General features: G+C 37.1%; 3 protein-coding genes across 3 annotated transcripts; all 3 read right to left on the reverse strand.

The window, feature by feature from the left end:
- Positions 1-1,563: 1,563 nt before the first annotated feature.
- On the reverse strand, positions 1,564-7,631 carry LOC126965353 (trypsin CFT-1-like). Its single transcript, XM_050808889.1, has 4 exons — positions 7,523-7,631; positions 5,950-6,118; positions 4,491-4,746; positions 1,564-3,485 (listed from the first exon to the last, which is right to left on the reverse strand). The coding sequence occupies exons 1-4, from the start codon at positions 7,584-7,586 to the stop codon at positions 3,153-3,155; spliced, it is 822 nt and encodes a 273-aa protein (XP_050664846.1). The 5' UTR covers positions 7,587-7,631; the 3' UTR covers positions 1,564-3,152.
- Positions 7,632-16,546: 8,915 nt separating this feature from the next.
- LOC126965448 (signal-induced proliferation-associated 1-like protein 2) lies at positions 16,547-50,151 on the reverse strand. Its single transcript, XM_050809074.1, has 15 exons — positions 49,203-50,151; positions 43,021-43,254; positions 42,084-42,369; positions 41,317-41,917; positions 40,034-40,169; positions 38,325-38,443; positions 36,494-36,626; positions 35,055-35,228; positions 31,782-31,951; positions 29,813-29,960; positions 27,670-27,785; positions 23,883-24,038; positions 23,011-23,109; positions 20,589-20,756; positions 16,547-18,018 (listed from the first exon to the last, which is right to left on the reverse strand). The coding sequence occupies exons 1-15, from the start codon at positions 49,846-49,848 to the stop codon at positions 17,908-17,910; spliced, it is 3,297 nt and encodes a 1,098-aa protein (XP_050665031.1). The 5' UTR covers positions 49,849-50,151; the 3' UTR covers positions 16,547-17,907.
- A 2,105-nt stretch (positions 50,152-52,256) lies between these two features.
- On the reverse strand, positions 52,257-65,819 carry LOC126965446 (uncharacterized). The gene is made up of 10 exons (XM_050809072.1): positions 65,794-65,819; positions 64,371-64,475; positions 62,376-62,473; positions 61,404-61,555; positions 60,651-60,800; positions 58,855-58,996; positions 57,738-57,897; positions 56,262-56,375; positions 55,592-55,731; positions 52,257-54,768 (listed from the first exon to the last, which is right to left on the reverse strand). The coding sequence occupies exons 3-10, from the start codon at positions 62,460-62,462 to the stop codon at positions 54,712-54,714; spliced, it is 1,002 nt and encodes a 333-aa protein (XP_050665029.1). The 5' UTR covers positions 62,463-62,473; positions 64,371-64,475; positions 65,794-65,819; the 3' UTR covers positions 52,257-54,711.
- Between the last annotated feature and the right edge of the window lie 6,270 nt (positions 65,820-72,089).

Raw genomic sequence — 72,089 nt, forward strand, 5'->3', positions numbered from 1 at the left:
GTTTAGCATTATAGTCACAATTTCTCGTAAAACTCTTAAGGCGCTATAGTCCTAAAAAGTAACATTTTTGAAAATCTACTTAAAATACTTCTACAAATACTACGGTTCCAATTTTTTGACATGTTTATCTTTCTTTTCTTTATCGAAATTATTGCAGTTTCGAAAACACGATTACGAAAAAAATATCTCGATAGATTTATTTTTTGAAAAATAGGCGTTTTGATATGAATTGTTTTATATTATCATAAAACTATGATGGCTATAAACACAAAATTTATTTTACTCGATATTTTATTAGTATTTATAAATATTCATCGTGGGTTTTATCAATTCGCTTTGTGAATTATTTTATATTAATTTTTTTCGTAATAAACCAAACGCGACGCCTTGGTTGCATGCTCGCTCATGCCAGCAGTACGCCCGTGACCACTGCCAAGGAAGGTACTGTGTTCGTTTCTCTCGGGCTCACATTACGTAATATTTTAGCAAACAAGAACAAATCGGGAATCATAGTAAAAAAATGACGAAGATGCGACAGCATATTTGTTAAAATATATATGTAAATGGAAGTCGGAAAGTACTACAATAAAATGTACGTAATATTATTTTGAATATTATGCTACGCGGGATTTTTGTATGTAGGTATGTACTTTAGGGAAGTTAGATAAGAGCAGGGTCTGGGCTGAACCAGATGATCCAAGATGAGATTTGAAAAATAATACCAAATTCGTTCTCAGCACCCTCGAAAACCTTGGATACGATATCCATATTGATGAAATCATAATTTTGTGCGGCGGCCATCTTGGATTACAAAAATGATTTCAAATTCGTTCTCTGCAGCCTCGAGAATCTCGGATACGATATCGATAATGTTGAAATCATGATTTTGCGCGTAATATAACATTTCTCCCATACGTCGATAAAAAAGAGTTTACTTCAAAAATGCATAAAAAATATCACAGTAATTCCGTACTCTAGCGCAATTGTAAGTTTTAAAAAATATTACGCGGTCCTTCTGGGTCGGCGGTCGTTGACCCGCATCGCTCGGTTCGTTCTCAGCCATGCCCGACGCCTGTGTCCATGCGTACCTACGTTCGAGCGATTTTTACCTAAAGTGTTGGGAAAACCTCGCCTTAAAGAGCTGAGTCATTCACAGCACGAATCTATCATAAATCACGTTTTTTGTTTACAATAACCAAGCATGTTTATCTATCAACCCGTAACATAAAGTATTGTAAATAAGTATTATAAACACAAGTGGGTATAGCGTTTCAAGTGGTACCGTCGGGTTTGGCGCCAAACCAGCTCAGCTTTGCGAGTGCGCGAGACGTATTATTTATGTATAAGAGGTGAAATTAAAAAGGCATTAGTTCAGCCAGTTTATTTTATTATGTTTTCATTGTTCTGTTAAAAGGAGATTATATAACTTTTATTACAATATAAATAATAATAATATGTCAATTAAATTGTTTATGGAAAGAAAGAGGAAAATTTTTATTGAATATACAGGTGGACCAAAAGTCCGTTTATAATTAGAATGGTGATTTAAAAAAAACTAATTACAATAGATCAAATTGTTTATTGCTTTCGATAGTAAAAAAAGGGGAATTTATTTCTTAAAAATCACATCATCCATATGCAATCCTTCATTATTCTGGCATTGCTGCAATCTAGAGCGGAAATTTTCGATAACAGCTTTACATGTTTCTCTTGAGATGTTTTGGATTTCTGTGCGAATACAATCCTTTAATTCGTCAAGAGTTACTGAGTTGGTGTCGTAAACTTTAGCCTTAAGATATCCTCAAAGAAAAAAATACATTGGTGATAGATCCGGGCTACGAGGCGGCCAGTTAATGTCCCCTCTTTTCGATATCACTTTTGGGCCAATAATGTCTCGAGCTGCCCTTAATGAGTCATCACATGTATGACAAGTGGCTCCATCTTACTGAAACCATGAGCGTTGATTAAAACCAACAAAATCCTGCAGCGCGGGAGCGAAAAAGTTTTGTAACATGGTGATATACCGCTCGGAATTCACTGTAACCGCACGTCCTCTTGAGTCTTAAAAAAAGTATGGACCAATAATGCCTCTTGCTGATAAAGCAGCCCATACTGTGACTTTGGGTGAATGCAGGGGTTTTTGATGTTTTAATTTCGGATTAGTGTCACTCCAATAACGACAATTTTGTCTATTAACATGCCCATTTAGGTGCAAGTGTGCCTCGTATGAGAAAAAAATGTTTGTAACTGGTGAATCGCTCTACAATTTCGTTCACAAACTGCAACCTAGTGGCATGGTCCTGAGGCCTTAATTCCTGCACCATTTGGATTTTATAGGGATGTAGACTTAAATCTTTCTTGAGAATGCGGTTTAATGATGTTCTTGACACATTAAGGACAGCAGACCGCTTTCGAGTTGAAAGTCCAGGTTGGTCACGGACAGACGATTTTACTCGCTCCACGTTTTCGGGGTCCCTCGACGTTCTAGGCCGGCCAGATCGAGGTAAATCCATTGTTGAACCCGTCTTCTAAAACTTGAGCACCCATTTTTTAATTAATACACCTGATGTAGTTTGATTTTTGTGTCGTATCTTGTAATGATTGCAAAACTTTCGTTGAGCTAAGGTCGCAGAATCGTTGTTTCGATGGTACTTGCGTACACAAAACGCACGTTGACTACCGCTAAACGACGCCATGGTACTAAATTCCCATTAGCCGCTCTTGCAATGCGTAACCCCTCCATCCCCCTCGCCGCCGTTGCTAGACGCGGCAACCGATTCAAATGCTAACGGACTTTTGATCCACCCTGTATATTTTTTATTTGGATTTATTTGAAACAACAGTTTCTTTTGTAATAATAATAATAAAAGCCTTTATTAACAATCTATAAATAAGTGCTGTTACATTACTATTCTTAAATCTACTGTTTTAATTTGTTTATATAAAAGTACCTATGTAATAATTTACTATATTAGACACCGGTTTCTAGATTGTCTTGTTTTTCAGCATAGGCCTCCCCAAGTGTTCTCCACAAAGATCTATCTCTTGCTGTCCTCGTCCAAGTCTCACCTGCCACCTTTTGAAGATCATCTCATCGATGAGATAAGGTGATCATGTATTGTAATAATGGTATTAAAATAAGACGGCGTTACTTAAGAATATAAAGCATTCGACATAACCCATTTATAATACACTGACACCCTTGTGTTCACTCCCGGATATGTGGGATGGGCGCAACCATAGCCCCAGGACGTAATGCCTACAAGCACATTCCTGTCGTGGACAAGAGGACCGCCAGAGTCACCCTGGCAGGCATCTTTACCTCCAACATCTAGGGCCCCCACACAAAGCATTCCAGGTGTTATGTCAGGCCAGTCTTCATTCCCTGGTAAGGATTTCAATTGTAAATATCTCTGTGCACAAATCTCTTGATTTATGACATTCAGGTCGACGTGTTGCAGAGTTTCTGATGACGAACCGCCGGACTGAAATATATAAAGTATTGTTATAATTATTGTATGTAAAGCAACCATATCGAACAATTAAATATAAGTAAACCTCATAAAAAGGTATATGGGTATAATAACATCAATATACAGGGTTATTAGTAATTCGACGTATTCCAGTTAGGAGGTGATAGGGGTGACAAAAAGTCACATTTGCGATAATTTTAATCCCCATATGCAATATGCAAAAGTGAACCATTTTCGAGTTATCAGGTTTTAAGTTGTTTTCAAAATAAGGCAAAATCATAAATGTAATTAAAAAAAAGTACCTATCAATTTTAAATCTAATTTTTACTTCTGATTTATAAAAACAATTTATCGTTCACACATTTATGACACTGGTTATTTATCAATATTAAAACATCAATTATTATTATAGGTCCAAATTTAAAAATAGGAGACAAAAAAACGAGATATCTTTTCAATATTTCTTGCAGATTTTTTTTTTAATTTAACTGTTAAACTTAGCTCTCCTACAATGCATAATATCTAGGAACGTATTTCAAAGAAACTGTGAAAAATATGATCACAAAGTAACCAGGTGGAAATTCGTATTGGAACCAAACTTAAGGTATTAAGGTAGACTATAGGTCTTATTATTCCATAAAATTAATTAAAAACAGCACCCAATGTATATAAAACACACAAAAACAAAGGGTTTTGTCACCCCTATCACCTCGTAACGAGATAAGTCGAATTACTAATAATAGCACTGAAAATATAATGCGACTTAACATCTTATGTCAGCGCAATTTTAGTGTCGCTCAGAGTTTTTGGGTTTTTCAAGAATCAGCGGCACTGTATTGTAATGGGCAGGCTGTATCAATTAGTAATTACCATATCGTCTCGTCCCGTATTGGCATAAAAAAAACTGTATATTTTTTTTTAGAAAAAATTGTCTTTCTTTATTACGTTTTTCAGCTAGCTCTTCTTCTGTTAAGTGTGTGGTTATTAAGGTTTAAAATTAATATTTGCTAAACATACCGATAGAGTCCCCCATCCGACTGCATAAGTGACACTCCCGTCAGGTAGTTCGTAACTTGGCGCAGCAACACGTCCTATCCCGACGCTGTTTGACAGAACAGCAGACCTTGCCAACTTGACTATTGCGACGTCATTATCGAGGGTGCTGGGGTCGTATCCAGGATGCCAGATCAGATTGGACACCTCGTAAGTAGTGCCGCCACTTGATGCCGAGGACGTCCCCAGAATAACTCGCCAAGAAGATGGACTGTCCATACTAGGTCCAAGAAATTTTATAAATATTATAAGGTTAATCTTAAAACATTTTTCACCACTGGGAAGCTACTTTGCACAGGATGTCGGCTAGGTTATGGGTACCACAACGGCGTCTACTTCTGCCTAGAAGCAAAAATGTGTAAACATTACTGTGTTTCGGTATGAAGGGCGCCGTAAGTAGTGAAATTACTGGACAAATGAGACTTAACATCTTATGTCTCAAGGTGACGAGCGCAATTGTTGAGCCGCCGGGTTTTTCAAGAATCCTGAGCGGCACTACAATGTAATGGCAGGGCGTATCAATTTCCATCAGCTGAACGTCATGATCGTCTGGTCCCTTTTTTCATAAAAAAAATATGGAAGGTGTTGACCACTACTTGTTGGCAAAACCAGAGGGCAGATATTACAATCGTTTTAATTATTAAACATCACATCTAATCAGGTAGTTCGTACGGTTGAAAAAAGTAAATGTAATAATTTGATATAATATGAATATCTATTTTTTCGTGCAACATAGTGAAATTTATTTTTATTAATTTATTTATTAAGAAAACTTACAGCTCTTCATAACTATGTTGACGTCTATTTGCATAAATAATAACAAAACTGTTTGTGTAACTGTACCTTCCTGGTCTCGTCCAAGGTGGGACCCACTTCCACCACACCAGCACTTTCTGCCACAAAATACCAGTACCTGTTTTCTTCCGACTACTACGAAGAACTTGAGAAGGAGTTAGGTGTAGGTATTTGTTGACGGATGAAGTGGACAAACGTAATTACGAGTCATACATATATACATACATACAATATAAGCTTTCATCGCCGCCCAGATTCTCCTTCAAAACCAGAGGAATCACAGGAGCGCTGCCGGCCTTTTTACGCACACCGGTAGTTGTACGCACTTTTTTGTCTTATTTTTTGCACTATGTCGTATCGTCCTGGAAAAACCACTCAAGAAGGCTCATTCCATAGTTTGGTTGTACATGGAAGAATGTATTTTGAACATAGCACTATATATGTCATGACATCCAAGATTGTGGCGCGTCGTGTGAAGGTGGAATTCGGCGGCAGGAATCACGTCAATAATCTCTTCGGAACACTTCCCATGAAAAAGACGGTAGAATTAATTATATTTCAAACTTTTGATGAACGTCGCTCGACCATCGCACATGAACAGCGTCGTAAGACTTAGGTAGTGACTTACTAATAACAATGCGCAGCAGATAACACAGCTCTGGTGGTGATGAGCGAGCCCCCACAGGCCTGGTACCACCAGATACCCCACACGCCGTATTGCATGTTACTCATGAACGGGTATCGTTGTATCGTGGTCTCATTCCCTCCCACAATACGCGGCGACAATCTGGGCGTAGCTGCCGTATTAAAATAACATTTTAATGAAACAACTTTCGTGGTAATTTACAACAGTCAATTAATAATTTAATTAAAAAATGATATCAGGCAACCCCGGAATTCACTTGTTCGACGGTAATCACTCTCGTGTCCTACATGGACTATGAACCACTAATGAAGATTATTTGAGCATCAAGAACTAGTGCGGTAGACAAACGGGAACCGAACGGGTAATTTATAAATGGAAGCCCTGAATTATTATGTTGATCACAATTAATTTATTTTTGTAATCGTTTGATGGATACGGTTGGTCGGTCGGTACGTTCTATTGTAACATTCCTTGTCCTTCAAAACTCTTCTTTAAAGTTGGTAATGTAGTTACTATTTGTGTCTCCTTTTGTAGAGAGGATGGCGGTTCTTATAGAACATACCTATTTAAAACATCTTCTCATTTTATGGTCGTTCATATAATATCTTCGATATCATGCAGCAATATTCGGATTTAAAAACTCTATTTCTCATTAAGAAGAAGCGAGTTTCATACTCATTGCTGCATTCCAGTTTTAAGGCGATGGTGCTCCTTCTGGACAAGCAGGTAGGACGATCGTCTGCCACCAATTATGTAAATTCTTCCCTTATTATTAATTTTTACCACTCTCTAATATGACATTGTTATAAATACAGGGGTGTGCATTAGTTTTCTAGCAAGGTAGGCACTGAATATCAACTAGTCGTAGTTGAGCTTTGGAATATGCAACCTAGAGATTGCTTACCGTAAGTATCGAGTATCTAGCGTAAGGAAAAATCTTATTAGGTTGTTTAGTGTTTGGTTATAAAATAACAGAACAAAATTAAACACTATATTTATTTAGGTTCATAACGAGGTAGGAACTGCCTAATTGCTTATATGATATGCACGCCCCTGCACAGAAGTAAATACCGCTGTTGTTGGACGTCCGCGACACCAGGCGCTCCAATATTATGATGCTTTACACGACCCTTACAGGTGAAAGTGTAGCTAGAGCTTGGAGGACCCCAGTCGCCAGCTCGGTTTGGTTTGGGAAATACATTGGCAGCAGAAGATACCCACTACTAAGCTAGGTGCACGGTTTATTTTAACTATTTAGAATGAGATCTACTAGAAATACTACTAGAATGAGATCTCTTCTCCTTTCCACAAGCACCGTGCGAGGTTCGAGTCTCCTTAGGAGACGCCCCGCGCCTGTTGTTGCGTAGTCTTTGCGGCCTTCACGGCCCACGTCCTATGTCGCTGTAAATGGCTTCGGGGCTGACAGCATAGAGGTTTTCAGTAGGGGGTGTCCGCGTAAGAGCGACATATGGGCCCCGTTTCGGGGCCTTCAATTCTTAAATGTATTTCACTACTCTAAAAAAAAAGAGATCTAAGTACTTGGTTTCATATTTACCTGAGACACAAGTCAGCCACGCTACCAGCGCTGCAGCAGCCGTCGACACGGCCACCCTCATCATGAGTGTGATGTTCAAACAATGAAGTGAGTCCCGGAACTCAACATTTATATCACACAATTGCGTTTCATCAATTGTTGTCTAATGACTTATTTGAAGTGTCCGTGCTCCTCTACACACTTAGAGTGAAGTTCCAATATAATATTTTACTTCCATGTCTATAGATACAAGTGGTTGACCAGAGATTGTGATTCGAACATCATTTGAGAGCGCGGCTTGGGGTTGACTGGTCGATCGAGTAAGCATAATAAAATGTGTCGATGTGTTTTACCGAATTATTTCACTTGTTCACTTCTGCTTCAAAAGCTTTAAACTGTAGTCTATCTATATATATATATAAATAATGAAAATGGTCTTTGTTTGAGGCTCTCACGCCTAAACCACTGATCGTATCGACATGAAACTACCACAATTCGAAGCAAAATTTATCCTAGATGGTTTATGGCTACTTATTTTTTTATTCCCTTCCAAATTCGCCCACTGATATTCGATAATTAAAATATTATTCTTTTGAGATCTGTTTTCACTTACAGACTTAGCTTAAACGATTATTGTGTATTTCGCATCAACTTGCATTTTATTATTAAATAATATATAGTAGATAAACTACTGAAATAGTATCTAAATATTTCATGATTTAATAAAGCGGCAGGTAATAGGTACCTCAGTTTAATGGACAAATTGCCTCTTCTTATACATATACAAATCTGTTTTTTTTTCCGAAATTGTAGAAAACTCATTTGAAAAAAAAAGTGCGGTTTGAATTTTTTCTGTCCCTTTAGAAAATACAATACCAAAAGAGGTTTTAATCATTTGAGCATATTACTGGCACAATTAAGTGTTGTGGTGCATAAAAAAGTTTATTCCGAATTCAAATTAAGGATATAGCCGGACTTTAACAAAAATTGTATTGTAAAGCTCAAGACTATATTAAAATTTTAGCTTAATACTTCATTTCCATAAAGAAAAAAATTGCCACATCTCAGTCGGTATGTAGGTATTAAAAACTATATTTTTTAAGTTTTGAAATGAAATGTTTTCAAGGTAAGGATTAAAAATAACACGATTCTTTGGTACATAGTTTAATAAACTGGAATGTCCTAAATGAAAAGTTCAACATTCTTATTGATTCTATGATTTAACAATAAAATTAAGGCTACGTGTAACATATATTTATAAATAAGGTACATACTAATTAAGAAAATTCTCAAAAATTTATGGCGGTAAACATCTAGACTTTGGTAAATAATTACATCGTAAGTAACTAAACATAACGCGACCCCGGGCCGCCGCTCGGAGCCACTGGGGACAGGTGGGGGGTGGGGGGGATTAGCCGCGCCAATAAATGACATTACAATATAGGGTCACCAAATAAACTGTAAAGGCCGGAACGCATTAGAGCGGCGCCGCACTGCGCGGCACTAAGCGTCATAATATTATTTGAACTATTTTGTATGGACCATGTCGAACTAGAACGGCATAGTTGCCTCCGAGAGAATATTTTTGAAGTGCAGCGCCGCGACAATGCGTCGAGTGTAGTACACGGAAATCCGAATGGATTTATATTTCTACTTAAATTGAAGTAAATTGTAAAATACTTTTTTTGTGTGTAAAATAAATATGTAATAAAAAAATAATCAGTGCGACACAGGCGCTTCAGTTTGCATACTGTTAACTGTTAAGTTTATAGAATTTCGTCTTATCATTCAATTAATTTTAATAACTAAATAATAATAAATGAAACCTATTAAATTTACTAGTTTAATTTAAATAATTATTAATTTTATTTTATACATATATATTGGATGCATACCCTTACAAACTAATTTATTTTGTATATTACAGCCATTGTAAAATACTCTATTGATTGAAAAGAGTGGCCGTTGTGTTTCTTGTATGTTCTTTTCAAGAGCTCTACTTTTTGCGAACATTATGGTAGATTCAGTAATTTAGAAGAAATATTTATAGTGACGATTCAAAACCGCTTAGTTTAAGCCTAATTGAATACTTAAAGTTTATTTGACTTTGACATCTTATTTTTTTTCTCTACCATAAATGGTTCTTCTTCTGCACACAATAAATAAATAATGACTAAATTCACGTCACTCTAATATTACTCGCACGCAAACTGGTATAGAAATGACGCGAGCTGCCACTTATTGCAGTTGTAATACGGTATGGTACGGCATAGTAACGTGAAGCGACGCGCGGCGCAGCGCCGCTCTAATGCGATCCGGCCTTTACTATTACGGCGCGGGCGGGTGCACGAGTTGTTATCGTCACTTCATGTCGCTTCTTTATTGGCGCGGCTCAATATCGTGAACAATTAGTGTCCGTCGCTGAACATTATTAACGAGCCGCACTTTATAAAAAGAGCATCCCTGCTGTTATTATACTTGTCTAAATCTCGGCGAACAGTTGTATTTTGTAAAATAATCATCAAGTTAAACTACATTTACTTTTAATATCAAATACTAAAAAGTATATATTAAACTTTTGTAAAACAACCGAAAATTGAGAAAAGATATACAAGATTTCTTTGTTTTACTTTTTAAACCTCGCATTCGCACATCGTACACAAATATTATACATTATTCTATATGAACATTACTTAAATTCCACATATAATTTCGTTGCTTGAATACAATATAAATCAGCATTAGGCACTTATTTGAGACAACCATCAAAGTAATGTACTTAAACATAATTTCTAAAATAATATTACCTACTCTTATAATTAACATGTAGTGTTAGGATTACGTATTTACTATCACCGATTGCTTGTTACAGTCGTTAATGTTCACACAGTTCACCAGTGGGTAATTTCCGTAGCTACGGCACCCTTATGACCGAAACACAGTAATGCCTACACATTACTGCTTCACGGCAGAAATAGGCGTCGTTGTGGTACCCATGATCTAGCCGGCATTCGGTGCAAAGGGGCCTCCCGCTGGTAAAGTTTTTAAGTACTTTTTGTTAAAAAAAAATAAACATTTTTTTTTTTCATATCTATCATTCTATACCCCATGAGAAATGTAACTCTTAAGGGAATCGGTGGCAAAGATATTATTAATTGTTTATAAACTTTCAAATATAGAAAAAAAAACACTCGACTTGGAAACAAGTTTTTGTTAGACAGATGCTCGACCAACGCGGGCCTTGCAATAACTAAGTCTACAGTTTGTTCGCCGACTTATACTAACAGTAAAACTAATCATTTATCTTACAAGTGTCATATAGAGATTCATTAGTTGTACTGGTGACCTGTATGAGAGGACAATACACAGATCAATTAAACTAATATAATTTAAAATAAATACAATAAAAACTTGTAAGATATAGTTCAGTCAAGCACAAGTTATTACGGACATTTCCCGGGTGAGCGAGACGAAACGATCAATCAAGAAACCTTATATGTGTAAATATGTCATATGTTGCAGTTTAGTAATGGTCTAAGAACCCGTCGACCCCAGACCTACGTCATTTTATAAAAGCTGAAAGATTGTCAGCGCATGCTCCCAACACAGGTAGGAACGATGGTCCATTATGGAGTTTGGGTTGAGTGGCTTTGGCAGGCAAACGGTACTAAAGGTGTGTAAAATAGCGATCTCAATAATCAATCATAATCGATGGTATGCTCATTGTCCATCGCACACAATTATTATTATTACCGTCCGGTCGTACTGAGTACGACTGCGGACCAATTGGCGCGAAGCGTCCACCCACGCCCACCGGACCGTCCTATAGTCCGGCCAAACCAAATCCGACTATGTATTTTAGGCTATTAAATACACGTGTCAAGACACTTGCGGCTTTTCTTTTTTCGTAGGACACGTGCCGGCGGTATGTCTATGACGGTCGCGGGCGGCGCTATTCAAAGGCAAGGTCGAACTTCGTACGACGTAGGGTAAGGACATCTTCTATCGATAATTAGCTTTCTGTAAAGGGAGTTGTAATCGAAAAACAATAAGTTGTTTATGTTTATTTTAAAATTGTGCCTTTACCTGTGTTGTGAGCATGCGCTGACAAACTTTCAGCTATATCAAATGACGTAGGCCTGAGATCCACGGGCTCTTGCTCTATAAGTAATGTATTAACAATGATTTATTTGATGAGCTCTTCTTCCCTAGGTCGGTTTTTCATTTATATTTTTTATTGTAGAAGAATTAATTAGTTGTTGATGTTATATCCTTCAATTTTTCTCTGGTCTCTTTCCATATTTTTTTTCTTATTTAATAGTGTTTTAATATTAATTTGCTAAAACGTATGTAGTTATTAAGGATTTGTATTGGAGCAATAATTAAATTATGTTCTAGCGAGCGTGCCGAAGTTGGGCGGACACTGATTATAAAATATATAGTTGTATAAGAATATGCTTAGGAATTATATTTATAACACAACACTTAATAATATACATAGGCACTCAATATGAAGTGTTATGAGGGCGTCGTGATTACAATGTGACGTCATTGACACACTCCAACATATTAACAAGTGATCAATTGAGTGATAACATTAGCTTTAATACCGAATTACGTTGCCAGGAAATATCTCGTATCTAACTGTGCTAATACTTGCTTCTGATACAATAAAATATTTAAATAATTATCATGCAAGTCCCATGTTTATCGGTTAGGAAGGGCTGATTGCTACATTGTCATTTAAATCTTTTGCATGCATCTTAAAAATTGATTTAAATAAAATTAATTGACGTAGGCGTTACTTTGAGGAAATCCATATTCGTCTTGAAACAAAATAAATAAAGAAAATTTAGTTCTCGTTCCAGAGTTTGGCTCAAACTCAAAACATTTGGTTCGATTTAAATGTTATTTCAAGGCAATTTTGTAAGTAATTTTAAACAATTGATACAATATCACTAACAAATCAAATCTTAAAGCGTACTTAAACATTACTATGTATGTACTATGAACGTACACTAGGCGATAACAAACATACCTAGACGTAAACACGAACCACTAGTAATACATATTCTTAAAGTTCGCAAAAACAATCGCTTAACTAGAATCCGAACGAAGGCACAAAATTCATAAGAGACAGCGTTTTCCTAAGAAATTATTTAATGTTATCCCCACGCGTTGAGACAGGGATGCGCCGCCATGTTAGTGACGTCAGGCATACGATTCGAAACTCACTAACTCAACTCAATGTCACCGATCACGATGCCGCCGACAGTACTAACGCAATAAAGTGTAATTGAGTTGACTTTTAAACAATAAACAGATTAACGGACTTTTCACCAAACTGATTATCTCTACACGTCATTATAATAAAGTGTCAAGGGTCTTTGTGTCAAGTCGTTTTGCAACAAGACTGGCGCAACAGTAATAAATAAAATTAATTACGATTAAATACTGAGAGAAGCGGTGTTGAAGAAGTGGTCAAATTAATGCTTGAATTGATATTATAATTTAAAGACTTAATTTATTAACCTCTGTAATCGTTCTTATATTGAATTATAACATTTCAATATTCTTTGGCGCAACTCCTAACATGACAGCTGTCTAGTGTGACATTGACAACGTAATGATCACCGGATTATTAATTCAAAGTAACAGTTCCAAAACTGGCCAAGTGTTTGCACGTTTAATAAAATACTTCTTAAAGTAATCATTAGAGTATTTGTTGGTAATGTGACCTTACAATTTATTTATCTGCTATACATAGAAGATAAAATGCCAACGAGTTATTGTCAGTGTTGGCTGTCATCACGTCATTATTAAAACCGACATGATTATGACATTACAAATGCGGCCCCGATTTTATCATTTACACCATAGACAAGTATAGTAACTAGATATCTGTTTGGCGTGGCCAACATGAGACGGATAATATCCCATATATATAGGTACATAATAATATAACACAAGTGTTCTTTCACTATCACTTTTACATCGTAAAACACAACATCACTCCATATTTCTTTCGATTCTACTTAAAATTGTCACTGATGTTGAATAATTAGTGGATATTTCACACGATTTACAACAATAATAGCTTATTATTATAGATACAAATAAAAGTAAACAAAATATCTGTGCAGTGCTGACAAGTTTGTTTAGCACACCGGGTGTGCTGACCTTGAAAAAACCGGCACGCATGGCGAAACAAAAAATCTAATCACTCTATCTCATTGCTTTACATAAGACTCGCATAAGTTTTTCTTTTTCTCGTGTGAATAAGACGGAAGCTATCAATTAGTCTAGTTACTATACTTGGTCTATGATTTACACCCTGGGCGTAGTTGATAAGAATTTGAAGTATTTCTCAATCAGGTTTGAGCTAATTTTTCTATGGCTCCGGTAACCTACATACACCTAGTCCAAGACATTCAACTAAAATATCTTATTTAATTGTAATTGTAACGCGTCATTTATTCTACAGTTATTTTAGATTTTTTAACACTCAAAACCCACGCTATACCGTCTTATTCTTAATATATATAAATTACGTGTCACGTTGTTTGTCCGCGATGGACTCCTAAACTAATAAATGGATTTTAATGGGGATTACTTCATGGAGTGCAGTTTAGTCGAACTTGCGAGATAGGAGAGTTTTTATTTCGATCTGGGACCCATAATTATTTTTATTTTCACTATTTGTTTTGTATGGACATATTTTCTATGAGAGAATTTAGTGACGCACAGTTTGACAGTTCCACTGTGAAACAATTTCATTATAACAACAGGGAGCATATTTACGAAATAATTCTTGATGTTTTGAAATATAATTGGCAAATTTCTAAAAAAGAGTATTTTTTTTTATTATCTACAGAACAACGTCTAGGTCAGCTAGTATATCCTATAAAATTGATAAGAAGTTTTCTTTTCGCAGATATATTTACATACAAATAAGAGGGTGTATCTACTACTATATGTACGTGCGTAATAAATTGTAAGTACTTATATGGCAGAGCATATAAATGACAAACTCCAGAACTTTTAATATATATATATGACCAATTTCTTCTCGATAATGTGGCCGCAACTAAATTACTCTGACATCTTAATTACCGGAGTAGCCCGTTGTTATATATTAGCAGAGTATGTTACTAAATAAATATCTTGAATATAGCTACCACTTCACACTATACTACACGGAAATTTATCAAGTAACCAAACGGTTACTCTGAGCGCACGCATTGTAAAAATCACTCACAATTTTACCCAAACCCGCCATAAAAAGTACAACTTTAATAATAATTGTTCTAACGACGTAGCACTTAGCCATCGTAAAATATATAAGCATCTATGTACTTTATAGGAGAATGCAACAAAGTTGCTTCATGCAAGATGCGCAAGAAAACGGCGATAAAACGTTTATATAAATAGTATTAATATCAATAAATTACATATTCTTCATCAAAATCAGCAAACAAGTTCACGACACTGAATGTATAAATACAAAACTATCAAAGAGAATAAGCAGTACAACTCTAATTGTAAATCGATTCAACTGGACGGAAGTTCTCATAACAACTGCGCGAAAGGAAAACACGCCTAACTTATACGATAATATTATGTTTATGATTTGTTACCTATATTAATTGTTTTATTACATTCAAAGCCTCAGAAAACACTTCTCGAAATGAGTAAAAGGTTAATATACTAGATATACTAATAGATACTGTCAAAATAATGGCCGCGGTCGCCTCGGTACCGTTCGCATATTAATATTTTCGCAAGTAATGCTTGTGTGTAATATTATCATATTAGATTTATGTACAGGCCGGTTTCAGTGCTCCACCGACCTTCGGTGCGTACTACAGTCGCGCATGACATTTATATGAAAAGTTATTAATCGTACAGTGCTCGACCGAACGTAAGCACGCTTATATTGCTACGCACTGCGTGCAGCGATCGTCGGTCGACGCGCTAGGAAATTAATGAACTTAATGAAAATAATGTTCAGTGCTGCACGGTTCGGTGGAATGACCATACGGCTGTCTGTATCATCGTCGTAAAAATATTCGTACTGAATTTGAACAAATATATACACCGTACGCTTAATCACCGTAGTTCAACTTAGTGAACCACTACAGTAGCTCGAAATAAGTTTTGATATTTGAAATTGCCTTGTAATTTCGCCTATTATTCATCAAAATTTTTGATCGACATTCTGAAGTATTTAAAAATGTTTTTTTCAGAATATATTATTAAATGTAACTGTTGTAATGCTCTTTTGGCGACGATTGGGTAAACGTCGTATATACGTCTTCGGTTCCTAAAACGTCTACGACGAGCAGGTACTCGAAATTCGCGTACTATTTCGTGTACGACGTGTACCAGTCAGGTCATTTTGTTGGTCAGGAGAGCACTGAATGATACAAACGGATGATTGGTTAATATGTATCGTCAAAACGGAACGTACGCACCGACGGTCGGTGGAGCACTGAAACCGGCCCTACGGTGTCGCTGGGTACACTCAGGTCTGTGTTACCCAGGGCATACCGCTAACACCAGATGGTCATTATTATTGAGTAGTCACACTGATATTACATAAAATTTAATATAACAATTTTTACTATTGTAATTTTTTTGCTATCAGTATTTGGTTAATTATAATAGGGCAAGTAGTGTTGTGTCCGCCGGTACGGGTCTCGGACACGAAGCCAATAATCGTTTGAATTATCTGTGAGGCGCCGCGTCTTCGGCTCTAGCGAGTGTGTGTCCGCTGCAATTGTATCGAACGACTGTGTATTAATGTATTACTAACTTTATCTATACCCATGCTTTAAATCCTCTATTAAAGATTATTTAACAGTTAGCTTATTGCCAACATTAAAACACCCAATGTCCTAATAAGCATTACATCATCCAAACGAGTGTTGTAATGAAATTCAGTACAATAATTCAACACTCATTTAGATGATGTAATGTATTGGCTATTTTCATGTTAGCAGTAAGCTAACTGAATCTTTTATAGATGATTCATATTATGGGTAAAGGATAAAGTCTTGTATCCAACTGTTGATAATTAGGTATTAAAACACTAATCTGATAATATTATCACGTGACTGTTTCAATACCCCTTATAACACAACAGTTGCATAAATAACTATTTATCTACTGTATCATCGAGTAAAAACTAACCTGAATATTTTCCGTTAGAGGACGACGAATGTGTTTTATGCATTAATACATGGTTTATATATTTTAGACACTAGGTGCATGCATACACTTAAATATACTAGAGATAACAATATACATAAATACGATCTTACTTATTTGCAGTTATAAATTAATTTAGTCCTATCTCTAATAGATACAGTTACAGGTAGATTGAATTGTGTTAGAATTTTTATCTACATCCATGCTTTAAATCCTCTATTAAAGTTTCTGAAACAGTTAGCTTATTACCAACATTAAAACAACCAATGTCCTGATAACCATTACATCATCCAAACGAGTGTTGTAATGAAATTCAGTACAACATTACAACACTCATTTAGATGATGTAATGGTTACTAGTATTGGCTTTTTTAATGTTAGCAGTAAGCTAACTGAATCTTTTATAGATGATTCATATTATGGGTGTAGATAAAGTCTTGTAAGAAACTGTTGATAATTAGGTATTAAAACACTCATGTGATACTATTATCGATGCCACATCGTGTTTTAATACCCCTTATTACACAACAGTTGCATAAATAACTATTATAGTCATTTCTATGTAACTTCACTTATGTTTTACTCCTTGTAAAAACAATTCATCTTAACCTAAGGAGTTATTTTTATAATTGATACATCGAATTAATACTACAGGCATACTATATAAGTTCCTAAAATGTATGTAAATGTAAAAATAATTTAATAAAATAGCAAAATTTGGCCAAAATATAAAACATCGATCGGTAGATCAGTTGCATTATAGTATTAGTCTTCGTACGACTGCGATCGGGGGGAAGTTTACGAATTAACTAAGAAATATTTAGCTCAATTATAATATTGAATGGAACGAAAAAATATTTATAAATTGATATTAGCTGCACAAATATAGGATATAACATCGCATTTAATAGTAATTAAACCGAATGTTGTTGTTTATGTTTCTAGCTACTTCTTCTCAGCTCAACCAAAAGGGTTTAAGTAGCAGCAAATTCAATAAGATTTTTTTTTTACATTCATAAGATTCATTTCCGTGACCTACATGAATAAAGTGATTTTGATTTGATTCGAAAATAGGTTCATAGCAGGTCTACTGCCCTCTTTGTACTTGATAGCTAACATGTTGGTCGCGAATGAAAAGAATTGCAACTAGTAGATAGGCTCGAGGGCTCCTTATCGACATGGGGTGAAGATGGTGGTCACTGCCTGTCCACAGTCCGCTTGAGCCACTGCGTGAAGTGGCGCAGCTGCCACGCCGCACGGGCTGACTCCTCCCGCAGGCGTGCGTTGTGCCGTCGCAGTCGTCTGACCTGCAAGGAGGAACGAAACAGTTGAGCTACTGGTGGCGTCGTATGCGGGACGTTACCTTGCGATGGCTTTTTTTATGATAATAAGGGACGAGACGAGCAGAACGTTCAGATGATGGTAACGAATACGTGACCAGTGGAAGGCACAGGCAGCCGGCTAGATTATGGGTACCACAACGGCGCCTATTTCTGCCGTGAAGCAGTAATGTGTAAACATTACTCTGTTTCGGTCTGAAGGGCGCGGGCGCCTGTGCGGCACTGCATTGTAATGGGCAGGGAGTATCATTTTTTTTAAATAAAAATTAGGAAAGTGAAAGGCTTATGGCAAACAACTGAATGACTTTGTACTACTCAACCCGACATTAAATTGGAATATATTTTATAGAGAGTGGAACAAACCAAACCATACGGCATAATATACAGTGACACATAACAACACTACATGTTAAATCTAATTAAATTTATAACACCACGAATGTTCTTCCGTTCTAAGATTACTTTTTATGTATGACCTTATAAAACCAATTATGCAGCAGGAAAATATACATTTGTGAGGCACTCTTGTATTTTTACAATTTACATCTTACTGAAATTAACTATATAAAAATATAAGAAAATAGTAGGCGATATTATGCTCAATGTAAAAAATTACTAAATCTAAAAAATAAAATCATTGTTGTTCTGTCCTGTTATTAACTATACTCTTATAACTGTTTTTCGTTTTGTTTGTTGTAATTTTGTAGGTTTCGTTTTTAGTTTAAAATATCTTTGTTGTTTTTTTTTTCGTTATTGTCCATTGTAAACATAATAAGTATTTAATTTATGGAACTGTTTTGTCTTCTACTTTTTGTATATTTGTAACCTTCATATTGTAAAAGACTGTTCCTGAATAAATAAATAGTATATGGTGTGCGGCCATGATTCAAGATGGACGAAAAAATTACGGAATGGATACCATGGGAAGGCTCTAGACAAAGAGGAAGACAAAACAGAAGATAGAGTGATATTTTTACTCAATTAGGACCGGACTGGATGAGAAGAGCCAGAGATAGAGCGTATTGGAAAGATTTAGGGAAGGCCTTAGCCGTAGAGGCAACTACTACCTAATATATTTATTATAGTTAATTTAGTTCTTATTAATATTTAATTTATAGTTAATTTTAAGTAATTTTTGTATAAAAAATGAAAAGTAGTAGAAATAAAGGCTTTTTTTGTAGACTGGGCATGCGCATTGCGCCGCTCAATCGCGTAATTCACTAAATTTCTTGTATTATCTTTAGTTAGTTAGTGTCTTTAGTTGATATTATTTAGTGTAGTGTAACTTACTTATGAATGTTCTTTAGATTAAGTAGATATTTGTATAGTTTTTTCTTTTTAAGGGTTTCATCTAGTGTGTGTTTAGTGGGTTTTTATTCCACTTTACTTACATTGTTAATATTAATATTTAAACAAGAAAAATAATCGAAATAATATAGATATTGATATATTCTCAAAGCTTACATAATATTATATAGTAATTAGAATATATTTTCTCTATAAGTGATCTTCAGATATCAAAGATGCAGGGACTTTTAATTTATTCAAGTTTCGTTTAGCGAAATATGTTACAGATGATACTTCCTTTTTCTAGCACACACTTATATTTAGTTTAATACCTGTTTTTTTTATATATGTTTATAATAAGGACGATTCATAGATTATTATTTATAAATATTGTTCTCATGTAAGTGACAGTTTGTAATGTTTTTAATGAGAATAAATGATCTTTAAACTGAATATTGTATTATTATTATAACTGACATAGATACGGCGCGACTAGTATACTTTAGTTATTTCCATACTATTATGTCCTATGGTATATTGCTATGGGGCAACGCTGCCGATATTAATACAATATTTGTGCTGCAGAAGAGGGCTATTCGCGCTATTTATCACCTAGGTCCTAGAGAATCATTGAGAGCAAAGTTCAAAGAAATTAACATATTGACTGTTGCTTCTCAATATATTCTTGATAATGTAATGTATGTTCATAGGCACATAAGTGAATTTGCCAGAAACTGTCATAACCATAATGTTAACACCAGGAACAGACATAAACTGATGATGCCTACTACTCGGCTAAGTCGAGTTAGTAAGTCTTTTGTGGGGCGATGTATATGCTTTTACAACAAGATCCCAGACAATGTTCAAAACAAAGGTGTTACGTTATTCAAAAGAATTGTTAAAAAACGTTTGTGTGGTAAAGGTTACTATAACATAAATGACTTTCTTAATGATACCACAGATTGGGAATGGAGCGACCGCCTCATTATTTAATAAAATAATAAGTTTAATTGTACAATGTTACTTTGTAAATGTTACTTTAATTGTAAAACATATTTTTGATGAAAAAAAAAGCCCGCTGAGTTTGTTGCGCCCATTCTTCTCAGGCCTGAGGCATTTACTTTGGAATGGGTGGTAGTTTTTTTGACTTTCAATAAGTGATTTCACATCCTATTTTGAATAAAAATATTTGAATTTGAATTCTTCTGTGAAATAAAGTTCTTAATTCGTAAGTCATAGTGTGCGGGTACCTCCTCCTCCAGCTGCAGCTGGTGTCTCTGGACGCAGGCCGCGTCTGCCTCCAGCGAGGCCACGCGGTCGGCGAGGCCACACGCGCAGGTCACCTCGCTCTGGCCGGGCGCCGCACTCGGACTGCTCACGGTGGCGGTGGCCGCGCCCGGAGTTGTTCTCTCACTGGTCTGCAGACATTTTTCTTAATGAAATTAAGGAACGAGACGAGCAGGACGTTCAGCTCAGGATTCTTGAAAAACCCAAACATTCTGAGCGGTTCTACAATTGCGCTCGTCACCTTGAGACATAAGATGTTAATGTCTCATTTGCCCAGTAATTTCACTAGCTACGGCGCCCTTCAGACCGAAACACGGTACGTAATGCTTCACGGCTAAAATAGGCGCCGATGTCGTACCCATAATCTAGCCGGCTTCCTGTGCAAAGGAGCCTCCCACTGGTTAAAAAACAACATTATTATTGTTATTTTAGTAACATATTAACAAAAATTGGTTTATAAGCTAGAGATTCTACAAAGTTGAGGTTTCCGAACTTTAGCGCTAACTTAAGACAACTGATTACCTAGTTCCTTTTCTTCTTTCACTCACTCACACGTCAGATTTGATGCTATATTAAATTTCATCAAGAATATTTTTGCAAATGTAATATAAGAGTGTAGTACTTATTCATTTACTTGTTTTAACGAATCTATCCGCTATCCGAGTATTTGAGTCAACTCTAAAAATAAGTTGACAGTGTTTCTTTTTAGTGCATATTATATTGTTGTAGAATAGATTTTTTAAGTCAGTTTTGTTTTATAATAAAGGTATTACGTGAATATTAAATGAAATATTCCTCCGGCCATAATTTAAGTAAAGTTTTTATTATAAGGCAATAAAGGCACTAATGTCGCCTTTACTGTAGATGTGCAACTGATGTGCGACCTTGGGACGTCACCTTGTAATAAAACACGCAAGCATAAGCGTTTGTGGATGCATCAGAAAATCCAAGGGTCGCATATTTACAAAAACAAATGAAAAGAAATGATTCATGGCGTGAGCATGCGCGATCGCGTTGCTGCTTTCGTAAGAACTAACTAATAAAATGTCACCCGGTCACTATGATAATGGAATGAAAGTCAGCTTAATAATGCTTTTAACATAGACATAATAGTTTTGGAGCGTAATTGGAGTTTGGAGACGAGACAAAGTTAAGTTAGAAAACATTAAGAGTCAGACAAAATTCAAAAACGCAGACAAGATTTGTCAAAAGCAAAAGTGGAAATGGACTGGACACATTCTGAGGGAAAAGAAAGAGAAATGGACAAAAACCGTTACAGAATGGTTATCCAAGAGACGGGAAACGAAGGAACGGTATAGACAGATTAGAAGGTGGGAGGACGATTTTAAAAGGATAGCAGGACCGGACTGGATGAGAGTAGCCAGAGACCGAATATGGTAGAAGTCTTTAGAGGAGGCCTTTGTCGAGAGACAAATTACTAGTTAAGCTAATCTAAGTTTTATTTATAAGAAAAATTAAGTCACTAGTAATAATAAATTAGTTTTAGGGCCTCATTCACCATGTCCAAGTAAAGCTGTGATTAGTAACTTCTCAATTAACGTTAATTGGAAGCTACATGTTATGAGTATCTTTTGCCAATTTCACAAGCGAAAATTATGTTCTGAGTAACTACTGATTGGTTAAGTGAGTAATGAATCTATCACACGTCATATTCGTTCAATTTAACGTCACATATCACTTGTCAAACGTCATTGCAGATTGTCATTTAAGATTGTGTTGAATGTTGAGCGTTCATTTCACTGTTTAGCACCCGCTGTTTGTTTACCTTTGGAACTAGAAAGCATCTGGAAATAGTATAATACAGTTTTTGTTATTCAGTGTTAAGTAACCAATAAATGTGTAAATATCATTATTTATAAGGATGGGATAAAATTTAAAGAGAGAGAAGTGCATACTTTACACGAGAGAGATATTTTGGTATTATTAAATAGAAATATGGTGATATCTTGGAATTTAAATATACGCATACCTACTTGGTATTTGTTCCACGGAAGAATAATCTAACTCGTCCAATTGATGATCAATCAAATCGAATAAATCCATATCTAATAATTTATTTTTATGCTACCACTGAAATTCGTTGAAAGATGCATAAATCAACAACTGATAATAATAGTAGGCACATAATATGTATAAAGCAACTGTCAAGTAACCGTGCTAATTGGCAGAAGATGCGGCAAGTTAGTTACGGGACAGTTAATCTTAAGATTAGTGTTACTTTAAGGTCGTGAAATTCGCATGTTAATGATACTCGGTGATTAACTTACTTGATAGTTTATTTGAAGGTGGTGAAAGTGGGCCTAAGTATTTGAACGATATGGCAAGAAATGTATTATACAGTTTTTGTGTGCCTAAGGTACTCACCGGTCTGTCGCACCACGAGTCCCGCACGCTGTCAGTGGGCAGCGACTCCAGGGGCGGGTCTGAGGAGTCCAGCGACGGATAGTGATTCTCTTCACATATCTACAAGTAAACATTCAGCTCGATGATATCTTATTCTACTGGATCGAATTAAATTTAGATTTAATAGATGGTAAGTTATATATGTTTTTAATATATTTATATTATTAACAATTTAAATTTTTTATTTTTTATTATACAATTTAAATGTCAGAGGGGGGCGAACGGGCAAGGTATTCCACCTGATGGGAGGTAGTGCGGAAACCACCCATGGACATCCGAAATATAAGGGGGCAAGATATTGAAGGTGGGGTGTGGTTATACTGTAAGCTTGAAGATCCCTCTGTTCAGCCGGTAATTAATTCCACAAAGTGGCGTGGTTGTAGAATATTGTTAAAAACGTTTGTGTGGTAAAGGTTACTATAACATAAATCACTTTCTTAATGATACCACAGATTGGGAATGGAGCGACCGCCCTCGGGCTATTAAATAATTGTTATAATTAAAGTTTAATTGTACAATATTACTTTGTAAACATATTTTTTCGATGAAAAAAAGGCCCGCTGAGTCTGTGGCGCCCGTTATTCTCAGGCCTGAGGCATTCGTTTTGGAATGGGTGGTAGTTTTTGACTTTCAATAAGTGATCTCACATCCTATCTTGAATAAAAATATTTGAATTTGAATGCCAGACCAGATGATGCGGGAGGAATTTAACACTTTGACGTAATGATCGATTCGACTGCTGGTCAACTCGCGATAAGTGCGGTAGAAGATGCAGAGAAAGCCCACATCTCTACTACAACTAGATGAGTTGATCGTCGAGCTGGTGGTGCTACCTGCAGCATGGCTCGCGTGGCGGTGTGAACCAGCGCCGCCCAGTCCAACGCGCTCGTGTCTGGTAACGGGAGAGGCGCACTCCCCACACTCCCTCCTCCTCCTCCATTCTTCTTCCCCTCGCCTAGTTCGGAGTCCATTAGCCGCATCAATTCCTCCTGTTTTTAACAAGAACTATCATTACCAGATTGTACATTAATTCCTGATTGTAACCGAGACGTTTCCTTTCCCAGTACAGGCATAAAGAAATGTTACCGAAATGTATCAAGATTAGAGAAAGGATCACTTTCTTTTTTTTTAAATAAATAAATTCTTTATTTTCATACAGAACATAACAAAAATGAGCAAAAAAAACAACAACCGACCTCGATTTTGTTAAGTTTTTTGATTTTTAGTAAATTGAAGTGCACTAACTAATAATTTCTAAATTTTGGAATTCAGCAATGAACTTAAGCACATTGCCAATTGATTACAGACAGTTAGAAGTTCTGCCACAGATTGCATCCTTACTGTAAGTCGTTAAGGAGTTCCATTGATCACCATATTCGACTACGACAATTACTTGACCATAACTTTACGGTAGGTGACTCAAATATCCAGATAGCATATAAAAGATTCACCCGAGTATCGTTAATTTGATCCTACGTTACTTTGTCATGAGTCCCATAGTCAGAACGTGACCATATTACCTTAGAAGTATATCCTTTCCAATAAAAAAAGATCATCGAAATCAGTTGGCGTAATATTGAGTTATTCGTCCAATTGTCGCGCACATACTTATAGCAAATTTTAAGACTTTTAATGTTTTCTCATAGATGCCATTCTCAGATCGTGACCAATGCAATGGGATCACACGGGAAGCACTAGCTTTCAAAAAAAAAAAGAATTATCAAAATTGGTTCTCCCAGTCAAAAGAACAGAGGTTACAAACAAAAAAATACTAACGAATTGAGAACCTCCTCCTTTTTTGCAGTCGGTTGAAAATGCATAATTAGGCTATGACACAATAGGAAAGGCACAGCTTTACCTGACATGGTATCTTGGATTCAAGTTTCCATGCAGCGCTATTTTTCTGCCATCCCCTCCTCCCTAAGTGTTGAGTAGGAAAGAATATAAAATGGCTCCCCGATTACCTTCTTAAGCTATCTTTTTTGTTGAATGTTTTATTTTTTTTATGGAATAGGAGGACAAACGAGCGTACGGGTCACCTGTTGTTAAGTGATCACCGCCGCCCACAATCGCTTGCAACATTAGAGGAATCACTGGAGCGTTGCCGGCTTTTAAGGAGGGTGTACGCGCTTTTTTTGAAGGTACCCATGTCGTATCGTCCCGGAAACACCGCACAAGGAAGTTCATTCTACAGCTTTGTAGTACGTGGAAGAAAGCTCCTTGAAATCCGCACTATGGAGGACCGCCACACATCCAGATGGTGGGGATGAAATCCTAACTTGTGGTGTGTCGTGCGAAGGTGGAATTCGGCGGCAGGAATCAGGTTAAACAGCTCTTCGGAACACTCCCCGTAATAAATGCGGTAGAAGACACACAAGTGATCGCGTTGCACGCGATCAAATGGATCGAGCTGATACTGGGGTGCGCCAGACCAGACGATGACAGCAATAATCCATGTGTGGCCGGACCTGCGCTTTGTAGAGCGCTAGAATGTGGGCCGGCCTGAAGTATTGCCGTGCTCTATTAATGACGCCCAGTTTCTACGAAGCCAATTTGACTTTGCCCTCCAGATGGCCACGAAATTGGGAATCGCTCGAGATTTCGAGACCCATTATTCCATGATGGCCACCGGTCCTCGACACTAACCTATGCGAAACATAGCGGCACTAGGCCGCTACTTCACGCCGGTATTCTGTGCGAGTGTGGTAATTCACCTGGACGAGTCTGGCCCGATTGTGCTGACGTCAAAAGACGGCAGTGTGACTCTCCCACTTCACTCACTTATATAAAAATAAAGAGTGGTATTACCCTTGCAAGTGTATGTGTGTATGGAACTGTGTACGTATCAGTGTTTGAGTGTCAGCGTGTGTTTATATCCGCATACAGAAAAATCGTTTAGAGAAAGGAATTTCCGACCATTGCCTGGTTAGGAGTGTAGTGCCTATTCGACGCCAACGTCGCAGACCACCAGCGACCCGCCGCGTTTGGCACTACAAGTCAGCAGATTGGGATAGGATGCGTTCCTTTTTTGCATCCTACCCTTGGGGCAGGGTTTGTTTCCCTTCGCATGATCATGATGAGTGCTTGCGCCGTTGCATTAGCCGATGCGATACTACAGGGCATGGATATTTTTATACCAAGCTCTGTAGTACCGATCGGTGGCAGATCACAGCCCTGGTTCGATGCGTCAGATAAAGCAGCATCTGACTGCAAAAAATATGCGTATCGAACTTGGGTTGCGGCGCTGGGCACAAAGGATCCGAACTGCAAAGTTCTTAAGACGAAATATAACCGTGCTTCCAGATTTTTTAAGCGGCAAATCGTCCGTCCGAAGTCAAAGCACGTCGTCAAAATCGGCGAGCAGCTTTCCAGTTACCCGACTGGAACACGCAAGTTCTGGTTGTTGTCGAAAGCTGTTCTTGGTAACTTCAACAAGCCGTACATGGCGCCGTTGCACATGAGGAATGACACCCTGGCTCATAGGGCAAAAGAGAAAGCCGATCTCCTGTGCGCTCTTTTCGCCTCCAACTCGACTCTTGACGACAACGGAAAAACACCGCCGACCATCCCGCGGGGTTAGAGTGAGGCAGGCATAGCCTGAAGTACTGTTCTGACAGAAAACTGTTAGGCGAGCTCTGTTTTCGTTGGACGGGGATGACCTTGTTGAAGTTATACTTCTTTAGGCGCGTTGTGAAAAAATTATGAGAGTGAAATTTTAAGATGCGCGCTTCACACTGTTACACATAAGTAATAGGGTGAAGTTGGTCCTAAAAATTTTATGACGTTTGCGACATTCGTATTTTTTTTGAATTCTTCGTCCATTATTAGTATAGGCAAAAGGTTCAAGCCCGTACAGCCGTACTCGTTATTTAATAATTAGTTGTCAAAGCCATTGTTGCAAGAATTTTACACTGTTGTTCTTTCTACAAACGTAAAATAGCATGAGGAATTAATAAATTTAAGGATCTTGCTTTGCTAGGTCAAAGAAGTATGTTACTTGTTGCGTGCATACATAAGTACACACATACTTTTTTGTTTGTATAAACGAGTAGTGTTGAGTAGGACAAACAAGAGGCGGTACATTTGTCCCGTACATAACGTCAAAATGTAAGAGCGGCTCGAAATTTAAAATTGTACTATTTCAAATTTTATGTCGCGGTAGTCGCGTGACGCGCTCTCACTACTCAACTACTCAGTACTCACTCTGTAACACTATATTGTGTAGTTGTGTACTGTGAGAGAGTGAGGGAGCGAGTGGCATGCTACAAAACAATTAAAACAAATGCACAATAAATAACGAAAAATTAAATTTTGTTAAATGGAATATCTTATTTTTTGTAATACATTAAGATCACAGTTTATTAAATAAATTTTTTACTATAAATTTACCAATACTTAAAATTATATTTGTTATATTATTTTATTTACCTACACAATAACATTACTATGTCGTTCGTTCCGACTGCAATAACATCAAATGTCATATTTGTACTCGTACCTTCAAAAGTGTCACCTCGCCTCATTTGAAGTAGGATTGTACTGCCTCAGTGCAAAAAAGAGGCTTCTCTTACAAACTCATTTTCAAATCGTGTCCTACCCATCACTATAAACGAGTGTTACCGTGAGCGAGGAGGTATTGGCTGCTCGCGGTCGCCGCGGGTGTCGCGGGGAGCAGTCGTCCTGCGACCGACGCCGCACGGCCGCACCCGGAGACGGAGCGCTGCGACCCGACCCTCCTGCGACACGGTATATATAATGGGATGTTTGGACGTAATTAACAAAATATATTTATACTTCTATGAGTGTGATTAACGCGGTTCCCTTATAAAGTCTTCATATCACTCTATTTAAATAAAAGTACATTTATATATACTAAGCTGACACAGCAAACGTTGTATTGCCGATATTAAAATCGCGATACAAAAGTAACTGTTGATCGTAGATGGGTGAAAATTCATTGGACTCATAATCAAACAAATTTAAGAAAAAAGTCAAAAAAAAATAAAAAAAAAAATTTCGTTTGGACCACCCTTAACATTTATGGGGATGAAAAATAGATGTCCGATTCTCAGACTTTCCCAATATGCACTCAAATTTTCATGGGAATGACACGAGAATTTTATGTATTAGATAGATAATAGGTATATTTTACATACATACATCACAATTCATATTTTTTGTAAGATTAAAGTTAATGAATTTTACTTTTATTCTTCAACAGCAGAGATAAATAAGTTTTTTAAATAGTTTAACACTAAATTTTACCAAATGCAAAACTTTTACTTCACGTATTCATCATATACATATGGCCTAGAAAGTGAAAGGAGCAAAAGGTGGTGATAAAGAGAAAGTGAAAAGACATCTCCATGGCGTCAACGTCAACACACTTCAGCTACAACGAGATAGGACGTTAATCTACCCGATGTGAAAATTATAATCAGGACAACAAGCATTTTGATCGCGCCATTCTCTTTAACTGTACGTTTAGATTTAAGGTATGTGACATCCTATAGAACGAACATAAGCGCCAAGCTTAAGTTTTTTCTGATGATACGCAAATAAGTCCTAGCGAGAATTTTTATTTCATGCGAAATTTTTTTTTGTTTTCTCATAATATTTCGACGAATTCCATCTTTAATAGCATTAACAGCCTTTTAAGTACGAAACGCATCCGACCGCTCCGATTTTTTATCGTCTTGGACAGAGGATATGTCTACCGTACGATATACGAACAGCTTTTTATAGCTTATGAAGTATTTTGAAAATGACCGACGGCCCTGTACATACTTTCTGCGAGATGCGCCATTTTCTTTTTAACACTCCATTATGTTATTGTTATTTTAAATTAACCTCGACAAAAGTAAAGTCAGGAAGTGATCGATGTTTTTAACATACTAAAAGCGTTTCAAATTTGAATTCAAGAAAATAATAATGAATAGTTTTTAAGCTAAATTCTCAAAACATTCGTGATACATTGTAACCTAAAATTTTCTAACGTTTGCGACATTCGTTAATTTTTTTGGTTTCTTCGTCCATTATTAGGACAGGCAAAGGGTTCAAGCCTATACAGCCGCATTCATTATTTAATAATTATTTGGCAAGCCATCTTTGCAAGATTGTTTTTTCTAAAAATGTAGAATATCACGAGGAATAAATCATTCTAATGATTTTTACTTCGCTAGGCCAAAGAAGTATAACTTCTTGCGTGCATACATAAGTATACACACACTTTTTTTTTAATAATGCTATAGGTATGTAAGGTGTCGTCAGGCGGTACTGACCGGCAGGGGGGTGCAACTTCCCTACAATGGCACATGAAAAAAAATTGCATTGAAAGTGCTGTCATCTATTCTATTAGGTACGCTGCAACTTCACCACGATGGCGATAATTTAACATACATGATAGATGGATAGATGGAGCTAGTGATAGCAAAAAAACTCACTTACCTTACTTATTAAAGACTTCACTATCGTGTTGTAATTATTGCATGGCTCTACTTATTTAAAGGTGACTGCTGAACTTAATAAACGAATAATTATTTCCACTCGCACATAACAAACATCAATATGCATTCAATACGATCTACAATAATAGTAAAAAGTAAAAACTATAAACATAATTAGCGCCATCTAGCGACGGTACGCTAAGAGCGTAAAAATAACGCAGCGCCATCTCTTGGCCTGGGTACACTGATTTTACAAAATAAAAACATGAGTTACACATCTCTATATGTCTAGTATATAGTGTATTATCTATACTGACCGGTGCCGTATCCCTCGCTGTCGGAGCGCGGCGGCGACGCGGGGCGCGAGTCGTGCGGGGCCCTCCTCCGGCCCGCCTGCTGCGCCCAGCCCTCGCCCGCGTAGCTCTGACACTCGCAGCGCGCGCCCGGCGCCACCGACAGCGTCACCTGCGGGAGAACACGTGTGTTGCACACATCACGCCACAGACACTAAAGCGCGGTTTCCACCAAAGCGACGATGCGTGTAGGCTGGCGTGATGACGTCATTCTTTCGTAGACATCACGTGACTGATTTCAAGCTCGCACAGCTAAGATCACCTCTCCGCTTTGGTGGAAATAATCTGACAGCTTCGCGGCTTATCTCCTCTCTGCTTTGGTGGATACCAGGCCGAAGAGTGTAGGCGGTGGTGATCAAATACCATCAGATGATCCGTACGCTTGTTTCTCCTCCTCTTCCGCAAAATAATGCACGGGTACACGCGTTTTCACACGCAATTCAAAGATTGATAAAAATGCTGAATTTATAGTAAAACTAATTTTATAGCTGAAATAAAACTTTTTCTAAAAAAGTATAGGTATGTGTGCCAATATTTAAAAAAGAGGAAAAAAGGAATTTAAAAAAAAAATCGATGCGGAATTACAAAGTTATCAGAGTGGTGTGGTAATGTGACTGGTATGGATCAGATACGTTCCGTCACCAATTTTAATTTAAACATTTGATTAGTTTCCTTTCTTCTAAGCGAGCTGGAGCTTCTATTAAAGGAACGTTATTGACACTGATCTCTACTTTAAACTACTGGACTGGCGGCTGTCAAAGTGCTTTTGTGCCTGTTTGATACTCGCCATTTTGGCGCTGTTGGCCATGTAGCGAGAGTCTGCGGTACTAAAACTGGTGATGACAACCTCAGCAAACATCAATAGATGGTGGAAACTATTTACAAAAAAATGTATTCCTTATTACGTTGATTCCTGAAGTATAAATAAAACGGAAAACGAACGGAATTAATTCACAACGCAATATAACTTCAGTGTATTGTGCGGTCCTTCGCAGCCATTTGTATTATACGCCAAAATTAGTTCTTTGGACGCTTGTGAGTGGCGCTTCAAATAGGCACAAAAAATTGCTGTCAAACATGTACCGTCTGTCCAGTGGTATTTATACAGGTCAGTGGTAGAAACGCTATAAAGTGTAATTCAGTTGACTTTTAAACAATAAACAGATAAACCGACTTTTCACAAAACTGATTATCTCTACACGTCATTATAATAACGTATCAAGGGTCTTTGGGTATTTGTTTCAAAAGTCGTTTTGACGTAACACGTCACTTTTAAAATAACGTTTAATATTAATAACAGTTAAATTACAACGATTAAATAATGAGAGAAATGATGTTGAAGATGTGGTCAATACTAATTGCTTAAATTGAACAATACAATAATTTGAAGACTTAATTTATTTACCTCTGTAATCTTAGCTAATCTGTGTTTTAGGACCGGTATTTTGCCTGATTTATTAAAGAAAGATATGATTACTCCTGTGTACAAAGGTGGGGACAGAGACAATATAACAAATTATGGACCCATATCGGTATTACCTGTTTTATCAAAAATCTTAGAAAAAATTCTAAACATAAGACTATTAAATTACCTAGAAAATTTTTACATAATATCATAGTAAAATTGCACTGATCGCCTGGATACTACCACTAAATTATGATGATATTGAGTTGCTCTTACGACACATACGCTAAAACACACACACACACACACGTACATTTTAAATATTACTAAGTTCTCTAAATTGTTATTTTAAGACTAAGAAAGAGCGGAGCCTCCTGGCACAAGCATTCTTTATATGCTTAAAAGGAGGTCCTTGCCACTATTTATTATGGAAAATTTATTAAAACTAATAAATAATTTTATTATTATTATTAATATAATGTTTGTTATATCGATGATGCGCGTGTCGTAAGCGGTGCGTGTACTGACCGTCACGGGGTCGGAGGTCTTGAGCAGGTCCACGAGGTGGTCGTGCGGCAGCGCCACCACGGCCGCGCGGCACACCTCCAGCAGCCGGGCTCCGCGCCGCACGCCCGCTCGCGCCGCAGGCCCGCCGCCCTCCACCGCCGTCACCAGGCCGTCCGGCTGCACGTGGAACCCTTCAACAATCACTTGTCACTTAGCGTATGCTGAGCGACAGCAGGCGGTCGTCTGTTCCCAATGGTACTGATTTGTGGAGTGTCTGTCTGGAACTGAAGAGGCTGAAGTATACGCTCATATCTCCAAAGAAGCTTATAAGCTAAGCAATAAATGCTCGGAAAAATTCAAGGTGGTCATCATTACCATTATTATAATTCAGTTAACGGCATGAAGCACCCACTCAACCTAGACTGGAAGTCAACATTCTAGAATTTATAAGAGCAAACTCTTATTAATAACGCTTAGACTGACCCCGTCTAGTCCAGATCTAAGCCCCTTGGATTCTTAGTCTGTTCTAAGCGATACTTACATGTAACATTACACATTAAATCTCAAGCGTTACAAAGATACTATACTAAAGAAAATATACAATCAAAATTATAAACTACTTATCTTATTTTATAGAGCTTACAGGCATCATACTCTCAAATCTTTTCTTACATTCTATGACCAGACATCCCATCGAGCTGGCAAAAAGATCGCATTGTGGTGCTACCTCAAGTACAGAGTTTAGAAGACAGACGGCTCGTATTACAGGCGTGTGCAGGCGGCTGCGCTAACAGTGCCTGCGTTTTGTAGATATAAGGAGTCCTCTGAACTCCTAACTGCCTTTGACTAACTTTAGGTCATCAGCAAACAGTAACACCTCAAAATCCTGTATAGCATCTGGGAGATCGTTTATGAGTAGAACAAAAAGTAAAGGTCCCAAATTCGACCCCTGACTAATTCCAGAACGCGTTCTATATCGCGGATTAGGTACAAACGCAACATATTTATTAAATATGGTACGTTTATACGCCGACATTCAGTCATTTAATAATATTTGAAACAAGCAGTGTGTAAATTTCCCATAGCAACAGTGCGCAAACCATCCATTAGTGGCCAGACATATTAAAGGCCTAAATTAAAGCCAAGGATAGCCATTTACAATTGGATTCTTTTTTATTTGTTGCTTAGACTTATACGTTACTGAGACAATAAATAAATAGATATAAATTTTATTAGGATTATAATATTTAAAAACTAATTTTCAGGCCAGATTAGGTATACAAATTTTGTTAGATTAAAGATATGATTCCATACTTTTGTTTGAGCTTGTATTTTCATAATAAGACCGACGTTACAAATAACTTTATACAGTAAAATTGCCAAATAAAAATTAAACAAAAAACAACTGACTTCAAAAAAACAATTTAAAACAATAGATATAATATGCACTTACTCACAAGTAAAAGAGTAATTGCATATTTTTATTTAATTAATGAATCTAATTCTAGTTACAATTATTGTTATTTTTGGAATCGATGTCGATGATAATACAACAGAGCTGTACATACCTTTAAGAAAGCTATACTGTTATCATAGTGTTCCTTTTATATTGTTAATTATTTTTGTATAGTCTAGAATAGATTGTTCGTGTGTCTATAATAAATACATAAACAAACATAAAAAATACCATCGAATTGAGAACCAGAGAAAAGAAAAAAAGAAGAAAATTGAGAAACAGAGCAAGATCACTCCTGTATTTAACTCGGGAGATAAAGTTAACCCCACCAATTTTAGACCCATATCAATACTACAAACCTTTAGCAAGATTTTCGAAAAAATTATGTTAATGCAATTAATTAACCATTTTTACAATAATAACCTCATACATAATAAACAATATGGTTTTACTCAAGGTCTTTCAACCACAGATACTCGATACTAGTAAATAAGAAATGTTTTGGATGCTTGGGAGGATTCATCTGATGCGTTAGGAGTGTTTTGTGATTTATCCAAGGCATTCGACTGCGTCCATCATGAAACCTTACTTAAAAAATTTCACCACTATGGGGTTAGAGATGTTTCTTTAGATCTAATAAAATCGTACTTGTGTAATAGGATTCAAAGAGTAAACATTAATGGAAAAAGATCAACTGGCTCTATCATATCGATGGGTGTACCCCAGGGCTCAATCTTGGGTCCTTTTTTGTTCCTGGTTTACGTCAATGATTTACCATATATTATTCAAAATAAACATGATATTATACTGTTTGCTGATGATACATCTTTGTTATTTAAAATAAAACGCTAGCAAAAAAAATTCTGTCAGGTTGACGACGACATTTCTGAAGTAGTAAATTGGTTTAATGTTAATAACTTACTTTTAAACGAAAGGAAAACAAAATGTGTAAGGTTTACACTTCTAAATATAAAGCACCAACCAACACCTATAAAAATTAATAATGACAAACTTGATGTAGTAGAAACGACAACATTCCTAGGCATTACATTAGACTTTAAGCTACAATGGGGTGCTCATATAAAAAACTTATGAAATCGACTTAGCTCTGCAGCATTTGCGATAAAAATAATTAGGCAGCTGACAGATGTTGAAACGTCTAGATTTGTATATTTCAGCTACTTTCATAATGTCATGTCTTACGGAATTATATTTTGAGGTAGGGCTGAAGATATTGACAACATATTTGTGCTGCAGAAAAGAGCAATTCGAGCAGTCCATAAAATGCGTTCAAGGGATTCATTGAGAGAAAAGTTTGGTGAAATAAATATTATGACAGTACACTGCCAGTACATATACGAGAACCTCCTATACGCTCATAAACATATTAGCCAATTTAAAAAGAATAGTGATGTACACGGTGTCAATACTCGAAACAAACATAAACTCGCAATTCCATCTACTAGGCTCCGTAAAATTGCTAAATCTTTTAAAGTGGATTGTGTTATATTTTATAATAAACTCCCAAATGAAATTAAAATATTACCAATTAAAAAAATTAAACGTATCGTAAAAAATAAATTAACATCTAAGGCCTAAAGTTGGAATTAGTGTTCTAAATTTTCTTAAAGAATATTGTTATACTCATTTGAATGCTATTGTAACTTTTGTAGTTCATCCTGACTTGCTCTAAATAACTTATAAAGTTTTACAGTGAATAAAGATTTTTTTGACTTTGACTTTGAACCTCCTCCTTTTTTGAGGTCGGTAAAAAATAAAGGTACAACCTACTGGTTTATAATTTAAAGAATGTATGTTTTTATAAATAAATCCCTCACCGAGTTGTGAGCCGGCGCCCCGGTCCAGCGTGATCTCCCGCAGCGCGTGCGCGTGCGCCGGCGCGGCGTGCGCCAGACGCCGGACGAGCGCGTCCCCGCCGCCCGCCGCGCGCACCCGCACGCTCTCCCCGCGGTGATAGTACAGGCGCGTCCACTCGCCGCTCACGACCCACCCTGCAACCATAATAGCCGACCTCCTGTACTGTCGTTCATCATCATCATTTCAGACGGAAGACGTCCACTGCTGGTCTAAGGCCTCCTCGCCATGACGATCGGTCCTGCGTTGCCCTAATCCAAACTATTCCGGCAATCTTGACCAGATCGTCGGATCATCTTATGCGAGGCCTCCGAACACATTCAAAAACTTTACTGCCCCAACGGCCACCTGTCCGTCGAGCTATGAGCCCTGCCCACAGCACTTCAGTTTCGAAATCATCTGCGCTACGTCGGTAGCTTTGGTTCTCCTACGAATCTATTCATTTCTGATTCGATCTCGCAGAGATCGCATCTCCATTGCCCTCTGAGCGACAAAGAGCTTCCTCATAAAGCCCATAGTTACCGACCACGTCTGCGTTCCGTATGTCATCACTGGTAACACACACTGGTTAAAAACCTTCGTTTTCAGACACCGTGTTATCTACGATGAGAAGAGCTTCGCGAACACTGCCCAACGGACGTGTTAAATTCAACGAGTGACCTCTTTCCCAAAATTGGACCTGCCCACTGGATTATTTGTGCAAGGTAGACGTACTCGTCAAGAATTTCGGGAGTACAGTTCCCAACTGCTACGGGTATAGGTGCGACGGAATTAGGCATAATGTTCGTGTTCTCCATTTTTATTTTTAGACCTACTCCTTGAGAAACTGTATTGAGGCCATCGAGCATATAGCTGAAGTCTTCCACGGTCAGCCACGATTACGAAATCATCTGCGAATCGAAGGTAAGTGATGTATTCGCCGTTGATATTGATGCCCAGCCCGTTCCAATCCAGAAACTTAAATACATCTTCCATTGCAGTGGTGGACAGCTTCGGCGATATGACATCCAACTCCCCGCTGCAGGCTTCGAGAACTAATCTTGAAGACGGACTGACAAGGTGGCGTGCTGTGCCCTTGCCAAATATATCCCTTATCGTAGCAAATCTTAGACTTTTTAAATGTAAGAGATGTTTTAAAAATATTACAATTTTTTTTCTTCACATATTTTTTTTTTTATTTATGACTTCAAAGTAGTACGTAGAGATGTGTTACTGATAGCTCTAATATTAAAGTGAAAGACGAATATTGGCCAAAATGGCCGCCTTTTTTTTTCGAAAGTATTTTACATAGGTACGTAATGTTTTATTATCTAGTACGATAACACGGACCCTTCGTTATTCGCGCTCGTCCGGTGTAGCACTTAGTGTAAAAGTATAAGAAACCAGAAGTAAGTTATCTTACCGAGCAACGTGTTAGTAGGTACGACCAGCACGATCTGTCGAGACAGTTCTTCCACGATGACGATGGAGTCTGTCGATATACCCATGATGCACTCCAGGAGCACTCCACCCGCTCCTTCGTCTTGGACTTGTATCTACAATTAAAAAATATAAAAAAAACGTTTATTTTCAGATAACTACGATCCATTGATAGTTAACTTATCATCTAATTGTGTTAGTAATTATATCTACGAAGGGACATATTTATCTTATATCTTTAAACGAGCAAATCTTGTATATATATATATATATATATATATAATATCTGAATATATATATATAATATCTGAATCTCGGTAACGTCTCCAACGATTTTCATAAAATTTTGTATACAGGGGATTTCAGGGGCGTTAAATCGATCTAGCTAAAACTAGTAAATTTCGCCACTATATACAAAGATTATAATAGCTCAGTTGGGACAGTGGGTGATCCGGAAAGCAGAAGACCCCGGTCTGATGTCCTATTAGTTTTTTTTTGTGTTCAAGTTTTGTACATTCTTAAAAATCCGAGAAAGGCTCAGTCGTCCGGATATTTTTTATTAAATGGCCAACAAACAGACAGTCCCCGCTGTCGGCCTTCGGATATCGCCTTCAGATAACTATTACTGCTGCCTCGTAATCGGCGTAGTAGATAAGTCGCTTTTTTACGTAGAACGGCGCTAAAGCTATTCACCTCTGCGTGTGCTAACATAGCTGACGCCCTACAAAAACGTGACAGCTCCAACAGTGCTCTGGAGGCGTTGTTATACTGGACTCGAAGGGCGCTGTACGATTTATTAGTATAGCACGCCCACAGGCTACTCGAGTAGATCGATGTCCAGTACGCTTTAAAAAGAGTTTCACTTCATTCGATTTCAATTTTTTTTTTGAATTTTCATAATTACTAAATCATTTTATTATTATTTACTTAGCACGCTTAACAGTTACGATCTGTTCATATCTACCCGTGTTATTGTCACTACAATAAGTCCAGTAGTCTAGGAGATTAGCCTGAACAAGTAGTCAGGCAGATAAGTACGGCGTTCAATAGAAATTGAGAATACGAATGTTGCCGGTGTAATTTTGATTCAATCTAATTGTTTTGGAGTGTAATATTTGACTCGGGTCATTACAAGTTCCTTTTAATGACCCGCAACCATCAACGCGCTCAGTGAGGCGGTGTAAACTATGCCCAAACGGCGTATCCAAATGTTTAGTTACAGTTGTCAGGTTTTTAAGAATTACGCCGTTGTTGTGTCGGTGTCACATGCAAGATTTTTTTTAAATGAAAATAAAGGGACGAGACGAGCTGGACGTTCAGCTGTTGGTAATTGATATGGCCTGCCCATACAAAGCAGTGCCGCTCAGGATTCTTGAAAAACCCAAAAATTCTGAGCGGCACTACAATTGCGCTCGTCACCTTGAGACATAAGATGTTAACTCTCATTTGCCCAGTAATTTCACTAGCTACGGCGCCCTTCAGACCGAAACACAGTAAAGTTTACACATTACTGCTTCACGGCAGAAAAGGCGCCTATTTATTTTGAATTTTTGGGCTTTTCAAGAATCCTGAGCGGCACTGCATTGTAATGGGCAGGGCGCATCAATTACCATCAGCTGAACATCCTGCTCGTCTCGTCCCGTATTTTCATAAAAATCGTAAAGCTCGTGTAAGTTATTATTGAAAGAAAGATTAACAACATTGGTTGTCTCGGCAGGTTGCGTTTAATGTTGATGGATTGGCTTTTGGATAAATTTATTGGCAGACACCCACATTATTAAAATAAAAGACTACAATAATAATAAAGTACTCACATGGTAACACAACGCGCCCCCCACTAACATGTCGGTGGCACAGTCGTCGACTTTTGCCACAACTGTATTGTTGCTGCTAGAGCTGTTACTGGTTTTCATTAACAACGATGAAAATATAGCTGAAAGAAAAAAAAAACGGTTATAATGTGAGCAATTAAAAATGAGGAAAACACATTTTCAAAAAGAATAGTGACTTGTCGATTTATCAGGAAAAAACACGACATCCGAATAAGAAAACACCTTTTGACAAAGGAAGAGGTCTTTAGGAGACGTCTTTTTTTATGAAAACAAGGGACGAGACGAGCAGGACATTCAGCTGATGGTAATTGATACGCCCTGCCCATAACAATGCAATGCCGCCCAGGATTCTTGAAAAACCCAAAAATTATGAGCGGCACTATAATTGCGCTCGTTACCTTGAGACATAAGATGTTAAGTCTCATTTGCAAAGTAATTTCAATAGCTACGGCGCCCTTCGGACCTAAACATAGTAATGTTTACACATTACGGCTTCATAGCAGAAATAGGCGCCGTTGTTGTACCCATAATCTAGCCGGCATCCGGTGGAAAGCAGCCTCCCACTGGTCTGTGATTAATCCAGAAAGTGTTAAGCATTTGGAAGAGTTGGTTGCAGTGACAGGCCAAACAACACAAAATGGATCAAATTCAGGAGTTTTTATTACAAGTATGGTGAGGTCCGCAACATTGGCTCAGTCGAGGTTGCTCTATCTATGACACGACGCGGTTTCGAAAGTAAAGAAAAATATTACAACTACTCACGGACGAGTAAAAAACGAAGGACTCCGCGCCGTGATATTAGCAAGTGAAGCACCGTTATGCTAGTGTGTGTGCGGTTACGGGGGATTCGAGTTACACATTTTTTTCTCCCTTAAATAATCATATATTGTTACAAATACTTTTATAGTATCGTTTTTACTTTTTCACAACGCACGACGGCATTTTTAAAATATTTTATTGCGACGCAAACTGATCTAGAAAATGTCATAATGGCGGCCGATTGGCTTGTATTAGTGTAAGTGTGTGCGTGGGGCAATGTATTTACTCGTTTACCGGCTTGTTTGGTGCTTCACTGTTATGTAAGGTGAAACGGAGTCCTTCTTTTTTTAGATATTATTAAAAACAATTAATAACAGTTGCATGCGAATATGTGAGTGGTTTCCCCTAATGTTGCAAAAGTCCACATATATATATTTTCTGAATACTTAACTCATTGTACCTAATTCATAGTAGTATTGTATAATAGGAGTGTATAGTATTGTGTAACTTATATGGCTTAGTGATTATTTGTTAATTTGTATTACTTTTCATTTGTGGTTTTTATCGTAACCTTTTAAGTAAAAGTGTAGCATAATTTTTGGAAACCTCACTGGTGAAAGTGTGAGTTTTAAGTTCTGTTAATATTTATTATTGTAATACTGTTTGTTTCCTATACACGAATAAATTAAATTAAATAACGCGTGCAGCAGGGTGTCGTGGCGATGACGTCTCGATTGTCCTCGGACATGAGCGGTTCTGTGTCCTTCCCAGAAAAAGACGGGTGGAGTTTTCTCGGGGAGAGATTCTTCCTCCTCCTGGGGTAAGAGCTCTTTGAAAGCCGGCTATGGTGGAGGGACGGGGGATGGGCTACTGCCCTCCTCATAACCTACGCTAAAAAAAATATGAGAGTAATGTATGTAATAATCACTCACAGAACTTGTGGCCAGTCTCCACGGTGTTCGCCGTCACGTAGTTCCTGGCCAAGTCCTTCAGGTACTCCTGGCGCGTCCTGGTCGCCATCGTACTGAACTTGGGTGACTGTATCGCCGCGTTCTCTCCATTTATTATCTACACATATCAATACATAGCATTATATTTTCTTCAAACAGAGGAGAGGAGATCACGCTTTCTCGTCGGTGGATCACACGCTCACACGCTTGCACAGCGCTACGCGATCCGCGTATTCTCTCAAATTAATGGCGGACGCGCCAACTAACTAACCTCATCAATGATAAGTGACCTAGAAGTACTAACGAAGAAGAAAGGATATACATAAAGGCCAATTTGATTCCCCCGGGGGTTGCAGAGGAGTACCAGCATTTATCAGGTCAGTTCCCACCGTCCCTGAAAATCATTCCTCACCAGCCACACCCATCTTTTTAGGGTCCTCCTGGACCTAAACAACCAGAATATTTTGAATTCAAATAAAACGAAGAATAACTATAAAACTACTGGTTTGTAATTTACAAGATAGGTTGGGGAAACGATCTTTTCGAATATAGTATGCTTGTAATAAAATCTGTTTGAATGTTGGACCGTTAACTCTTCCCACCCCCGCTTGAGCCCCGTGCCCAGTTCGACCATGAGTAACGCACGTCATGGTCACTCACTTGTCACTTTCTAAAACAACGAGATCATGTCACAAGGTGGCACAAAGTAATCAATGGAAGTAAATGGCACAGACATACAAACATACTGTAATTAACTATTATAATGAAAAACGATCGCGTGCACGAAATTATACAATAAATGTGGATGCCATGCTCGGAAATGACACGTGCTTTACGGGAGGAACAGATGCCAGGGAAGTATATCGGATTGGTGACTTTAGAAAACGGTGGTCAAATTCTCTATTAAAGATTCTAAAACAGCTTATAGCCAACATTAAAACACCCAATGTCCTAATAACCATTACATCATCCAAACGAGTGTTGTAATGAAAATCAGTATAATATAACAACACTCGTTTGGATGATGTAATGGTTACTAGGACTGGCTGTTTTAATGTTAGCAGTAAGCTAACTGTTTCAGAATCTTTTATAGATTATTCATATTACGAGCGTAGATAAAGTCTTGTATGCAACTGTTGATAATTCGGTAGTTAAAATACTTATGTGATAGTATTATCATAAACCCACATTCGTGTTTTGATACCCCTTATTACACCACAGTTGTATAAATAACTATTAATTACTTGATAATTATAACTAATTACCTTACTAAGCAACAAATCGGTAAAAGCCTCTCCCTTGGGGTAGACGGCGCCATCTTTGATGGGCGGTCCGAACAGTGGCACCTCCTTGGCCCGGCTGACAGCTATACTGTAGTGAGTGTTCTCGGAGCACGGGTCGATGACCCTCACGACCACGAACACGTGCTGGAACTGGGAGCGAATGTTCCGCGGCGTGAAGGGCGCCGCGCCCGGCTCCTGGAACACGATGGTGACGATGTCGTTGCCGATATGCCGCTTCCTGAGCAGCTGCTGCCGGTTGTTGGGAGTGTACGGCAGCATGGTGGACACGTGGAACATTATCTCGCAGCCCTGGTGCGTGGCGTAAACGGAGTACAAGCCAGTGGAGTCGGTCCTGTTGTCCAGACCGGCCTTGTACTTGTCGAACTCCTTCAACCTGACCGTCTGGCCCAGCGTCTGGAGGAACTCGACGAACGCCGGGCCCGCCTCCTGGTTGTTGTACATCTCCTCCTCCGTGGACTGGCCGCTCTTGCAGTACATCACCCCGACCTTGTAGTGCCTCGTCACGCGTTGTTCGTCCAATCGCAGAAGTTGTTCCTCGGTCGCGGTACTCGTAGCACCGAGCCTGGAAAATGTAATAAAAAAATTGTTTGGAGCTTGGACGAAACTGATTCAATACAATAATTTTGTTACAAATTTACATAGTAGGTAGGTATGTATTTATATTATAGGTAGGTATATAGTAGGTAGGTAGTACTCTAATAAATAAAAAAGCTAATGGAATGACTTACCTCAAACAACTGAGTTGTAGTTCAGGAGCGACATATTCTAACACTTCTTTTGTATTGTAGGTGGCGCTATTGTTGCTGGGTTTTATGGTGGGCAAAGCATCTTCCAAGACAGATCCTCTCAGCGTCAACAGCTCTGACGTTCTCAGGATGAGACGGTACTGCCACGCGAGTTGAGAAAACGGTGCTGAAGCGTCGCTGCTATTACGCCTTAGCTCCACTCTTTCTTTTTTGATAGAGATCGCAACGGGCCCTAGATTTTCATCCATTCCAAACCAATTTTGATGTGCTGCAAAGATAACATATTACACGTCAAATTATATTACGATACCTTCACTGACAGAACGGCATTTGTTTCCGAAGCGGTAGTAGAGTATCTAGTATATTAGAAATGACATCAAAACAGAATTCTAAAGGAATCAATTTTGCAAAAATAAATGCCTTTTATTCCTACTATGACAGAGTGAATGATGCTGATCTTCTTTGTCGTGTGTTTCATGGTACGTGCACACCTCTTGTGATCATAATGGGTTGGTCTACGATCGTAAGTCGTCCATACTCACATTGCCAGGGATACAGAAAAGCCAATATGGTTATATTTTATTTCGAAAATTGCAATAGGCTCCAGAGGGAACACAATACGAATATGACTCGGAAAAGTCAAGGGAAGAATCGAGTATACATTATAATTTTCTATATAGTTATCTATTAATAGTTACATTACAATACATTTTTATATATAACCAGTTAAGTTGGCGTGCGTCCGTGCAGAATGGGATATCGCTATGCCAACCTAATGGCTGACAGGCTTGCCCTGCATGTTTCAGTATGACAACTCTCTCTGTTTCAATGATTATTCTCATATTAAACTTTTTATTGAGATAAAACCTTTAGTTGCGAATGCAACGGGCAACTACTAGTAAGTTAATAAAATACATACGTTGCGTGTAAAAGTAGTTCCTGTAGTACAAGGCACCGAGATCTTGACTCTCGATCGGCAGCGGTGATGCGGACTTAGCGAAGGGACAGCCGTGTCGCCAGTGGGAGTGCCCCGGAGGGAATTCCAGCACGGAGAACCCGTACGCAGCTCGCGGGCGATGCCAGCCGCCGACCTGGCCCGGTATAGCGCCGCGAGCCGTCCGATGGCACAGAGACACGCAGCGGTCTTCCTCACCTGGTAATTTCAAGTCCCAAAACATACAGTACTCGAAAAATAAGCCTGATATAATCTGGAAGTCCATTAGTTACAATATATTACATCACACCAGGGACGTGCATTGGTTTTCTAGCAAGGTAGTGGGCACTGTAGATCTAACAAGTCGTAGTTGCGCTTTAGTCCGACAGTACGACATAAGTTGTATGAAAGCCTGCTTGCTTCGTATTTGCAATCTTTCGACTGCCTACTGTAGTAAATTAACTTTAACACTAGTGCTATATTAATTTAGGTTGAAACTAGGGAGGCACTGCCTAATTGCCTATATAATATGCACGCCCTTGCTTTACATAATTAGAGAAAATCAACAATTTTACCACTTTAACTAAAAATATTATGATACAACCAGTTTTACCAGTGGGAGGCACTATCACCAGATGCCGGCTAGATTATGGGTACCACAACGGCGCCTATTTCTGCGGTGAAGCAGTAATTTGTAAACCTTACTGTGGTTCGGTCTGAAGGGCGCCATAGCTAGTCAAATTACTGGGCAAATGAGACTTGACATCTGATGTCTCAAGGTGACGAGCACAGTTCAGAATTTTTGTGATTTCAAAAATCTTTAGCGGTTACCATCAGCTAAACATCCTACTCGTCTCATCCCTTATTTTCATTTAAAAAAAAAAAAAAAAAACAATGAATACCTAATTGCCCAGTGGTAAGTGACCCAATAGGATAGGTTTTAATCTCTGTATGCAAACATTTGTGTGGTTTAATTTTTTATTAAAGGAAAAACTTCAGCAATATTCAAGATTACTTCTACTGGGGCACACTAAAGTATTTTGAAGGCGAGTTGCGCGAGTGAAATTGCTGAAACTTCTCATAATGAAACCTAGTATTTTAAACCTCTCCAAAAAGTATTTAAAACAAACTCTTCTCTTAAGTCCGAGCTGGCAGACATGCACCAAAAATATTTAGATTTAACCTTAGAAAGGGACAGCTTACATAAAATCATTAATTCATTTGACAAATGTAGTTCTGAATATGAATGGGCTTTAAGTTGAATAAACATACTTGAGTCTGAATTGCTTCAAAAACAAAGCATGGTATTTAGTACTGACATCTTAGTATCTTCCTAGAACCCAGTTTATATTTTTAAAATGAATTTCTAATTGATGTACTATTTTCTTATGAATGTAAACTTGCTCATATTCTCGTTTTTTATTACTATGGTGTACATGAATAGACTTAATTTAATTATGTTTTGTTATTCATTTTTTTGTCCTCTTAACCTGCATTTACCACTTTTTGAACTTTCTCGGCTGCCTCTTTATGATTACTGCCCACACCCATTTTATAATAATAATAATATTGACACACTTTTTTACACAAATTATCTTGCCCCAAATTAGACAAAGATTGTGTTATGGGTGGCAAGACAATGATATATTTGATACAATATACTTACTTAAACATACATAAATACATATAAACATCCATGACTCGGAAACAAATATCCATATTTATCATATAAATGCTTGCAAGTACCGGGATTCGAACCCGGGGCCACTAGCTTAGTTGGTAGGGTCCCTAACCACTCAGCTATATAGGTCGTCTTAGAGCAGTATCATCAGCAAAGTTCGTCATTATTTTCTATTTCTGGAATGTTATTTGTGTACATTGTACCCACAGGACCGGAACTTATACACTCTCTGAGGTACTCTAACTTTTATCTCATAAATTTCTGAACAGATATCCTCTTGTCAGACTCTAAAATATCTATTGGTAATATAAGATTCAAGTATTGAAGAACTTGAACAAGAAGAACTAGATGAGCTACTCATCTCACAAGCAAACTTAAGGAACAAGATAAACATACCATATTAGAATATACATACCATACCAACCATCCTGGTGGCACAGCACATAGAAGAACTACTGCTGTAATAATAAAATCTTCAAGCATCATGCTACAAAGCTCCAAGATAGCCCAAGTTCAGGCACCAATGAATAATATATATTGTCTATGTTATTATTCATATATATCTAATATATAAAATTCTCATGTCATGGTGTTAAACTTTGAACTCTATTTTTCATCCCCCCAAATGTTAATGTGGTCCACACGAATTTTTCTTTAAAATTTTTTAAATTTGTTTGATTATGAGTCAGCCTTAAGAAATACATACAACTTCAAATTTTCACCCATCTACGATAAACAGTTACTTTTGTATCTCGATTTTAATATCGGCAATACAACGTTTGCTGGGTCAGCTAGTATTATATAATATATGAATAATTACATAGAGAATAAACAGGTGGCTGTAACTTATGCTCCATTTATTGGCCACCGAAATATATAATCGACACTATCCATAATACTTCAGGTCACTTGGAAATCATTTCTGACACACAATGTGGGTGGCGATCAGAACACATACTCATTGAGGTCAAACACACTCATAACTACTAGAGGCAGACAACTACATCATTAATAGTAGATTCTCTACTTCATCAACAGCAGCACCAATGCATTGGAGATATTACAGACTATTAAAATGCCAAACTTGATTGTCTTCCTGTTAGAATCTTGCCTCTATGGTTCCTCCGATCATATACCAGGGATCCATACAGCAAGTTCCACAATAATTCCAAAAAACTAAGAATCAACCTTGTTAAATGGCAATCATACTAACTGGAACTCTATCTGAGAAATTGTTGACTAGCTGATTCTCAAAATTTCTACCAAGACACATTATATCAGATTATCAGTTCGGATTCCTTCAAAAACATAGAATACTTGAGAGGAAGTACATTTATTATTAGGTTTTTTTTTAAGAGTAAGTTCATAGTGTGTTTTTGTTGTAATAGGTACTTCGAATTGACATCTTCACACAGATTTCATGGTTTGAGATTATTGAGTGAAACTTTTTCATCATGGTACCTATGTAGTTCTTCTTTTAAAAAATCTGCAACATTCGATTATCGACTTTGTTTTTTTTTTATTCTTAGACAATAAAGATTGATATTTCGAAAATTCAAGTGATTTTTGAATATGAGTTCCGACGCGGAACTAACGCGGCAGAAACAGCTCGCAATATCAATGTTTCGTTTAGAGAGGGGACTGCTAATAAACGCACCTTGCGATTTCGGTTTAAACGCTTTCGTGATGGAAACTTTGATTTAAAGAACGAGCCATGTGGAAGACTGTCTACATAGGTGTATAACAATGAATTGAAAGAGATGCTGGAAGCCGATCCGAGCCAAACTACCCAGAGATTATGGCATGGTTTACCTTACCAGCAATAGAAACGCGTGTTGAAACTTGTGTTGCCTTGTTGAATCGATAAGGAAATCGAATTGTGACATGCGATGAAAAGTGGATTCTTTACGATATCGGTAAGCGAAAAATGCAATGGCTGAGACCAGGTCAACCAACACCGCAACAGTGTTCTAAAGCAAATCTTACCAATAAAAAGGTAATGGTAACTGTTTGGTGGTCATTCACTATAGCTTCAGCTGTCTCTCAAGCAATAACGGCAGATGTCTACTGTGCCAAACTCTGAACAATGATAGCAAAACTAGCAGTGAAACAGCCATTCTGCTCAGCTGACTTCATGAATTGATCATCATCAAATGAAGAAACAAAACAAAATAAACTATAATTTTTGTTAGTTATTGAAGTCAAACTCAGTTAAATCAACATGAAAAAATTTAAACATTTGCATCTAATATTAGATAATTAACCACATGTTTATAAAAAAGCAATAAACATTCAAAAGAACTCAAAGGCTCAGGAATTTCTCACTTGATTCACAAACTCGTTTTGTGACTCATCCAATAGAAATGCTAAAACAATTTCTATTATGTAATGGTTTGAAGATATGAAAATCAAAGTAAATATGATAAATTATTTTAAACAGATGCACAAGATTCTCCCAATATGTTGTATCAATTATATTTTTTTTTAATCTAAAAAAGAGCAGGGTCACTACAATATTATACAAACATAAATAGATAAAACCCTATTGAAACCACAAAGATTAAAAGGACTTGGATCTTTGCCTTGTGTGCCTCGAGAAACTAAAACATGTTTTCTCAGAGATAACATGAAGCTTGTCAGTAGTTGTTCACCACCACAAGCTCGAGGTGGGAAATGTCATACAAATGGTTAGTTACCAACATAATTATATTATGTTGGTTAATACAAGAATTGCTGACTCACTTATTTATTTTACAATGAAATATCAATGCTGAGAATATGAACTAAACAATGTATATATAAATATGAAGTAAGTAAACAATTTGTAATATTTTAAAGTGATACCCTTCTGGTATTAATTATTTGAATGCCGTACAAATTTAATCTGTAAACATTGTTCTGCAAGGGCAGGGTATTTTTCACAAAGAAATTAAATTTTTTTTTTTTCAAAAGAGGATGTCTCATCACTTATAGAAAGTCAAAAACTACCACCCATTCCAAAAAGAATGGGCGCAAAAAATTCAGGGGGTTTTCTTTCTATAAATAAATATAGTTACAAAGCAAGATCATACAATTAAACTTAGCCTGAGGGCTGCACTCTATCCCCAATCTGTGGTATCATTAAGAAAGTCATTTATGTTATAGTAACCTTTACCACACAACATAATATTGACAATTTTTTTTGAATATTGTAACACATTTTTTTTTAACATTTTCTGGGATCTTGTTGTAAAAGCAATGGGGAGATGTATATGCCCCGCAAAATTCTTACTAACTCCACTTAGCCAAGTAGCAGGCTTTATAAGTTTATGTCTGTTCCTGGTGTTAACATTTTGATTAAGATAGTTTCTAGCAAATTCACTTGTAGGTAATATTTTTAATATGAGGCGGGAATGTTGAGATCCAGTATTTTATTTTGTGCCCGTAAAATGGGAATTGCTGCAATAGATTTCTACAGTGACTGCATTTTAATAATTTTTTAACTGATTTACCGAAATACAACTATAGCAGGTTAGAAGAGCTTTGGAAGACTCAATAAGCATAAAGACTTAGAAAACAAATAACTATCTTCAACAGTTCTACACCAAACATAATATAAGATATATATTTAAATGAGCAATTCTTGTATATAAATATTCTCGCTGACCCAGCAAACATTGTATTGTCGATATTAAAATCGCGATACAAAAATAACTGTTAATTGTAGATGGGTGAAAATTAGAAGTTGTATGTATTTTTTAATGCTGGCTCATAATCAAACAAATTTAAAAAAAAAATGTCATAAACATTAAAAAAAAATTTCGTGTGGACCACCCTTACCATTTAGCTGGATGAAAAATAGATGTTGTCCAATTCTCAGACCTACCCAATATGCACTCAAAATTTCATGAGAATCTTTCAAGCCGTTTCGGAGGAGTTCAAAGTTTAACACCATAACACGAGAATATTAGATATAAACTGAATCTTGGAAACGGCTCCAAAGATTTTCATAAAATTTAGTATACAGAAAATTTCGGGGGCAATAAATCAGTCTAGCTAGGTTTCAATTTTAAAAAATGTAGTTTTATCCATGTTTTTATGAGAAACTGCTACAATAACATGAGAATACAATGGTAATATTCACCACTAAGTTTTGTACCTTCTAAAAAAACTGAGCAAGGCTCAGTCGTCCAGGTACTTATGTTAATCACAGAATATATAAACTAGTATGATGTATTAGAAACATGTTTCATCGTTAAGTAGCAAGTAAATAATATTTTCAAATAGTCTAATTAGTTAAACTGTGTATTATGTGTTTCAATGTCAGTTTGTAAATGACTTTGTGTGCATAGAAATAGTTTTTATGCATGAGTGACTCTGTAATGATTATGAACATCATTAAAATGTTGTCATGCAACCACACTGTGCTAACCATTAATCAAAAAGAAAGTTAATTTAATGATTGTGATTAATGATTAAGATAAATCTATTAACAAATAATACCAACCTCCTAGTTCATTTCTGAAAAACGGGCAACTTTCTAATAATTCATTGCAGCGTCCATCTCCAGTATCTGGTGCTGTATCTTCACCGGCAGGCACACCTCTAGTTGCCAGTAATGATGCAGCTGAAGCTCCTGTTGTTGTGTTCCGTCGCCTGCTCAACAATGCCCCCCTTATTTCAGCAGCATAGCTCAAATTTGCCAAAAGTGATTGGCAGTCATAATGTGCAAACTGTTTTCTTTTACTTCCTTCAACAATATTCGGCATAGACCCTTCATCATTGCTGTGCCGATTGAGCACTTGTGTGTTGCCACCCCAGAGTTTGTTGAACTTTAGCCGTGGTTTGGGACTAACACTAGCTCTTGTTGTTGGGCCGTCGGCATGGTCACTAGCCAAGATCTCTGAAAATCTATCTGTGGCCCGCACAAGGCCTGGAGGCTTCTCACCACTCGCAACTACACTGTAATTATGCACCATAGTTGGTACACGGTCGTTAGCTCCGCCGATCACATCAATCGACCCGTGGCTACCGTACTCACGTCTGAGACCATTTCCCGAAGGATGTTCGGCATATATCAAGTCAAGACTGGAATTACTCCGGTATATAACTTCTCTAACTTCTTTTCGTCTGTGATGATCCGGAGCGTACATTGCATTATTTAGACAGAAATGCGGGGATCCTAATTAACACGCGACGAATACTATTATCATTGCATGGAGCTGAACACATAAAATGAGCTTTTTAATTGTTTTATACCATACGACTCAAACTTTTTCACAGAATTATTTTTATTTTTACAGTTATTTAATAAAGTAGAACAACTTTGTTCGCAAAGGCACATCTAAAGATATTTATAAATTTAATTGCTAATATGGGTTTATCATAATTAAAGAGAAAGCAGTTAAAATATAAACTGTGTTTAAAATTTAAGGAACTATATAAATAATTGTAATGGAAATACAGAAAAACGAAAAACAAAGCAACACAGGAAATTGAATCCGAAATGTTTATGACATTTAGTAACTGTCAACTGACAATGACATTTTGTCGTAATGGAACGATCAAGGCACTTTCAAAAGTAGAGATGTGTTAACTCGACTTACCCAGTCAAGTTAACTCGAGTTGTACTAAGTTCGAGTTAACTGTGCCAGTCTTATTCGTATCGAATACTGTAACGATGCGGGCTCTCCTCATTTCCTCCTCAGTGTCACAAATTTTTCCATCACATCCAAAGATAATAGTCGAGCAGCGTGAGGTCGGGGGATCGCGGCGGCCAAGCGACAGGACCACCTCGCCCGATCCCTCGAGTGCCGTACTTTTCTCTCGAATGGCGTGCGAAAATGTGGTGGAACCCCGTTATATTAAGCGGACGCTACCTGTGGTGTACTGTCGCAAGTGTAGGCGCTGGAAAGCATTGCGAGATCGCAAATACAAATCAAGGGGAAGTGAATAACTTTCTGCGTCATCCGTATGAGCTGCGGTGTATTTACAATTATTGCGCTCTGGTCAAATGAGCATGTTAAAATACTCATCATTCGAGTAGATGACACATAAAAACTATCACCAACTAACACTATAAGTTCTAACACCAAAAATCACGCCATTGACGCGAGCACAAAATTTAGACATCCGATCTAGATGCGAGTTGTCGCTCTGTCAGCTCTCAGCTGATTGAGTGTGATTTTTAATTTTGTAAAGCATAAAATTCTAATTTCCACGATTTGCGGCAATGATCAAATACGGCGGCGGACATAGGTGTGAGATGCCACACTATATTCGTTTAAGTCGCCGCTCAGCTGTCGATAGCTCTACGCCATTGGACTGAGTTCCTTCCCCGGAACCTTCGTTTACTGGTAGAATAAGTCAGGGGTTCTCAAGATTTTTGAAATCATTTAGTATATAAGCTTGCCTACTCACCAATCACAGCCATGGCTTAGAATTAGCTGTTATGTATTTAAAAGAGATATTAAGTTGGTATACTAATTGTGGTGCATAGTTTTCAATCCTAAACAAAATAAAAGTTTTTCTTTCACTAGACGAACACCAAATATTGACGAGTCTTGTATAATATTTATGCATTGAGATAATAACTATAGTATACAAGTTACAAAACGGCTAAAAAAGTGGTAAGCGAAATGTTCTTATTACCTACTAATTATTTTTAAAATTCAGATTAAGATCCCACTTCTCGAATCTGCAGGTACGTGTTTTTTTGATAAAACTAATTTTAAAAGAACGTTTAGGGTGTAATAGCGATAGGTTGCATATAAAAAATAGGCCGCTGTTTAAAAGTACCTGTTGTTAATTTTAGTACAGCTAATTTTCTTATATAAAATGCAACTATATGGTTTATTTTTAATAAAGTTTACGTCATTTTAAAGGAAATTATGTATAGGAAAAAATATAGTTGCCAGCTCTCAGTCAGCCGCAACATTAGGGTTGCCAGGTGTAAACAGGTATATTATTGCCGATAATAACAGTCACATTTTTTTTAATTTCAATACTTAATTGAAATTTTATGAACGATAAACCATGGTTGCCAGTTGAAAAATGACCGCAAACAGAGGTTGTCATTATTAAAACTTCAATTAAAAAAAACTGGCGACTATAAATAATTAACAGTAAAATACTAGTTTACACCTGGCAACCCTAACGTTGGGGCTAATAGAGCTATATACCACATTTTTTTTCAATTCCATAGGTACCTATTTCCTAAAATTACGTAAAATTGATTATAAAACAAAGTTGCTCACACTAACTGGAGCGAGAATCGTTTATTGAAAACAATATTGTATGTATTACAATTATGAGCGAGGATTCTCTAAGCAATAGAATATTAATTCTATTGCTTTGAGAATCCTCGCTGGTTGGACCCAGGGTGTCATTGTTAGGACCACAGTCTACTAAGAGATTTTACGTATGTTAGGACTTTTTGTCGTTTGCGAGTTTATCGTCTTTTGTGCGGTTTTTTGCTGCGAGGACGTGTCGGCAGCAACGTTGTACAAGTAAAAATAAAAAACTAAGTAAGATATAAGGTATTTTTTATTCATTTTTCTGTATGTAAACTAGAGGTTATTGTAATTATAAATAATTGTACATCATTATCAATGATCGTTTCAAAACAACAAAAATTTTTGAATGAGATAAAAATTTAAATAAATGAAATTCTTATAAATAAAGCACGATATTTAAATAACCTAAATGGAATTTGTGAAAACATAAAGAACTATACTTTGCTATAGTAGTAGCTATACCTATAGTATGTAACAGCTAACTACTCGAGCGCGCTTGAACTAAAACGTGATGGAGGCCTGATCACTGATGTCACTAAGATTAGAGCCTCTCCCCAATGACGTTCTATACATATAGACATATCATTCGCAGTCTGATAACGGAATGGGAAAAGTGCGCTTAAAGACAATGTAAGCACACTTTTCTCCTTAGTCGTGTGTCAACTGACTGTCAATAAACAAGCCAAAGTGTGCTATATGTTTGATTTGACAGGAGCACAGAGTACATTTTTTTTATTCGTTCTTGCGAACAGGCTATAGCCCGGACCTTTACTGCCTCGTCTTTAATATTTTCATTTTTGGTATTTATTTTCAGTATTTTGTTTTACAAAAAAGTCCAATAAAGTATTCTCATCTCATCTTTCATCAATAAAATTTCCCTTTTCTGTATGTTTTCACTATTTTTTAAAAGTTATTAACAACACGATTCACTTTCCTAGTTATAAGGAAGTAACAACTTTTTTCGAATCGCTCACTTTGACACATCAGCTATCCAGTGTAGGTTGAAATATTACCTCATAGTACGAATGAATGAACGAACTAAATCAGTTTGCGATTCAACTGACATAACTCTTGACATTCAATTGACATCATTGCAATTTAATCAGTTAATTTGACGTCAACCTAAACTAGATAGCTCTAATCACGTAGTGGTACGAAATAGCAAAGCAGTTCATTTTAGGTTGTCAATTGAATCGCAATAAGAGTTCATGGTAGGCCGCCCGATCTTTCGACTGGGTGAACCAATTTTGATAATTCTCTTTTTATTTGAAAGCCGGTGCATCCCGTGTGGTCCCATTGCAATTAATAAATCTTATTCTAGTAACGATTATTGTTATTTTTGGAGTCGGTGTCAGCCAAGGTAGGTTTGTAACTACATACATAGTTGTAGGTGAGATGTGCTTGAGTCGCACACAGTACATCAAAAATAACACTAATCGTTACTTGAATTAGATTTATTAATTTAATTGTTTAAAGATACGCAAATGTTTTTAAATTTTTAATGCATATTATATCTATTGTTTTGGAATAGTGTTTTTAAAGTCGGTTAACTTTATGTTAAATTTTTTTAAAGACCTACTGAACAATGTGAACGGCTTACAACAACGTGAAGACTTACATACTATTGCTATTTACACGTTATCACGGAAGTATCACTAGTAAACCTAGTGATAATTGATACTTATTTACATTGTAAATATGTAAAAGCTTATATTTTTGAGCTTTCCCGTACACGATATAATGAAAGAGAATTGGCGCCAGTTGGTAACAAGAGAGAGATGTGAAGAAATCTAAAACCAAATAAGCATATTTATATTTCACTACTAAAGGATTTAAGATTTTTGGATTTAACCACATTTAAAATTTGACAAAAGCTGTAAAATACAAATATATTATGTTGATGTCCACTTACACTACATATACCAAAAAGATACCACGGAAAAGTTATCTAATACTAAAAGACAAATTTTATTTTATTCAAGGAACTTAACGTTTTAATAACCAGTTGAACTAATTATTTTATGTAAATAAAAATATTAGATTTGAGCATTAGTTTTTCTCATTAAAGGTTATCTTAACTTATTAAATACCTTTAGAACGTAAAGAAGCAACAAACATAAACACAAGCCAATCAATAAACATACAAACGTTCCCCTTTGTAATATAAATGTGATTTTTAATTAAAAACGTAATAAACCTCCGACTAAACAGATCTTGATCGGAAAATAGGGACGGACTGACGAACGTAAAACTTATAGCAACCCTCTTTTTCGTCTGGGTTTTAACAAAACCTAACTGCTACTCCACTGATGTCACTGTCCAAATCGGGTTCTAAATTCAAAATACGCAGCTGAAACCAAATTAGTTTTTAAATTGCTGCCTATTGACCAATAATATTAAAAAAAAACTGGAGTAAACGAAGAAATGTATAGAAATAGCTGTCGAAGGTTATTATGGTATCATTTGTGGCATGTGCCATATTTCGGCTTTGATTTTGTATGAAGTGCATTGTCTATATGTATAGAACGTCATTGCCTGTCCCACTCCAACGTGCGAGGGTTATATTATAGAGACACATCAGTAAATAGCTTTAAATGCTAACATAATATTATGTCTTAGGCAAATGATATAACCTAATAAAAATAAAATTGACATTTCATAAATTGTATGCTATTTAGGCACATCTTTAAAAAGATCGTGTTTTTTAACTACACCGTTAAGTTATTTTTGTTCTTCGTCGTATTTTTTAGGAGGATCCATCTCTGACACCAACGATTTCTGAAAAAAAAAATATGCAAATATATTTTAAAACATATTTCCCCACTGAAGATTCCTATTTTAGATCTAAATAACGATTCTTTTGGTCATAGTTACTCCAACTAAGATGTACCTAGTTAATACAATCGTTTTATTATCTATAAAAGTTTTGGAACTCGTTTATTTTATAGATACCTATTTCCATAATCTGTATTTAACATAATAATATATAGGCAAATGCCATTCAAAAGATTCAAAAGACTAAAGGGGTATACACACTTTTCTCAAGTATTCCTGACGGTTTGTACATACCTACTACTCTTCTCGAACACTTCTCTTATTTTATCACCCGTAGCTACATATTATAAAAAAAATAATTGAAATATTCGTACCGTCTTTATCGTTTAATTCCCTACTTACCTAATGGGAAAATTTAATTGTGCCGACCCAATTTGACCGCGTGCAACACAGAGCTGCTCGAATTGTCGGAGTCCCAATGCTTTGTGGACGGTTAGATTATTTGGCGTTGCGTAGAGACGCCGCTTCAATGTGTGTCTTCTACCGCATATATCACGAGGAGTGTTTCGAAGAGCTGTTTGACCTGGTCAACTTCTACCTTCGTACGACAAGGCGCATATTTGGTTATTATCCCCACCATCTGGATGTATGGCATTCCTCCACACTGTGATTTTCAAGGAACTTTCTTCCCCGTACAAACAAGCTGTGGAATGAGCTATATTCCATTAAATAAATTATCGCTGTCACAAATAGGTACATAGTAATATAAAGTCTTTCCGAACGTTTAACTTGGAAGTCAGGTTAAACTTTTTTTAATGATACTAACTGAGTCCGCGGCAAGTGCTCGTGTCACTTCCTCTTCAATGTATTTTGCTTCGTCTGCGCTCACCAGCTGAGCTCTTAAGCAATCTATGGCAGTTTTTACCACGAATTCTAAATTTTCTCGTGCTGTTGCAACTCCACAATCTAAAGACAAATATAGACAACAATTATATTTATTACTGTAAACTAAGTACAGCAAATGCTTGAAAAATACAAGCTCTTATTAACTTGGATAGCGTCCTTGGTGAAACACTTTTGTCTTTTTGGATTGAGAGCAAAACCTTCAATATAAATTGAAACTGCAGGGCGTGACTTAACGGTATGTTAATCCCTTTCATCTTAATACACCTAGTCCAAAATCACTTTTGATTTGTTTTAATATCTAATAATTTATTAATTGTGAAAATATTTTCTTATAAAGTTTTCGTAAAATCCGGTGCAAGCCTATCAAACTAAATTTAACTTCACTTTAGCTGTAAAAGGAAAAAAAAAAGTCGCTTAAAGATGAATTACTATAGGTGCGACCTAAGGACCTACAAGCTCAAAGCACTCTCTCTCATACTTCAAAGGCCAGCAACGCATCTCTTGGCCTCTGGTATCGCGGGTGTCGGTGTTTTTACTTTTTATTAGGTGAACCACATGCCAAATAGTCCTCTCTAATATCAAAAACAAACCTTTCAAATCCTCAATGACTTCAGCAACATCGATGGCGTCTATAGAAGCAGCCGTCAATGGATTATCCTCGTCGATTAATGATTTCACAAGTGACGTCATAGTTTCTTCGGTGGCTGAAAATTTTAAGAGTTTATAAACATCAGGCAAACGTTGGGTGATATATATTATTAGGTGCTATGTAAGTTGTAACGTGAAGCACAAACTTAAATTCCTTTATAGAGACACTGCGTACTTAAAGTGATTTAGTATGCCAAGCATTTATTTGGATGAGAAGTGCAAAAAGCATAAATTTATTATTTATGTACCTAACCTACCTATTTGATTTTTAGCAGTTGACTATGAATGAGCACAAAATATGTAGAGCATAATGGATTAAATACTAGTGTCAGTACATTATAACAATGTTAGTACAGTTACTATACTATACGAGTATAACATAATTACTATAAAATCTTATCCATTGGATTATCCTCTGGCGTTGTTTTCCGAACATCTTTTATGTGATTTGGCAATAGAAGGAGCAGCTAACACACGTTGGCAGGGCGACCTCCGAGGGTCCATTTGCCCAAAACCAGTGTTAGTGTCAGTGAGTCCTACCACAATAAGAAACTGGCTGACTGTCACGCTGGCTCACATTTATACCCGTTCTAATCCTTGGCCTTTCTGGCGGCCGTTATTACTGCTATATGCTGATATTTAAGATCTAATATCACCTCCATGGCTGCTGTTGGGCATGATTTCATAGCGCAGACGCATGCTAGCCTTTGCAGTTTTGTAAGGCATAGTTTCACCGCTACGTTAGATGTCTTATTTGCACACACACACAGCCATTATCTGTGATTATGGGCCTTGCCACCAATAAGTACATTTCACAAAGGTCTCTGGGGGATTGCCCCTAGTTCCTTCACGGCACAATGCTTCGAATAACATGACTTTCACATGAAGTCTGCTTTGAGCAACACTGCGCCGTCCTCCTTACTGGCAAGCTCTACGCGCGCGCTCTACGGTGTGTTCACCATTAAGTCATTCGAGGAGATATCACGTAAATATTCTTTCGTTTTTCATTTGCGAGAAGAATGCAAGGAACGAGCAAATTTCGCGACACCCATGAACTACGAGTATGGTTTCACGTTGACGCTTCCCGGTGTTCGAGATCGAGATATTAATGTCCCGCGACGATGGATTAGCGACACGTTGCAGCGTACGAAGCGATGTAACGTCGACAATATGGAGTGCTGGTTTGTCGCGGATTGCTGACGCGTGAGTCGAGCGAGTGTATAGCCGGCATTATGCTGAGGCCAAAAAGTGTAATCTGTACTTTTGGCTCTTACTTTGAACAGATATTTGACCTGTATCTATACCTGTCGGAAATTATAATATACTCGCTAAAATGCTAGTTGAGGTATTTGAGACAATCTGCTTAAAATTTAAATATTATCCAACTAACTCTTTACCGATAAGCAAAACAAGTTTACCTATATCGACAACATCTGCAGAATGCAACAGAGCTGCCAGACATGGAGCGAGCCTCTCGTGCAGATGTTTCTTGTCGAGGGACACGTCTTGTAGAGCTTCTTCTAGAGACTCCAGCACATGAGATGATTCCTGACGAGCCGTTCCTTCCATAGCTTCCACCTTCGTAGTTGACATAAAAATCATGTTTTAAGTCATTATGTTTAAATCATATGGGTAGTATTATATATATTATAATTGACACGAAAGTTTCAAGTTTTACGAGGATGAAAGTGTGTAATCCACGTAAGGTGGCAAGAATTCCAGTCACTCTTTTAAACCCCAAAGATTAATGAGTTTTTGTATCTTACAAGATTATTGCTTGGAATTATTATATTGGTCAAGTTATATTTTTAACCGACTTCAAAAAAGGAGGAGATTCTCAATTCGACGGTATTTTTTTGAAGTGAAAACTTCTTTGGCATTGTTATGAAAATAGATAAAACGAAAAAGCGACGGTAAAAAGAGACAGACACATAAGATTTAACGTGGGAGAAAATGAGATAGGAAGCATTACACAGTTTCTTGTGTTCGTGATATTTTAAAATATCTTTAAATAACATTTTATTGAATGTTTTTTTAGGAAATTACTTTTTTTTTAATATTTTTGAAAACATTTTATTGCATGTTTTTTTTGAAGTTTTTTTTAATATTTTCTTTTTTAAAGACATTTTATGGAATGTTTTTATTGGAAATATTTTTTAAATATATTTCTTTGAAATATTTGTTTTAATAATTTGCAATAAGTATGCGCGCGACAAATGGACGAATAACTCAATATCACGCCAACCGATTTCGATTACTATTTTTTAATTGGAAAGGAAGTCCTTTCCAATTAAAAAAAGAACAAGGTGAGTTTGATGTGAGTTTGGTGAGGTTCTGACTATGGGATCCGTGACATAGTAACAAAACTATTCAATTCTTAGTAGCAAATTAACGATTTTCAGCCGAATCTTTGATACGCTATCCAGCAGGCAGCACAAGCCACAGACGTAAGTAGAATCTTCATAAATTCACTTATAAACTACAGTACAAACATGGACACCAAAACAACAACTGAAGGGTAAGATTGCTTTTTACATGCTGACGAATGAGGCGGTCTGCCAAGGCTGCGAGGGCATCGAAGGCTCGGGTCTGTTTCTTGTACAGGCTGGGGTCGCCGCCATACCGCAGTAGCCACTTGCGAACGATGCGGTCCACGATCTCATAACGGGTCTTGGCGCTGAAATCATATAAAATAATATTCAAAGTATATTATATTATAAGTATGGGAATGGCCACGACTATCAATCGTAATATGTAGCCGTCACCCGACATGTTGCCCCTAACTTATGTTTACATATTAATGTAAGTAACATTAATTTGTAAGAAACATTAGTTTCTCATGCAAAATTTTAAGTAAATCTAGTAAAGATTTTGTACTTTTCCTGGACATCCATACAGACAAATAGACAAAGATTCTATTAAGTACTTTATTGGCTTCGGTATTGTTTTTGTATATTTATTTTATTTTTACTGGTATACACAGCAAGTATTATTTTCATAAATATTCAATGCAATAGCTTTTATTATTTATCACTTTATGGCGCCTGACTTTCATAAAGAGCGCACACAAGTGTCATAGGACCTTAGAAATCAAATAAGAAGGAACTTCATGTTGGTAAGAGCGCTCGGACGTAGAAAAGAGTAGAAAGAGCGAAAGTAGAGTAGTAGAGAGGTTCTCCTCTCGCATCGTCCATAAAATTTCTCAGAAGTGAGGCATAAATTGTTAAGAAGATTACAAGTGACACGGCCGCGGTGGCATTAAAGTGAGTAAGTAGTGATTAAGTATCACTCGGAACGCCAGTCTTTACCCTCACTTACCCTTAAGATTTCTATGAGGAGAATCGTTGACTCTCACCATGGAGGCCCCGGGTTCGATCCTCCCCGCCACGTACCAACCATCACGTACGTAACTCCTGTTTTCAATTTTCATGTTTGTTGACGCTTTATAAGTTCGGTGACGCAATTGTGATTCCTCTGGTATTACAAGAGAGTTCGGCCCGCGGTGATCACCTACTAACAGGTGATCACTAGGTTCATAAAAACACATACCACATATTATATTGCCCCGTTCCGGCTCGCTGAATAATGTATTAACATTCGACGTCAAATGGCAGCCTAACTTGATTTAAAGATATTTATTTTACCCGTAGGACACAAATTGCCACTTACCCAAATGTCAATAACAAACAAAAATCGAAATTTATATCTAATTTATTAACTACTAGCGGACCCGACAGACGTTGTTCTGTATATAATAAATAAAATTATGTTTTTATATGAATTTGTCAATAATATATTATCATAACATCAAAAATTACTTCGCAAAATATGCACCCTGCTGTCGTAATGAAATTGTTTCACAGCAGAACTGTCAAACAGTGCGTCAATAAATTGCACTCATAGAAATTATGTATCAGGACACATCAAAGGAAAAACAAATTTGTTGTTTTTATTTAATTTAGCAGCATTTTCCTATTTATTCACCTTTTAAACCTTCTCTGGACTTCCACAAATAATTCAAGACCATAATTAGCCAAATCGGTCCAGCCGTTCTCGAGTTTTAGCGAGACTAAAGAACAGCAATTCATTTTTATATATATAGATTGCAGTTCATGGCAAAACTTAATGTCTACTGGGAAAATAACTCCAAAGAAAAACCCAATACAAGTTGACTCAACATATCTCACGTAGGGGTCGTTCATTGGTCGCGCACACATAGTCCACTACACCCTCATGATATCAATGTGTCCGTGAAGTCGACGACCTCCCTTATGATACATAGATAAACAATTAGTCCCAACGCAATCGATTATCATCAAGTTAATACTAACCCGGAGATGACATCAGGAAGCTCCGCAGTCAGCTCCCGGAGCAGCTCGTCCGCATCATCGCGACTCACCCTCATAGCATCCAGACAATCGTACAATAACTTCATTATATTGACGTCGTAAACTAATTTCGTTTGGGATCCCAAAGGTGTTCTGTAAAATATGTACTATGTTATATTGATCTGTTACCACCGGGCCGGGTGACCAACATGGGGCACTTTCACACACAATTCTGAGTACACACTCGAGCCACATTTATTTGCCAAACGTTCAAGTACAGCTGTTACAAGTGTTTCCGCCATATTTCATTTGCTCCTTTCGGAATGAACTTGTAACTGTCAGTGTCAACGTCAGTTGTCAAGTTCTCGTTTCCCCGTCTCCCTCCTTCCGCACCCCGTTCCCTCTACCCCTGCCTCGCCCTACACACTCTCACTTCGGTAGATCACGCGCTGACACGCATGCGCAGCGCTCCGCGACCCGAAAGTCTATGACTCCCAAAGAACTAATGAAATATCCGTTGAAACGCTAAATCACGTTCTGCTCACAAGCAACTCGAACTAACCAATTAATATACAACTAACATGTTCTGTCATTGTCAGTTTATTATATAAATAAATCGATAAATGTATGTTCTCTGTGGATTCCAAAAGGCTCGAGCGATTTTTATAAAATTATTAGAGGTTTTGTTTTATCATTCAATTCAAACGAACCAAGTCGGGTTGGACCACGTGGATAGTTATAGAGTAGGGTACTTACATTGGAAAATATTTCTTTCGGAAATGTCTGGTATGCGGTATGTTGAAGAGATATATCTGTGAGCGATTGGAATCCGGAGGACTCCCCGACGGCAGCGGTGGGTGGTATGAGAGAGGCTTCAGTTTTAACTTATTTATCTCTTCACGAAGCACCTGTTGGTTAAGATTAGTGTTCAAATATTATTACTAGTTATACACCGCTAGTTTTTAATTAACAAAAAAGTCAGGTAATATAGAATAGTTATCCGTAAACAATCAAATTATGTTATGTTATTACATCCATACGCACACAATTAAAATTATTGTAATTTGTCAATGATAATTTCGTGGGATATTTCTTTAATACTGATTTTATATATCTTAAGTTTTACAAACTGATGCCCACGACTTCGGCCGCGTAAATAAAGGGTTTTTAAGAATAATAAGCAAGTTTGGTATTGAAGGTTATCATGTCCTATTCCAGTTCTGGTTCTCATTTTCGCTCCCGTTCCCAACATATTATATGAATAATATTTCGTAGAAGATTGGTATGACAAACTAAACCCACTATTGGAATAGTTATAGCTCGTCGAAGTGAATTTCAGTACATATTTCACAAATCTCGCGGAAACCATGGATTTTTCCGGGATAAAATATAGCCTATGTCCTTTCCCAAGCTCTAGTCTATCGCTGCACCATTTCATCAAAATCAGTTCTGTGGCTCCGGCGTAAAAGCGTAACAAACAAACTTACATTCACATTTATAATATTAATGGGGATTTTTATGTGCCTAAATGTGTTCAATTACTTATAGTAACTGATAACCACTTTTTTTGGTAATCTAAAAATAGCGCTGGTAACTCATGCCCACGGGGTTTTAAGTCCCTGAGAAAGTCAACCAAGTAAAACAAAGTAAAACATAGACTTAAAGTTTACTACATTCGTTATCTAGCACTATCTTAGGGATTCAAGATATATATTTCTATAACATTACCATAATTTGTTCATTTTGTTGAGTGCGAACAATGCGCAAGCGCACAACATCCCGTTCGTACTGCGCCGGCTCGTACCCGCCCGCCATCTTTGTCAGGTCTTTAGGTGGCTTTCATGCAAAAACATTAATATTGAATTCAATTAATATAATGCTGGAAAGAGCTTCTTGGCGAGCTGGTGTTCAAACTGAATTAGATCATCGAGCATCTAAGAACCTATAGCGAGCAAAAATAGAATAAATTGGAAGGTCACCAGCAAAGATTTGAAAAGAACAGAGAATAGACCGACTTAGTATTACATGAATCTCACAACTTTTTACGGTAGAAGAAAAGAGACTTGGTTTCTTTTATGAGTTATGTTTTTTATATATATTCACATACTGTTGACGTACAATGAATACCTGAAATAAGACACTCCATAGTTATTAGGTTTAGATATGCGGTTATTTGGACAGTTTTTCACTGCACACTTTATCATTGCGTGGCCTTGTATTCAAAGCGCGGTCGAAACACAACTGAACGACAACTCTACCTAAAAGACGCGTTAGTAGTTTTACTTCATACAATTATTGAGCATGATCGTTAGTCTATCTGTTTATTGTACGATAATGACAAACTACGTACTATGTGAGTGGTATAAAGGCATAAAAGGCATTTATTTTCTCAAAATTGATTCCTTTAAAAAAAAAAATTCTTTTTGATGTCATTTCTAATATACTAGATACTACTACCGCTTCGAAAGCAAATGACGCTCTGAGAGAGAAGAAGCGGCGCAAGGAACTCTCCCAGCATTCTTTTTTTGCGCTCCTTTTAATAAAAATATACAATATTGTACTGTCATTGCTATTGCTATAAAATAATCATAATCTAATCCCAGGCTGTCTGATCACTTAGATATTCAGCTGTGGAGTAATAGGATTTACGACAGAGCCATTTTTTTTATAAAACATTTAAATTTATTTATAGATAATGCCTGAACAGGGGCTGGGACTTTATTATAAAAGTTACCCTTAAAGCTATTAGGTATGTATCTTATGAACCCTACTAGAATTAGTTACAAGAAATCCCTTATTTCTAGTGTTATAATAATGAAAATAACTATTAAGTGCAAAAAGGTGACAATTTTTGTGAACGTATATTAAATTTTCATAAATGTACAGACAATGAGCAGTGATAATATTTATTTCTTTAAATTTTTCTTTGAGAGACTGTCTATAACCAAGCTGATGTATAGCACGAACAGCTCTCTTTTGTAGAGCAAACACTATATCAATGTCAGCAGCATGACCCCACAGTAAAATACCGTACGTCATGATGCTGTGAAAATAACAAAAGTACACTAATCTAGGGGTCCCAACAATCGTGTACTCTCTAATCCTTCTAACGGCATATGCCGCAGAGCTGAGTCTGTCTGCTAGTTGCACAATAAGTGGACCCCACTGAAGTTTAACTTTTTATCTAACGTGATACCCAAGGAGACCGTAGTGTCCACAAGTTCCAATCTCTGGTCATTTATAAGTACGTTGGTTTGTACCTCCACTGTGTTTGGTATAATGAACCGTAAACACTTTGTTTTTATACTATTTAAGTGCAGATTATTCGTTTCAAACCAACGCACTATCTTTGACAGTGCATTGTTTACCTCTTCATCAATTTTTCATTTACAGTTCACACCAGCTTGCCATTTACATCGACTATCTGAACACTTTCACTTAAATATGATTTTAACAGATTTAGGGCTCTATTTTTCACTCCATAATGCTTTAGTTTTAGGAGTAAAGCTTCATGGTGGACGCAGTCAAATGACAAATCACAAAAAATGCCCAATACATCCAGTGACTCTTCTCAGGCGTGAAAGATGTGCTCAATGAATCTAGTACCCGCATTAATTGTTGATAAGCCCCTAGGGTAGCGACTAGGGAAGCTTGGTACTTGGTAGGTCCGTTACCAACAGTGATCGGCAATCAATAATGTATTGTATAATATTAAATTAATACCTTTCGAGGTAAAACGTCCGCTTGTAAGGCAGCTGCCACTCGAAGTCGCTCCGAATACTTCTCCATCGCGGTCAGGTACTGCTTCTCGAGTTCGCCATGACGCTCCTAGGTACAAACATCTGGATATAATACTATGTGTTTTAGGAAAACATTTACTCTAAATATATTAGTGCCTAGCTGACCCGGCAAACGTTGTTTTGCCATATAAATTATTTTTAGAGTTAGACCGTTTCTTGGACATTGCAACATTACTTTATTATTCTAAAATAAACGTAATATACCCTAAGTTACTCCTTATTACATCAGCTACCTTCCAATAAAAGTCCCGTCAAAATCGGTCCAGCCATTTTAGAGATTAGCCGGAACAAACGGACAGACAGACAAAATTTTTAAAAAATGTTACTTTGGGGTATGTACCGTATATATACTCATATAGATGTAGTAAAAAACGGTTATTTCAATATTACAAACAGACACTCCAATTTTATTTATATGTATAGATGTATAGATTTTTACAAGTAATTCTATCAGTTTAGGTACATAATATCAAGTTCAGAAAATATTAGTTTCTCTTAAATCTTCATAGCATGTTAATCCCATTGGAAACTTTGTCTTATTACATATTCGCAATGACGTTTTATATACATAATATGGATATATATCATTCCCAGTCTGAAAAATAAACGGCAAACGTGTGCTTAGAGACAATCTAAGCATACTTTTCTTTGGTCGTATGTCAACTGTGTGTCAATCACCAAGTCTAATGCTCAAATAATATGTTAACGATGCATAAATGAGGCGTGACTTATCTCCGGTAAGTTTATTTTATTTTTATAAGATGGGTTGGTGAAAAGCGTAAATAATTTAGTAAAACGAATATTTTTTCATTAAATGTGGTACAATTATTGACAAGTATTCACATCCCTTTCTCTCCCGCTTGTCATAATGAGATAAATGACGCGACCTGCACACAGTCAGAAATGAAAACTATAGAATCGCTCTATTTTTTAAAGGCGCAGTGAACAACGATTAGCAATATTGTATCTTGTGTACAGAAAGTCATTACCGGTGAATGTGAACGGCTTACAAGAACGTGAACAATTACAAACTAGTGATATTTAAACGGTATCACAAACGTATCATTGCCTAATGATAATTTATATTTGACTGATCATTATCTCGATAATGAAAGAGAATTGGCTCCAGTTGGTAGCAAGAGACAGATGTAAAGAATTTTACAAACCAAATAAGTCGAGTGTGATTTGCTATCTTGCCGGTTTTAACCTCAACGGCTTTTTAGGAGCGTTGACATTTAAGTTCTCATTTTACTTATTCTAATATGAATAATAAATTTTGTTCTAACAATAGCACAACAAATGGTAGCCTGCCACTGGACCGAACTACTCGATCGAACACAACTTACGCGCCAAGTCCTGAGCTGCTTCAGTATCTGCGGTATTGTCCCGAGGGTCAAGGAGTACTTGTGCCGGCGCGCCATCTGCCGCAGCAGATCATCCAGCGTGCGGTCCACTTTGCGGGGCTTCCCCAACTTCCGGGTGAGCACGTCCCTCATCTGGGCCTGCAGTTCAGCCGCCTTCGCCTCCATGGCTTTAATGTCCACATTCATCCGGAACAGATGAGTGCGGTTAGTTCTACAACAGGTTGGAAGAGACCATTATATTGTATATTACCAGTGGAAGGCTACATTGCACAAGATGCCGGCTAGATTATGGGCACCACAACGGCGCCTATTGCCTCCGTGAAGCCGTAATGTGTAAGCTTTATTGTGTTCCGGATTGAAGGGTACCCTACCTAGTGGAATTACTGGGCAGATTAGACTTAACATGTCTCAAGGTGCCGAGCGCAATTAGTGCCACTTAGAATTTTTGGGTTTTTTAAGAATCCTGAGCGGCACTGCATCGTAATGGGCAGGGCATATTAATTACTATCAGCTTAACGTCATGCTCAACTCGTATATAGCTATAGTCATAAAAAATATTAACGTTTTCCTGTCTAGAAGTGTTTTAAATAATAACAAATATTCAAAATACTGATGAGGTTTTGTTTTGGTACAAACAGTTTAATAAATATGTCCTGTGTTAATACTATAATATTATATATATTGCTGTGGGGTAATGCTGCTGATATTAATACCATCTTTGTGCTGCAGAAGAGGGTATTCGCTATTCTATATACATATAGGGCTATTCGCGCTATTATAATCCTCCTAAAATATCATTAACAGCAAAATTAAAAAAAACTTATAAGGCTAAGGTAAAGGTAAAGGTAAAAATAAAACATAAATGACATTCTTAATGATACCACAGATTGGGAATCAAGCGTGTAAGGTATCTCGATGCCTGAGTGAATATTTGACGTTTGAGTCTTTCTTATGCCTCACTTTATATAATATAATATAATATATATATAATATATTGAAATTAAAGAATTCGTAAAACGATAAAGCTGTGAATGTTGATTTTAAATAATGTCTATTAGATTCTTGCCTTCTTCTCATTAAAGCTCAACCTTTTCCAAAGCGGTGGTAAATGAAAAAAAGGAAAAAAAAATCTTTTGACGTTCTTAAGTGTCATTTCCTTGACCTACATTAATTGAGTAATTTTGATTTGATTTGATTGGTATAGTCGTTGGAAATGCGCAATAAATAGATATAAAGTAATATTACCTAAAGTTAACAAGTGACCACTTACTTTTGCCTTTGTTTTTGTTGTTTCATTTCGTCATGTAATTCCAGAACACGTTTGCGTAATCTCGCCAACATCTTCTCGGGAAACACCACCGTATGAGCCAGACCGTCGGGTCCGGTACATCCTTGCAGAGCGGACGCCCTCACTTGATCATACCTCAGAACTACCACTTGGTCGACATCGTTTAAGCAGTTTTGTTTTTCCATCTGTATAAATAGGGTGTTACCAGTGAACGCATATAAAACATGGAAGCATTTCTGACCCTTAAAAATAGCGCAACTCAAACTATCCCGTATTGGGCCGGGCTTGGTATGGTATAATCGGCCTTATTTCTGCATCTTGACGACTGTGCGCCTATTTTGCGTGTGTGGGAATATATTTGTTATTCCTGCAACCCCAATTCCTCCGAAACCTTAGCAACCTCCTCTCCTTCCTAAAGACTTCCGGGGGTGTTTTTGGGGTACCAACATGTTGAGCCCGGTAAGTTGCTACACCTGGAGAAGTACATGCGCATTTTCCTCTGCCACTTATTATTTTATGCCTATAGATGTTTATTATTAGGGGCGCCGTTATATAAGTTGAATTCTCTTGGTCTTAATAAGGCGATTTGCTTGGCGTCAGCAGCGTTTCCGAATTCGGCTTCTGAGCCACCCAGAAGGTAGAGGTATGATGGGTTCTACCCCTATGACAGTAATATTTGAGCTTCTAGCTAACCTATCTGCAATATCATTTCCAGATGAGTTGATGTGACCTTTCGTCCATTTTATGGTAACTTCGGTATGGTTACAAACATGATTTAAGGTGTTATGACATTCATAGATCATTGGTGGAGTTGCTATTATTTGAACCATTATTACTAGCTGGAGTATCTGGTCAGGGTCGTAAAATATCTTTATACCTAAGTGATGAGGGCGCAACAATAGTAGGCTATTTTTAATTTCGGTACCATCAGCTAGTTTTAATATAAGATTAACAATGCCTACGAGTTCTTTCTTTAAGGGATCCTTAAACTGAAATTAGCAATATCATTAATAATACCATTTATATTGTACACGTCGGCGATAATTAACTTAAATTAGTGTGTTTAATTTGTATGTAAATAATATTAATTGTACCTATAGTCACTTTTCCAATTGTTATAGTTTGTTTCATGTTTTTCGATATTCATTGTATTTAGTTAAAGTTTTTTATTGAATAAAGTAATGATATACTAAGTAATGATAGCTGGGGTTTAACTCATGGCTCCCTAAATACGTCACGACACGCAAACAATCTGCTCCTAACGACCAGTCCGAAAGGTTCTCCACAAATCGGCATTTTAGTTTCAAGAACCCTCCGCCCGCTGGCTCTACGAGACTCTAACGCTCCGTTCAACAACCCTGGATCAGGCGGGAATATATTACATAAATAACTACAACATTTACCATAAATTCACGGAGGTCATTCTTTCTCTTTTCCAACTGTATAGAAAACTTCCGTTTCACTTTATTGTGAGCGTCAATGTCTCGCCGCAACAGTTCCGCCATTCGGTCTTGCTCAATTATATTTTGTTCAAATTTGTGTCTGAAAGTAATCAGTAGGTATTACAATGTAAGCCTAGATGACGATTAAATGTATTTTATATTTGATTATATGATGATTAGATGTATTTATATATTTGTTACAATGGCGTAGCGTGCATTAGTGGGCCCCATAAAAAAATTTGTTTGGGGCCCCATATAAAGGTAAAGATTTGTCACAAAAGCAAAAAAAAATTTTGCATAAAATTAAAAGAAATATTTGTTCATCATAATTGTCTGTCACTTTTCCCAAAATCCCTCTTTTCTTTGCCTCTTTTCAGGCAAACAGCAAAAGATTTTATTAATTTTTGCTTACGCACTTAGGGGCCCTCATTACCCGGGGGCCTCTCATAATTGTTACGGCAGATACGGCGGTAGCTACGCCCCTGATATGTTATTTGCGGAACAAAATTATATACGTCTTCACTTTACTACAAGCGTTAATTTAGTCTCGGTTTATTAACAATCAGCTCACCTCGTATTCCTCAACTCATATGTCTTATCATAAATCTCTACATCGCAGCCCTCAGGGCACACGTTTGGGTCCAAGCGTATCGGTCCTATATCGCGGCTGTCCAAGCTTCCTTCATCATCCTCTTCACTGGATGACGATGAAGATTCAGACTCCGATGATTCTTAAACAATAATATTACTTTTGAATGCACACAATATATTGTACCGAAGCCGGTTGTCAATCTAAACATAAAAATATACTTAGTTTGGCCATATATACTGTTACGATAAAAAATAAACAAAATATTACATTTGAATTTGGAATCTGTCATTTTTATATATTGTTTATTGAGTTTTCTCATTTTGGCGCCAATACATTGTACAATATTTTGCGTTTTTTTTTTATGGAATAGGAGGACAAACGAGCGTACGGGTCAAGTGATCACCGCCGCCCACAATCTCTTGCAACACCAGAGGAATCACAGGAGCGTTGCCGGCCTTTAAGGAAGGTGTACGCGCTTTGTTTGAAGGTACCCATGTCGTATTGTCCCGGAAACACCGCACAAGGAAGCTCATTCCACAGCTGTTGTAGTACGTGGAAGAAAGCTCCTTGAATTAGCTATTTTAGCAGTGTAAATATGTTGCCAATAAAGTTTATTATTATTATTATTATTATAATACCGCACTGTGGAGGACCGCGACACATCCAGATGGTGAGGATGATATCCTAAATTGTGGCGTGTCGTGCGAAGGTGGAATTCGGCGGCAGGAATCAGGTTAATCAGCTCTTCGGAACACTCCCCGTGATAAATGCGGTAGAAGACAGACAATGAAGCGACGTCTCTACGCAACGCCAAGTGATCCAGCCGTTCACAGAGCACTGTGTCCCCGACAATTCGAGCTGCTCTGCGTTGCACGCCGTCAAATGGATCGAGCTGATACTGGGGTGCGCCAGACCAGAGATGACAGCAATACTCCATGTGTGGCCGGACCTGCGCTTTGTAGAGCGCTAGTATGTGGGCCATCGTGGGTAATCAATTGTAGGTATGAAACTATAAATTGTACAACAGGAAGGAGATATCTCGGTGACAGGATGACCGAGATACCACTAGTATCTCTCTTATAGGGTATATATATTCGAATCCCGGTAGGTGCAAGCATTTATATGATGAATATGGATGTTTGTTTCCGAGTCATGGATGTTTAAATGTATGTGTTTAAGTATGTATATTGTATTAAATATATCATTGTCTTGTAACCCATAACACAGGCTATATTTGCTTATAACTTGGGGCAAGATAATTTGTGTAAAAAGTGTGTCAATATTATTATTATATGAGTCAATATTATATATATCACCCCGCGTCGCAAAAGCATATAAATCGCGTGATGAAGCCTACCACAAGAACTCAACCAGCAAATATGAATATATACCATCGTCATCGTGATCTCGTGGCGGTCGATACTTCTTTTTGAATATTCTTCTCAAGAAATCTGCAAACTTGTTGTCCTGAACCAACTTTTTAAATTGTCTTTGCAACTCCTGACACGACAGCTCCAGCTCTTCCTTCTCAGCCTGATGCTCTTCAATTCGATGCTGACACTCCGTTATTTGATCTTGAACACCTCTAACCTGAATATTTGTGAAACATTATAAACATTGTACAAACAATAGTGTGGTATTTCTAATCAGTTGGCCTCTTTGACTACTACTTTTGTTGAGTGCTTTAAGTGTCTGCTGCTACTGCCAAAGGAAAAACGCGTTCCGGGTTCGTTGCCGTGGTGCATATTTTTCCATAAGTGAATATTTTCAAATTCAAATATTTTCCGTCGTGTCGAACTAAATCGCTTAAAAAGTTAAATAAAAGTAACTAATCAAATACCAAATATGTGGGTAGTTTGATATATATGGGTCCAATATTAGACAAACCCGCTAAAATATTTAAGAATGTATATGTAATGGCAAAGATCGATTAAATAATTCCGAAAAACCTGGCGTTTATAAATTACTTAAGTTGTGACACTTGTAACGGGGTACATATAGGTCAAACGGGTCGAAATTTCGAAATTAGATTAAAGGAACATATTGCCGGATTTAGAAATAATCTTCCCGAACAATCCCACTTCGCAAAACATTTAATTGACACCGGCAACTCACTCGGAAACAATAATAATTTTAATATTTTACATACACGTGAAAAAGGATTTCGCTTGAATGTGTTAGAGCAATGAGAAATAATAAAACACAAAAATAAAATGCTTACATTGTTGAATGAACAAAAAAATTTGGTCAATTCACCATTGTTACGTATCTCTTTCGGGGGTAATACTTCACAACAGCCGACCAATCACACCGCGTGATGTCATGGGACGAGCGTATAAAAGAGCGGTTTCCGACTCATTTAATTCATTCTCGTGCCAGAGTTTGGCGAGTCAACATCTCCTGAGGATGCCTTTTGTAGAGGCGAAACAGATATCGAATTGTTTAAAGACAAATATTGGCGGAATTAACACTAAAGTAAACTCAAAACATTTGGATAATTATGGATTTCCGCAAGTAACGTCTACTTTAATAAATTTTGGTTTTAACTTTGGGTTTATCGACAAATTTTGCTAATAACTCTAATCATAAAAACAGATTTATATTTACAGGAAAATGATCTTAAGATAATTGGTAGACAGTCGAGGCAAATTTCGACCTACTTGTTTAATATGACTGTAGGATGATCTTAAGGTGGGTCACGATTCAATTTTGTCGATAGTACCCATTGCTATAAGGCCCGACTATATAGGCGGCTCATAATAATTTCTGAAGTGTTCAGGGTTTCCCTCGGTGACCCAACTCTTGTCCACGAATCTTCTAAATAGTGTACCAAACCTGCATTAGTTTTGCATACACCCTCTCAGCCAAGCGGTCCTCGTGGGCTTCAAATCGATTTAGGACGTTCATTTCTCTGTGCAGTTGATACAGATGCAGTTCTAACAATTGACTCTTCTCC

The sequence above is a fragment of the Leptidea sinapis genome, chromosome 7 (genome assembly GCF_905404315.1).
Source record: "Leptidea sinapis chromosome 7, ilLepSina1.1, whole genome shotgun sequence".
Taxonomy (NCBI): domain Eukaryota; kingdom Metazoa; phylum Arthropoda; class Insecta; order Lepidoptera; family Pieridae; genus Leptidea; species Leptidea sinapis.

What these genes read in the sequence shown, in the direction of transcription:
- LOC126965446 (XM_050809072.1), bottom strand. Translation starts at nt 62,462, where the DNA reads ATGGCGGGCGGGTACGAGCCGGCGCAGTACGAACGGGATGTTGTGCGC. An exon ending in ACCGCCTCATTCGTCAGCAT is followed by an intron (nt 57,898 to 58,854) that starts GTAAAAAGCAAT and finishes TCAACTACGAAG; the next exon opens with GTGGAAGCTATGGAAGGAAC. An exon ending in GAGCACTTGCCGCGGACTCA is followed by an intron (nt 54,769 to 55,591) that starts GTTAGTATCATT and finishes TTTTTTTTTCAG; the next exon opens with AAATCGTTGGTGTCAGAGAT.
- LOC126965448 (XM_050809074.1), bottom strand. Translation starts at nt 49,848, where the DNA reads ATGTACGCTCCGGATCATCACAGACGAAAAGAAGTTAGAGAAGTTATA. An exon ending in TTTCAGAAATGAACTAGGAG is followed by an intron (nt 43,255 to 49,202) that starts GTTGGTATTATT and finishes TGAAATTACCAG; the next exon opens with GTGAGGAAGACCGCTGCGTG. An exon ending in AGCTGCAGCTGGAGGAGGAG is followed by an intron (nt 18,019 to 20,588) that starts GTACCCGCACAC and finishes TCCTCCTTGCAG; the next exon opens with GTCAGACGACTGCGACGGCA.
- LOC126965353 (XM_050808889.1), bottom strand. Translation starts at nt 7,586, where the DNA reads ATGATGAGGGTGGCCGTGTCGACGGCTGCTGCAGCGCTGGTAGCGTGG. An exon ending in TCTGCTGCGCATTGTTATTA is followed by an intron (nt 4,747 to 5,949) that starts GTAAGTCACTAC and finishes TCTTGGACCTAG; the next exon opens with TATGGACAGTCCATCTTCTT. An exon ending in TCGGATGGGGGACTCTATCG is followed by an intron (nt 3,486 to 4,490) that starts GTATGTTTAGCA and finishes TATATATTTCAG; the next exon opens with TCCGGCGGTTCGTCATCAGA.